The sequence below is a fragment of the Aythya fuligula genome, chromosome 3 (assembly GCF_009819795.1).
Source record: "Aythya fuligula isolate bAytFul2 chromosome 3, bAytFul2.pri, whole genome shotgun sequence".
Lineage (NCBI taxonomy): Eukaryota > Metazoa > Chordata > Aves > Anseriformes > Anatidae > Aythya > Aythya fuligula.
In genome coordinates, this window is record NC_045561.1 from 43,737,172 (window position 1) to 43,809,260 (window position 72,089).

The 72,089-nt window shown below is 38.2% G+C and overlaps 1 protein-coding gene across 1 annotated transcript; it reads left to right on the top strand.

Moving 5' to 3' along the window:
* The first annotated feature begins 22,574 nt into the window (after window positions 1-22,574).
* Window positions 22,575-54,686, top strand: THBS2 (thrombospondin 2). Its single transcript, XM_032185526.1, has 22 exons — window positions 22,575-22,643; window positions 23,738-23,812; window positions 24,729-25,285; window positions 26,594-26,678; window positions 31,110-31,306; window positions 32,054-32,194; window positions 32,462-32,558; window positions 33,617-33,787; window positions 34,549-34,725; window positions 36,231-36,404; window positions 36,862-36,989; window positions 37,093-37,245; window positions 38,298-38,516; window positions 41,384-41,491; window positions 43,249-43,408; window positions 44,889-45,007; window positions 45,440-45,674; window positions 48,357-48,584; window positions 49,031-49,302; window positions 50,254-50,351; window positions 52,207-52,346; window positions 53,008-54,686. Exons 1-22 carry the CDS (start codon window positions 22,637-22,639, stop codon window positions 53,013-53,015), a joined length of 3,549 nt encoding a protein of 1,182 aa, XP_032041417.1. The 5' UTR covers window positions 22,575-22,636; the 3' UTR covers window positions 53,016-54,686.
* Window positions 54,687-72,089: the final 17,403 nt, after the last annotated feature.

Sequence of the window (72,089 nt, forward strand, 5' to 3'; positions counted from 1 at the left end):
CAGGCACCTGTATCCCCACTGAAAACAAGAACTCTAGTTAGGTTGTTACTTTTTGGCTTATGTGCTTTCCTGAAGGTGGGAAAAAAAAAAAAAAAAAAAAAAAAAAGGCAATCTGGTAATCTGGTGTAATTATACTAATGGAAATTCATCACTCAAAATTACTGTAGCCTATCATGTCATTTAAATACAAACTCCATAGCCAAGAGGATGAAAGGATGAAATATTGTTCATACTGGGGCATATGTACTTCATGTGTTGCTAGCATACAACTCTGGGGTGGGGCATGACAGTCATAATAAAGAGTCGTGTCTTAGAAAGAAAAGAGAAGGAAAAAAAAGGTCCATTACAAAGCTAAAGGAGGATGGAGACAGTTATGCTCCAGAGTTGTGCTCTTGCTTTGAATAACAAAGGTGTGTATACAAGACACACAGTACAACAGAGTGAAAGCCAGATGGTGTTTCTCCTTTCTGTAATTAAATAATACAAAATAAGGTGTACTAGAGAAATTTGTGAACACATCTTCATAAACAGGAAGAAAGAAGAGAGTAAATTCTACTCCCCATGCTCTGCATTTGTTGCCATATCTTCCTCTCTGGAAGACTGAAAAGATGTGGGGACTCAGGCTCACGTGTAGGGTATGGGGAATGGGGTTGTCCTGTACATGCTGTATGATGGCACTCAAGCTGATCTACTCCATGACCTTCCCTGGCACTGAGGTCAGACTGCCAGGTCTGTAAGCCCCTTCGTGTAGATGTGTGTTCACCAGGACTGATGTCAATTACTGAAAGTAGCTTGGCAAGCACTTCTGACAGCTCTTTCTGCACCCTTGGGTGGATTCTATCTAGCCCCATTGACCTTGTAGGTGTTCAAGTGGTGTATTCAAGCACCACAGGTACTCTGGAATAGTTAGACAAAGAAGCATCTTTAGCCTAGTTGCAGAGAGATTTTATAGACAGCACAGCTGCAAGGAGAACAAAATTAACCAGTTTGGGCTTATAAGCAGCAGCAATGTGCCATCAGTGATGGCAGCATGATCCCATTTCAGAGTTTATTTAAAAGCAGGACTGGGAGAAGACTGCTGTAGGCACAGGCTGCTTCTGAAATTTCACTGCTTTGAGAGTGTAATGGGCAGTTTTCAGTGAGTGCTGTGAGGTGCTCCTCTGCTTTTGTTACCTTTGCTTTTGTTGACTGTCACTGTGCTTGGTTTGGGTAGGAAGAGAGGCAGCCACGTGGCAGAATGAAATTTTATCACAGTACGGCTCACTCCACTGGCCTTGCCATTTCTGCTCCATTTCCAGTGGTGCATCCCTTCTGCAGACTCTCAGTGAGGAACTGAGGAGGTTCTTCAATGCAATTTACAGAAAATTAAAATACAAAACAAAACAAAAAACAAGGAAAGCCTTCTAAATGCAACAAAATAATTTTAAAGCCACTCCACTGCTTAGCAGCATGCCATTTAGGAAATCAGTTTGCCCTCTGGAGATTCTCAGAAATTAGATTTCTTTTCCAAACCCATTGCTGACTGCAGGGAAGTTTGCAGAGAAGACACATTCCTTCTCTAGGAAAACTCAGTAGCTTTAATATTCAGCCAGAGCTGGACAAAGCAAAAGCAGGTGCTCTGCACTGGAGGAATGGGGTGGGGGTAGATGATGATTTATGTTTAGAATGGTTAATTTATATTTTTTTTTTTCCAGACTTAGGAATGTTCTTTTTATATATATGTATTTATTAAAAGGCTTCTGAAAAAAAAAATCACCCTGTGGTTTCAAGAGGATTTTTTCCCCAAGACATATTACAGTTGTGCAAGAAATCTTTATTTTGTCTCTCCAAAATATAGCTCTCAAAACTGGAAAACTGCTCACTTCATGTCATCCTTCATGTTCCCCCTGTTTCTCTGTAAATACATGAGGGAAGGAACAGGCACTGCATTACTGCCCTGACCAGTCTACTAACGTGTAGTTACTCTGATCTATGTGGGTATTTGATCTGTGTGGCTATTGTTGTGAAAACCTGCATTTAATTACTTTTTTTGTTGTTGTTGTTGTTGTTCCCTCAAGCATAAGGATGTTATTTTTTTTAAATGTATTTATTTTTAAAATATAAATTCCACAAGTAAGTTTCAATTCATTTGTGTTTATTTTACCTTTTATTGTACATACAGAAAGACAGACACAAACCTTCTCTCCCTCCCACTCTGTCTAATTTTCAGACAAGGCTGACATTTCAAAGAAAATATTATGAAAGACTAACCCCTTTATGAAGATATGCACTTAACCACTGTATAACTGCCACTGAGTTTAATCTAGCATAATTGTGGGGAAGAGTTCTGCATCCTTTTTCAGAGTGTTTATTTATTCTATTGAGTAGATTCATTTATTGATTCACATAAACCACAGAGATGTTCTCGGAAATGGCAACTGCCTCCCCTGCTTCCCACTGATGTAGCTGTCTATTTTCTAATCTCTCATGAAGAAGAATAGTGGGAGAAGAAGAAATGAGTCTCCTTCCTCTATTCCCCAAATCCCCAGGAACTGGATGTCTTACTACAGAAGAGAGAAAACCAAATTAGTAAGTTATATACCTCTGTGAGGGAAATGTAAGTTGGTATATAATTTAAATTTCTTTTTCTTGAAAGTTCTAAAAGTATTTCCTAAATACTTTCCTAAATAGTTCTAAAAGTATTTCCTATTAGGACAGAAAAGACTGCCTCAATTCTAGAACTTGAGGACCTCTGTTAGTCCACCCTTCTCGATGTAGTAGAAAACTGGATCCACATTGAACCCTGTCCTTTCAACTGAAATTTATAAAAAGTGCTGCTAGCATGTAATTGCAAAAATGGCAGGCTAGGCTCTTCGCCTGGTAGAAAATATCCTCGGTAGCATAGTGATGTCTTCTAGCACCATGCTGAGAAAGAGTTCTTTGCTGATAATTCCACAGAAAGGATACTTTTACTTCACTGCCTTACATTGAATCCTCTTTGTCTGTTTCACAGTTTGGTGCTTGTGGCTTATTTGGATTATTCAGTCAGACAGTATGGCAAATGGCCCACGAGGGGATTGAATTCTGTTGAGAGTCAAATCTGTGAAATAATATGATTTCACCTGAATGCTTATCTAAGCCAGTCAGAGACAGGGTGCCTTATTCCATTCAACAAAAATCTCAGTGGAAAGAATGTTTTTCATGACCTCCTTTCCAAGTCTACACAAATGAAGTCTTCACTTCCTCACACGACATTTCTCAAAATATGGGGTTATAGTACATACCAGGTTGACCCAGGTAGAATATCACAAAGATCCAAAAATTACATTACTTTTCCAGTACACCAGAGAAATGTGTTTTTTGAGTCATGCGTAGCAAAAGGAATTTCTTTATAGCACTTATTTTATTAATGTAGCTTTTTTCCACTTTTAATGGCTTATTTTTTTCTCTGCTCTCTACATTTTGCTTTCTCCAGGTTCTCATACTTTCCTTTTCTCCCCATGTTTTTGTATTTCTTGTCTAGATCATCACCTTAGGGAAAGTTCACATGCTTTTTGTGCTGAATTCAGTTTGCACAGAGACTCCTTTTGTGTGTGTGTGTGTGTATGCTACAAATATTACAACTATATTTCTGTAACTCACCTTCACTTTCAGTCACCATCATCACTACTGGGGAATTCCAGTCCCAGCCCTCCTGTTTGGCTGGGCAGGGAACTCCTAGCTCATAAGTAGCTGAATCTCAGTACTGCAGCAACCAGAAAAACAGCTTCTTCGGGAAAGCAACAAGATAATGTTTCTGGTAGAGAACGGCATATTTTTTTCCTGTTTATGAAAACTATTTCTATGTGCTTTTCTCCCTATATAGCCTTCTCTTCACTTCGATCCTTCCTTCTCTCCTGCATATTCATATAACTTTGAAAGCTTCTGAAAGTTGTTCCATTTCTCAGCGTATTTCTTTAATTCCTCCTCAAATAACAGCCCCAACTGATAGTTATTTCCTTCATTATGGTAGGAAAGGATATGATCTGTGTGTAAGTACATGCAGGGTATTATGGTAACTACAGGCAGCAGAACCAAGAACAGATCAAAGAAGGGAAACGGATGAAAGTATTGTAGTGCTCACTTCACTAGCACAAAGACAATGGAGATACTTGAGGAGTTCCTGTTTTCTTAGTATAATTTCCACAGCTCCATATATCCTTTATTATTATTCTATGCACAAAACATGGACAGAGTGAACAGCTGGAAACACAGAATTTTCCATTATCAGAGAAGGCTACCATACTTTGGGCCTTGCACATAGAACATGATGGCTTATGTATCACTAATTGTTGTTTCCTGTTCATGTCCCTTACATCTTAATATTTTCAATGTAAATGCACATTGGCATCATAGGTTCAACCTCATTTCAGTGTCTGACCCAAAAGGAGAGCAAAATGAGATTTGGACAACTCAAAACCTTCAGCCTTCTCTAAAGCTAGAAAACCTTTTGTTTAGTGACCAAAGTACCCTTGAATCTGGGCAGGGAAGAGAATAAATCTGACTTCAGAAGACCATGCATGCTGTGGGCTATATCTGGAAAGAGGCTCTGAAGGATGAGTGAAATAAATATTTAGATAATTCTAAGTGGAATACAGAGATAAAATGATGCCTGAATTGAAATTGTTTACTGGTTTGCAGGATACAAACTGTACTTCTTTTTTTTTTTTTAAATGCGCATCAGGTGCATTCCTCAGCTGTAGTGAACCAACAGAGCTTTGACACAGTCACTGGAGAAATGACAAATGAAGTCTGAAAGTGGGAAACAGAAAGATCAACCTTCTACATATTTCCAAATTCAGTGACTTGAACAAACAAACAAACAAAAAAAGGCCTGCATGTATTTACGATAATTTTACAAATATAGCACTTGTGCAAATGTGCAAATGCCTCATTTGACATATTTGTTAGTGCAGACAGTTTTAGTAGAGATCATCCTCAGCACAAATTGTGATTTTTCTTGTACACTCTTCAGGTCATCTAGGAGATCTCAGTCACATATCTCACGTTTGCGGGGATATTTCTTCATTCATCAGCTTAAAACAGCAAAGGTATTTATTTCATTTTTTTCTTTTTCTTTTTATTGGAGAGGGTATCAAGGGTTAAGATATAATCAGTCACTCCTTAATTAGTTTCAAATGTTGTGATTCAATCTAACATGAACCGAACCACTGATCTGTATTTCACCCACCATAGATTTTCTTCATAGTCCTGTATTTTGTCATCCCAAATGTTGTGGGGTACAGTGCCAATGTGATACTGCACTTTTGACATAGGAGTGTGGAGTGAAGTGAAATGCATTGTGTGGGCCATGTAAAGAGGAAGCTCTTATTTCCTTTGGAGACAGTGACATCTGGAAACCCTGCCCCTCCTGTTACTGTGAGAAGGATCTCATCTGAGGAGAGTTAAGATACTGTAAGTGTCGTTTCTGCATATCGTCATTTTGCCAGCAGGGGAGTCCTCTCAAAGTCAAACAATTTACTTTACATATTTAATGAGAAGTAAAACAAATGCTATGTTGCAGACGTGCAGGACCAAAAACATTCTTTTATTTCATGGCAGGCACACCCTTCTCATTCCAAACATTTAATTAGATCCACCACCATGACACAGAGGACTGAGAGAGGAAATGTAATCAAGAGCAATCATAAAAAAATAACAGGCAAGGGAAGAGGTCAGGGAAATAACCCACAACCTATCCGAACTCTGTACTCCTCCTGTAAACCACTGAACCAACCTCAGATGATTTTCTTTGCTAGGTTTGAGTGGTAGAGAAGATTTATTTATTTATTTATTTTGACAAATCAGGTGCAAAGCAACTTGGCATTTACAAGTAGCAATTCAAGGAGTGAACAAAAGAACAAAGACAGAGAATGTCATTACAATCATCACTCATGCAGAAAGCAAGGAGAAAGTGAAGTGAATTTTATTGCTGTCATGTACAGTATCATTCACTGCATGTCAGTAAAGATTGTTCTTTGAGCCACATCCAAAAAGCTAGTCAATGAAAAAAATGTGCTTGCGCTATGCTCTTTCTAATTCATCAGCCAAAGATGGCTGCACCACCGGTAGTAGAACTATATATTACTGAGAATGCTTCACAGCTTTAATTCTTCCACCAGCCCATGTTTTTATATATTAATTTCTTTTTTCCTGCAAGGTTGTCAAGATTTTGTCCAAGATATCTAACACAAGCCAACCAGCATTTGACTAGCTAAGCCTACTTCCCATTCAACATATTCTCCACCACTTTCTTGGACTGGGTAAATAGTTCTAATGGAATATATAAAAAAGCAGTTTCATATTTCTCATCTAAAATATTCCAGAAGGCTTTTTACGAACCATGACAAAGAAAGGAAATAGCGGATGGAGATATTTTTCTCAGTTGGCTAACCACAATATATAAACTTATAGTTATGATAAATATCAATACCATTTTTTTTTTTTTTCCCCCCAATTAAAATATGCATTACATAACACCCAGGGGACTGTTGTAAAAGGGAGCTTTCAACTTTCCATTTTTTGTCATTTTTAATCTAGATAGACTTGAAAGAACCATGGGAGTTAGAATGCAAATTTTCTTCGATGACTGTGTGACTGGTTAGATCTCAGAACCAGTCAATATGCTTTTTTTTGAAATATCTTAGGATATCAAACTTCCTTCAGGAGACTATTTAAAATACTTGGAGCAGATAGAGTGTTACATTTTCATGAACATCCTCAGAACTTTTTTTAATACAGAGCCTAGGAGTACAGAAAAGCTACCACTTAGAGTAATACAAATTTCACCTTCCGAAAACAAGGAAATGCAATTAAGCTACCCACTCTGTTCTGCCTCTGTAGCACCCTCTTGTGCTGTATGCCATCTCTGTCCCTGCTCCTGATCCCCCTTCTCTCTCCGTACAATGATGTCTCCCAAATCTTTACTCTGACCCAAAAAGCATCTGAGAAGCATCTAGAAGTGTAATGAAGAGCTCATTCTACACGACCTATAGGAGGAATCCCTTGTCACCAGACTTGCCGAGTTGCTGTGCTTTGTCTATAGTCAATTCTGTTGGTCCGGAAGTATCCAGTAAAATTCTAGCTATTACTCAGTGATCATTTCCTTGGAAAGTGTTCTAAAATAAAACTGGAATTTGTATATAGATTTCAAGCACCTAGAAATATTCTTCTGCATCCAAAACCTATTGGATGTTGTATCTAACAATGAGATCTTTGTATGCTCCAAACTTTCAGCTCTGAATGCACATATAATTCATATCTCAACACAGCTATAGTACAAGATCTATACATATTCCAGACCCTTCCTTATAACCTTTGTATTTTCTTTTCCCTGAAATACAAATCCAAATTTCTGGCCAGAAAATAGGCTCTTTTTGGTTGTGGCCCTGTCTGGATGACCTGTGCTCAGGACACTGATGTAAATGGGTTCCATTCAGTTCTAAATGTCCATGTGAAACTTGCATTGGTTCTACAAAGTCCCCAAACATACATCTTAGCTTAGCTTCAGTGGGAGCAGCATGTCTCTCTGCTTCCTGGGCATTTCAGCTGATGCAGTCATAGAGATTATTTGTTCTTTTTAAGGTACTGAGCTTCAATTCACTTGATGCTTTTTCTGGCTTATTTTTGTTAGCTGACATTGACCTTCTAACTTAAACCTTGAGGAAGTTTTCTATGTGAACACCTTCCCACCACGCACTTGCCTGAAAGGCCAGAGCTGTTATGTGCTTGAGACATATTCTAAAAATCTAGGTTCATTTCAGGAAAGGTGAGACAAAGTTTGAGCCTTAGGTGTATATGTAAAATGAAAGATCAAGAGACTCTGCATGGGGCTTCATAGGTACAAGAGGGGGACACTGGAACTCAAATGATCTCGAACTTGCAACACTAACACTGCATCGCTGCCTCAGGAGGCCAATGATTTTCCAAACAGTCAGGGTTAATGTGAATTTTGGAGTACTTGGAACAGTCATCTTTTTAAACGGTAAGCACTGTCAGTCCCAACAGTATTTCAGTCTTTATGCTGGCACTGTTCCTGTGGAATTCAGTGACATTTCTGAGTAAATAATGATTAAAAACTGAGTATGGACATCAGAATTTGTTCCAATATAATATATATGTTGAGACAATACATGCTGCCATGTCAGCCCCAGAAATACGTGTTTTCCTGCGAGACTTCCCAGTTTATGTATAGTTTTACTGACCTCTTCACACTCCCTTCTAAACACAGCTGTAATGAGGAGTTACTTATGGCTGCACTTTAAGTAAAGTTCTTTTCATGGCTGTGTCTAGGATACAGTTTAACAAGTTGTCATTTGAGACTCTCTTAAGTTTTGTGGTGAGAAAACTAACAAAAAATCTTTCATATTATGGTGTAAGAAGCATAAGAGATTTTCCCAATAAATTTTACTCTTAGCAGAGAACCATTGCATAAAATGGATACACCAGAACTGACACAAAAATATATCAAACAGACATGCAAAATTTTCCTGAAAAAAAAAAAAAAATACAAAAGATCAGCTACACTTTTTATCTAGTGTTATTTGTTTTACTTTATTTTATTTTATTTATGCTTATTTATTTTATTTATTTATGCATACCACTTTACTGGAGCATTGAAGTTTTCTGCAGGAGTTCTTTCTACTTTCTGAGGCTTATGAAATGAGCATCACATTTTATCTTCGTAATGCCTGCTCAAAGCATTGAACTGTGTGTTTTCTGAGGTTTCTGCTTTGTTCTTTCAGCTTAGAAAACTGTACTGATTCCAGTTCAATTTGCATGTGTCCATAAAGTAAATCCAAATTAATATGAATCAGTAGATTAAGGTTTCTTTTCTTTGTTCAACATTACTTATCTTCAACCCTTTGGACTTGTCAGAGATCACCGATGTGGATATAAATTTCCTATTAGAATAATCACTCAACAGACTATGGTCTGACTAGGAAAATATCCTTGATCCTCCCTTCCTAAGAACATTCCTACACTGTGAGGGTCAAATTCTATTTCCTACTGACATAAATCTCTTGTTTTCTTAATATTTGACAGTGTAGTGAATCTGATACTTGCAGATTATACCACGGTATCCAGTAACAACTGCTATACGTATGATAGGAATGTTACAGGCAGTGCAAATTACAACATTGCTAGGTTAAGGCTACCTGATTCTCTTCTTATTGGCTTTAAGTTTTTCCCTTGCTGATACTCTGAAATAAAGTTTCTTGTTTTGAGGCAGTCACAATGCTTATTTTTTTAGGGAAGCTTCAGAAAAGAAAAAAAAATTGGAAAGGTTGTTTCTGAATTTCTGAGGTTGGAATGGGCCCCTCTTACATCTGATTTCACCAACTCAAAAGTTGTTCTAAAAAGATTTTGTACCCTCATTTTTTTGAATAATATTTCAAATTTCATTCAAAAGTCTTCACATTTTGTGGAACAAAAACTGTACTTAGCTACTGCATTTGGAAAAACACCGGGCTGTTGAAGATGCATTGATATTTCTTAAAATTTTGCAGACCTTTCTTACTTGCTCAGTACTGACTGCACCTCAGTCCCTAACAATGACATGCTAAGCTGTCTCCCAAAGCACCAACCTCACAAAGCCATGGAGCATATCACTCCCTGGGACTCTGGAGCTAAACAGGCTCTTTTCTGACACTGCTGATGTTTCTTGCCTTGGTCTTGGGCAGTTGAGAGCCCTGTTTTTCCTGGGCCCTGCATGTGTGAGCAGAGAGGAGCAAGAGCAAGTAGACTGACTTGTGACCAGCAAGAACACAGTTTAAGAGTTATTTTGAAGAGCAGAGACCAGGGGAATCAATGTTGAAAAGTAATGTTGGTCAGAAGAAGGACAGCAGATTTGGGGACTAGACATGAGAAGAAGGCAGGGAGGAGAAGATCTTGTGACTAGTGTCACATAAAGGAGACAGGTAAGGGGAGAGGGTTAGATGAGAGAGAATGGGGGTACAAAAGCAAAGGAGAAAGAAAGAATGTCCAGGAGAGAAGCTGGCTTGGTAAAGAACACATAGATAGCTTTAGGACTCTCACTGCAGAATTGAAGTTCTCAGTGTCAGGGTTCATGGCTCCCAAAAGTAACTGAAATCCACAGGGAAGTGTAGGCACATCCTTGTCCAAAACCTGAGTCATGATTTGGCCACTACTTCTCACACTGTCTGTGCAACCTGTGGAATAAGTCTGTGTGATGATCCAATCTTTGGATAAATGTGGTTTGATATGATATCTCTGTGTCTTTTTCAATGGGTTTTATAACACTCTGTGAACCTCTGCATAATGAGGTGTGGATACAAGGTCTGGAATAACTTGTGCTTTTTATGCTACCAGCCTGACTGTCTTGAAGGCTTATCTTGCTGTCATAGAGCTCAGAATGTCAATGAAAAATCAACTCCTCTTCCAAATCTTGCTTTTATGAGTCCAGCATTGATTTAAACATCAAGATCTATACCTGAATTTAGCACATTCTATCTTCCTGTGTCTCTGTGTGATTGGACTCAAGGTTCCTTATTCATTCATTCACTCTTGGAGTGTAAGTATGCTTTATTTTTGTCTTCACTGTCATTTTTATGTAGCTCTACTTTCCACATTTGTGTTCGTGGCTTGGGAGGACAGGTTAGAACTTGCTAATCAAGAAAAATATGAATTCATAGCGGCTTCAAGCAGAAAAGGCTGAAAGGACCTTGGAAAAGTTAGATAGACAGAAACACTTATGGAAAAAAAGTCTGCTTCAGGCTTATCAAAACAGTGCTGAACTTCGACATCTCTGACATTTTATTGTCACTATAACTGTAATATTTGTCCATGTTTTGTTAGTTTTGGTCTTTGGTAAGAACCTCCAGATCTTGTTTACTTCAGTCTTCTTTTTTAGGAAAGGAAAATCACATTCAGGAAATGCCCATATCTATGTGTTAACCGTAGATGGAGTCTTCTATCGAAGTCTTGTAAAACCAACTTCTAAATTAAGTGAGAAAGTTTTTATAGTTACAGCAGCTCCATTACCACCATAATTGGAATTCTTTAAAATCTCTTTTCTACTTGATATCTTTTATCCTTAGCAACACAAGTTTTAAAATTCTTATAGATCTTCTCCTTTTCCTCATTGTAATAAGGTGTGTGTGTGTGGGGGGGGGGGGGGGGTGACCTGGTGTGTTTTTTTTGTTTGTTTGTTTGTTCGTTTGTTTGTTTTTTTCTTTTCCCAACCTGTTATAGAGTCCCTTTTACCATCTTCGTAAATTTATCTGAAGCTGTAGAATGGGCCTAGTCAGGGAATGTCCATCAGACAATACTGTCTTGGTTGACAAGATCCTGTGCCATGACCTGGTTACCTCTTTTACAACGCATAAGCGTACACCAAATCTGCTTCTATCATGAAGGCAGATGACTAAACGCAGTTGTGAAAATAGGTTGTCTATAAAGCAATCCAGTAAAGATCAAAGAAGATCTCGCACTGGCCTCATGTTATGAAAATTCTTAAACACATTTCCTTTTGGCTGTGTGTTCATCCTCACACAGACTTCTGTGATGCAGAAGTCTGATGACTTTTTAATTATATCTGGGACTGAATTTCTAAGAAAATCAGCACTCTAACCAGTCCAAACCTCAGAAAAGAGTATTCATTGTCTTTTTTTCCAACAAATAATCTGAGATTCATTTTGTTTTGTGGCAACACTGACATTCTTCCACGGATCTGGCTTTTTGGAGGCCATATGTCTAATACAGTTGGAAGCTGTATTCCTGGCAGAACTAATCACTGCAGATTTATATCTTAAGGTCAGGACTGTGTCCTAACAGGAGCAGAAAATCACTATTGTGTGTTTAAAAGAAAGATGAAAGACATCCTCTTAACTGAAATAGTAGCAATGGACAACTTGAGTACCTATGGCTATGACACTGTCATTAGCCAAAATGTCTTTCAAGCTTGTGGACAGTGTTTGAACTACAACCACTGCACAATTAATTTTAATGTTTCTCTCTGATGTGTTAAAGCTGTCAATCTTCTGATCATTTCATAGCAGTCTCTTAAGCAACACACAACAGAGATATATGTGACCCAAATCCACATCCTGTTTCATGAAGGCTGATGCACATCAGGAAGGTAGGATGAAAAGGTGAGCTTATCCTCCAGCATCGAAAAAAAAACCTTGTAAGTGGGGCTTTGGCCACATGGCATAAATAGCCTTGTCTTCTGATTATGTGCATCAGCTCCCTTCAGCCAGTGATTTAAGAGACCAGAAGTTGGAAGCAGTAGTTGGCTGAATGTATCTTACTCCATTGTCCATATATCCCTTGTTATTGACACTGCATGGAAGTACCCTCAGTCAGGGTAAAGAGATTGCATCATTTTCATTTGCAGAGTGAAATCCACTCTTGTAGAGGTGGTGTCTAAGTTCATTTCATAATCCATAAGGCTGAAATACTAATTCTAATCACAGGCCAGGCAGTTCAATTTTTATTAATCACTAAAAATATGTTTTCCTACAAACAATGAATTCCAATCTAATTTTGGCACACAAAATGTACATGCAACTATTCATGTTCCAAATATTCTGCTAATTTACATACACTGGAAATTAATCTGAGAAACTCATAGCAACAAGAGAGAACTAAGTAATTTAATAAAAGAAATGGATCAGGATTTAGTTATCTATCTGTGAGTGATGCAAAGAATAAATAGTTTTTAAATATATATATATATTTTTTTCTTTATGTGGCCTCATGAGGACGCATACTAGTGTAAACTGCAGCATAGCTATAGTTCTCAGTCAAAGAGACTAATGCAAGGCATGTGTCTTGCTGCTTACTTCCTGTCTGAAGAGAACTGTTTTGTAGTTGATTAAAATGTTTCTTCAAGATCAAACCTGAACAGGACTATAGACTGCCTATTAAAATCTTATCACAGTAATGTTCTGCAAGCCATATGGAAAAACGATCTTTTAGTTCTGTCTAAGAGCCTTTAAAAGGAACATTTTGAAAAAAAAATCTGTTATATTTCATCTAGTATACAAAATTTAGTGGTAGGAATATCACTTCCCCTCCTGTATTCTATAAAGGCATTGAATAACTAACCCCACACAGAAGCCTGTTTTCTATGAATTACAGAACTATATCTCCATAGACTTGTTCTCTATGAACAAGGAACTTTGAAGGTGTGTTGGGTAGCTAAAAAAAAAAAGGGGGGGGGGGGGGCACAATTACTAGTTATTTGAATGTGGGAGCCAATTGCATTTTATTATCATTGTGGATATCTGAAAGGATAAGGGAAGATATATAGCCAGTTATGTGTAAAAATATCTTTAATTCTTCTGGGATTCATAAAGTGATAGCTGGGCAACTCACTCTGCCATCCTTAAATACCAAATGGCCACAGACATTCTGGGGACCAAAAGGAGAAAGAAGCTGAACAATGACTAATACAATATGGTATTTGTATAATTTAACAGAAGTATTTCTCAAAGTTACACTATTTATTTCGCAGGAAAAATATGGTTGAGTTTTTCTATCTTTGTCTTTTATACCAAGACAGCACTTAGGAGGAAAGTACAAAAATACGGTCTCTTCTTATTTTCTATATTGGCATTTCTTACTCCGTAAGAATAAGTCCATAGTCTTATTTATACAGCAAGTTCTATTTTAGTCAGAGACAAGAATGTCTGTGTGTGCAAAACCATCAACATTTCCTTTTGAAAATAATTGTAACAGGAGAAATAGTAAGTAATTAAAATGATTTAGATTTTCAGGGTATCTTCCACCTCAAAATATAGAAACACTCCCAGGCACAACTAATCTATCAGGTGAATATTTTCATGAGGAAAGTAAGAAATATTACATACACTATAGAAAAAAATAGATCTTGCCAATTACTAGAAATATATATATTTTTTTCTTGATTACAACATACAAATTCAACAATGTTGTATGTATTAGAATTTTAGAATTTTTCATTAGCTCATGGGCAAAGATTTAATTTTCTTCAAGAACAGAATCAAGAAAATCATTAAATGTTTTTCTGAGCAAAATATATATAAAGTCTTCTGTTATCACATGTATTAAGTGTTTGTCAGTTATTTTTTGTAGAATCTTTTCAGTGTAGATCCATCACAGATACAAAGCAGTTGTAAAAAAGTCATAGTAATTGTTGTGGTTGTAGTAATAGTTGAAAAAGACACTGTGTGGCTGAGGAGCTAGTAATGTAGAGAGGTCCTACAAGGGTGTCTTCTTGACACAATTTTGTTCAGTAATTGTATGTACCAGAAACTATATACTAAAAATGCTGAGAATTTCAGATAACACAAAATTTTGAGGTGGTCTCCCTTAAGAACACATATCTTAATCCAATGAAATGTGACACCGAAGGAAACAGTGACTTTAACGAAGATTTGTAAAGGGTAATGATGTGATAATTAATTGAACAACACATCCAGGACTATGTTAGGATTATGAAAGGCCATGCAAACATTGGACATACATGCATTGGCAAATACCAAGTAAGGCAGTGAATATGACTATTCATTTGACTGGAAAACTCTATACATTTCTTGTGTTCATAATATATATATATAAAAATATATATATATAAATTTTAAACAAAAGGGGGAAAAAAAGAAAAGGAATAGGAAAAAAGGAAAAAAAGAATAAAATAGAAGCAGAATGAAAATATCTGAGATGAAAGAAAAGCTCAGAGCATAACATGCTTAAATTTACATCATAAAATAAACTTTGTACCAGGACTCGGAAGAAACTGGCATAGGAGTTCCCAAACCCAGCAGCAAATAATTTGAGTGAACCTGTCTCATCTGGGACAGTCTCACAGGAAATGGGGAAAATTAATGTAAATGTATTTCATACAGGAGAAGAGGGAGCAAATAAGATCTCAGTAATACACAGAGTTTAGAGTAAATACCAAAACCAAGAATAAGAAACAATGGGGAGAAAACTGGACAAAAGCAAGATGAATTTACCAAAGGAAGTTCATGGTGTCATTTGTGAACATATAGTACACGATTAATCAAAGTAAATAAAAGTAAAGCAACACATTTTTACCCAAGCACACATCTTTGAACAAGCGCAGTATTATTATTATACAAATGCATTATCAGAACACCATGTTAACTTCACTAGGAGAAATTTCAGTTTCCTTCTGGTCTTTTGACTAATATGAAGCCATTTAATTACTCAATGTGTGAATTTTAATTACTCAAAGAGTGAAACAGAACTAACAACAAATAAAAAGTAATTAATAATAATAAAAAATAGTGGATAACTTGCAAGAACGGGCAAAGTTCCTGTTGTGAAAGTCTATCCTAAGAGTGTAGAAAAAAACAAAAGATCAGTCTGCAACAAATATCAGCTGGATTATTGTGTGTGGAGATATATTGTCTTGTTTCTGGTGTATGCTGTAATAAATATTTTTCCCATTGCTCCAGTTTCCCCAACATGTCATTATACAACCATGTCAGATTGAGTAGGCTATGTTTATAATCAGAGCAAATTTCTTCCTGTTCACTTTTTAAGAGTACCAGAGACAGACACAGTGGAACAAGGAACATACATAACAGCAAAACTGATTTTCTTCTCCTTTGAACTACTTCAAAGTTTGTTTTTTTTAACTGATTTAATTCTGTTTAGACAATGGCTTTTGGAGCCACTGAAAAGCAAACTGGATGCTTATAAGCATGAGTACTATAAGAGTCCACACTTTAAAAATGTATGCCAATGTATTGTTAGGGAAGTGATGGTGTGCTTCCTGGGGAGGTGAAATGCTGCCATCTGACTCCTCTGACCATTCACAGCTAAGCAAGATAATTTGTATTTTAGATATTCATCGGCAACGCAAGAAGTGTGTATACATACAAGCACACTCAAATAATTAATGTGTTTAAGGGAAGCTGCGGTCTGTGTGGAGATGTTCTTTAGAGAGGCAAAACTCAGAGTAAATATATATATATTTATATATATGGGAATTATTTGCTCAGCTTTAATTATCATAATCATTATCAGGCCACAGCTGAATGAAGCTCTTTCTCCTGGTTAGTCCCACAGCCGGCTGTAGTATTTTCATGAATTGCTTTCTTTCATCTCTTCACTTTATCCTGTGGGACCCATGTCTCTATCTGTGGGAGTTTTTTGCACATATGGAGAGATATCAAACCTCCAGACTGTTCTCTTTGGCCTTTCAAATTATTTTTGCAATCAATTTCAATTCTTTAAGTATGTTTTTTCTTGCCTTGTTGGGGCTTTCATCCATTCAGTTTCTCTTCCTTGTTTTGCCTCTTGATCTTTTCAGAATCTGTGAGCCCCTTGTTTCAGGAATGCACTGTACCTGCTCAGACCACACTTTCATGCTGGCCACACTGCAGCACCTACAGAAAAATGGAGGGCAAGGGGAAGGGTGCAGATGCCAGGTGCCTTGCCAGAAGGAGGGAGGGAGTGTGGCAGATGCAACACCCTTGGGCACGGGGGCTTCAGGTCTGCCCAGGAGGGGGGCTCCCATCCTGTGTTCCTACCTAATGTCCCCACAGAATGGTTCCCAACAGTCACCACATGCAAGAGTGGGAATAACCTGAACATCATGGTACAGTTGTGTGGGTAAGCAAGGAGCTGACATGATTCTGATGAAACATAAACATGAGTCTCCAATAAAAATCCTTTTCAGAGTGAGATCATATAAATGTTTGCTATAACCTGTTAAGACCTCAGGAAGTGTTTAGTATTTTATTTCACTTAAATATGTGGAAAGGCACTTGGACTTCAAAGACTCCCCCTCTCTCACCTCCTACTGAAATTAATGTCATCTGGTCACCTGGACACTTCTTATATCTGGGCTGAACCACTGAAGTTATCATTTTAGTTGTATTCATTTGCTCCGAAGCTAAACTACTACTAAGTTCAGTGTGTTTTACTTCTAAATATGGATTAAATCACATTGGCTAAAAGCTTTGAGATTTGGGCTATCTTTAAACATAAGTAAATATATCAGAATGAATTCCATTTGATATACAGAAATCAAAAGACAGCAAATAAAATAAGAATGATAATATTACAGCCCAGATAATAAGGCTAGTCAGTCATAGTTGTTTAAAAGTCAATGCTTTAGTGATGTATCCTATTCCTGTTATAACTGAAAATAGCAATACCTTTGCTCTATAACAAAATTATAGTAAAGAAAAATCTTTGGGTAACAAATCTGTTCTGAAACAGGTAAAAATATGTATTTATTTATTTAGAACCCAGAGCAGCAGAGTGGGATTTACTGAACATTTTCAGTGCTCATTTGCATTGCACTTGGTAGGGGAATGTTCTTTTTTGGACACTGAAATATTTGGCAACCCTACCATGTTCAGCAGCTCATATTAGGGGAAAGAATACCAACATTCTGTAAAAAAGGTTAAGGACACATTTAACTCTTTGTAGAAGAACACTCGTTTTGTCTTATGCACTGTAAGGATAGGGGAAAAAAAAAGGTTTCCTGTTTTAAATTTCTGACTGTGAGTTAGAAGTCTAGGACTCCACTTCCTGCTCATTCCATAAGTTATTGTGGGATATTAGTTAAGTAATATAGGAACCAATTTAGCAAAAAGCTCATACGTGTGCTTAGTTTTAAACTCAAAGTTGTCTGGCTAACAGCACTGAGCATGCTTTTATGTATAAGCCCTTCATTGAGTAGAGACTAGGTTTGTAAATGGGTGGTAGTAAGATTTACCTCTTTGACAAGATTGTTGCAAAAGTATACTAGCTGGTACTTGTAAAGCCCAAGGCCATTTCCTCTGACAGAAGGTGTCAGCACTTTTATCTGGATACATTTTATACCTGGAAATTATTTAAATAAGGTTGGAAATGGAATACTTCTCTATCTGAATAATAATAATAATAAAATAATAATAATTAAAAAAATGGAAAACTAAGTATCTGGTGATGATGTCCACTTATTCTGACCACTTTTGCACCAGAACTTAAATTAAACCATATGTAATGGTTTATCAAGAATAAATTTCTTCCTCATCCTAGATGAATTCACTCTCGCCCATGTAATTTATTCTGGTGTTAAAAATCTTCGTTTATCTGGAGTACTTCCAGCAACACCCTGGTCTGAGGAACCACTCAGGTCTTTCTCCCTATCAGTAAAAGCTCATTCAGAAAACTGAATGGCTGAGTCACATGCTAATCTGAAGTCATCTGTTTTCATTTTGTAACCCTGTTATAAGTGAATTATGAAAATCAAGCCTTGCCACAAAAAAAAACAAAAAAAACAAAAAAAAAAAACAACAACAACAACAAAAAAAACCTTATTGCTGTATCTCATGTATTTGGGGAAAAAAAAAAAAGTGTAATCTCCATTTTAACGCTGAATTTCAAGGATCTTACATTAATAGAAATACAGAACTTTAAACCACAGCAGCTCCAGCAGCACTTGCAAAGAAAGCCCAGGGATTCATAGAGTTCAGGGGTTGCTGATGCATTCAATCTAACCTACATAGCAGAGGCATGGAGTCTTACCCCACTGCTCTTGTATTGCTATCACTAACAAGCTGCTCAGAAATGGTCAGCAGTTCCAGGGGCAATACTTCACCTTTGAGCGTGTGAAAATGATTACATTTATGAGATTAATTCACTTGTGTAGAAATGACACAAGCAATCAACAAATTATGCTGCAATTATTGCTATAATTTTTAATCTGGAGTACAGAAAGAAGTTGATGTTTTCTATAAAAGGAAGCTCATTTCCTGTACAATCAACACTGGTGAACCAGTGCTGACAAACATCTATCTGAGTGCTCATATTGCTGTCTTCTCATTCTGGTATGTCTATATGACACTAAATATAGTCGTGAAGAAGCATTCTGTACAGCCTAAACCAACAGCCAGTAGTATTGCTGTTCTCAACGGAACTGCAGTAATAAGTGGTTTTCAACAAAATGATGATCTTACACATTTATAGGGTCTTTGAAATTACCTTTGTGGGAATAATGTAGCTATCATACTTATTAGAACTTATTAGTGTATCATATGGCATCTGATATTCACTGATGTTGGAGACTGTAAGACATGGGCAGACACTGCCTTAATGAACAAAAGACTATGTGCAGACACAGAAGTGACAGTCCTAAGTGTATCATTAGTTTGTTGGATGAGCCTTGCAACCTTCTTCCTTTCTGCTTCTCTGGCTTATGTAAATATGCACAGATAGATTTAAAAAGGCTCTAGAAGAGCTAATCCATGCCATTACTCATGATAATGATGACAATTTATCTTTGCTTGATCTTATTAATTTTTGTTATTTCTTTGAATTAAGCAGGATGATGGAAATAGAGTGCAACTAACTAACCTCAAGTACTTCCTGTGAAACATGAAACCTCTATCTAATGCTTTCAAAAATTAAAAATAGGAATCATTCATTTATCTTCATTTATAAACATTTTTTAAAAAAAGCATTGATCCACTATTTTGCATATGTGTAGTCTACAGTAAAAAGAAGTTAAAGTTTTTACACAATCAGTGATGTAATTAAGAAGCTCTTGTGGCATTCATCAAAGTAATCTCTCTCTTCAGATGTTTGACTCTGCTGAAGCTACTGGGAAAAATTCATCATGCCAGTCGGACAGCGTTCCAGAATTTTTATCAGCATCAGATGAAAATCCAGGACTGCAGGATAAGACTTGAAGGACTCTTACAACATATTTGTGCAATTAGCTTCATTTCAATGAGTGGGATTGCTTTTGTGTGTGGGGTGAAATGTTGATCAGGACTTCACCCAGCAAAAGTCATGGAATTCGTCTTCTGGCACAGTTCCACAACATCTTCAATGTTGTCAGAAAAGTAGTCCAAAAATTTCTAGTATGTATAGCATATTCCACTTTCTTCAGTGGGATTTCTTCTAATGCAGGAGAGCACAAGTCTTGCCCTACTGTAAGCTAAGACAGAATGTCAGCAATAAACTTTTTGGCAAAAACTATAACTATTTGATAGAGATCCATCACAGTTCTTTCTGAGACAGTGCGGAACCAGACTGACTGGGGTCCTGCCATTCCCCAGTGATTTTCAGTAATGCATGCTTACATGATGCTCACATGATCCAAAATGGCAGTCCTTAAGACTGGTGCAGAAGGAAAAAACAATAATAATAAAAAAGAAAATAAGAAAAAACAAACAACAAACAAGAGAACAAAACAACAACAAACAACACAAACAAACAAACAAAAAAACAGAAGACAGAAAGAGGTGTCAAAGAAATGAGAATTTAAGTGCCTGTGCTTATGTATGATGGGCCAGTCTGAAGCAAAACACAAGAAAGGTAAAACACTGAATGAAACCATTCATATGAGAATGTTACTTCACTAGTGTTCCTAACTGTAAGCAAATCTGACTTTATGATCTCTGTAATTATCACTGCTCATTTTCAGACTCTACCTAAAGAGCAGGTAGATTGAGAAACATGAACACAACTCCATTTGCATGTATATATTGTCTAGCAGGGGAAAGAAGCATGTGCATTCACTGCTGTGAGCCTTTCTGTCAGGAATCCTGGACTGAAGATGATGTTTACCTCTTTAAAGGTGGCCAGGGAAAAGTAAGCAGTGAGCATTTTCACAGTCGTGGAAAGAACAGAAGCAAATCTGTCGTCTCAAAGGTCATCATCCTATATATAAATCACTCAGCTTGAAACAATCTGCTATCAATCTTTCATTCCTTCAACGCCCACAGAGATGGAAAGAAGAGTTTTATTATGTGGTAGCTGGTTAAAAGCAATCAGGATAAAATTTATCTCTTAAGTTTGCACTTTTTTACTGACTTGAAAATTTCCACTGTAAAAAGTGTTCTTATATGAATGTACCAATAGTAAACTGAATTATCTCAGATATCTTCTAGTCTCTTAAATTCTTTGCTGCCCTCTCTTCTCCAACTGTGAACCCAGACTACAGTTGTGCCAGTGCTGTTCAAAGTCCTGTGGAAAACGCATTGCACAGCTACATATATAAAGACTAACTCTTAGTATGGGGGGGGGGGGGGGAGGGGGGGGGGAATGAGTAAACGCAGTAGAATTTGAGGTTTTGTGAACTTCATTAGCTAGTTTTTTAAATTCTTGAGGTTTCGCAAAACTGAAAACCAAATGTCTTAGGAAGACAAAAAAGCCCTCTCCCTCCTAGCTTGGCTCAGTCCCCTGGACCCTGTGAGAAAGGGGAAAGTTCCTTGGCTCCCACTACCCTGCAAGGCCCAGGCCAGCCAAGTTGGAAGGAGCTTCCATGGCAGAAAGCAAGACAGTGATGCTTGCGTTGGCGTTTTCTGCTCTAGTGACAGACTGAGCCTTTTGAAGTCTTCTGAGTTTTGAAAGAGCAACATGTTTTTCTACTGGAATTTCAAATTGTGTTTAAAACTTTGATGGCTTTCTATTCTTTCTCTGTATTATTTTTTTTAAAGTATTTGTGGTGTTTATCCACGTATACATTTGATGGGGCTCCACTCTCCGGATTCGTCACACCTCTCAGAGCCCAAATCCATGCCTCTTCTCATCAGCTACAAGATCCTTCCACAGATATTGTGCAAGCCCAGATCAGGCCTCTGCAGTGGGGGTCCTGGTCTTCTCGTTTGACTTCTGAAACTTTTCCATGTTTCAGGGCAGGTTCTGTGGACACACTGCAGGGATTCCTTCTCCTGCTCCACTGACGCCTGCAGCGCGATGGCTGCTCCTCAGCAGGGTGACCTGCTGGTGTGTGAGACCTTGTTGTGGAGGCACTTTCCAGTTTTCCACACTGGGCGCAACACCTGAGTGAGATTTCTCATGTGCTCACGTTAGCCTGAGGGATGGCTCCCTCCATAAGAAACATGAAGAAAGCCCCAATTCCTTGGGGTCAGCAGGGACCAGTGCTCCACGGGGAGCCAAGAGGGGCCGGGGTGCTTGGGCTCACTTGAGAAACCATTGCCTGACAAACGGCAGGGGGACAGCGCCCAAGGCAGCCTTTGTGCTGCCGCCGTAACGTAAAAATATTTAAAAAAATGGGATGAAAACGAGAGGATTCGGTGCTGGGGACGGCTTAGCCGAGCCCTGAGCCACTGAGGTGCCGGGGAGCGCCGGCCGGGCCGGGCCGGGCCGGAGGGTCCGCAGTCGCTCTCCCCGCCCGCCGCCCGAGGGGACGGGGCTCCCGGCCGCTCTCGGGGCCGGCGGCGGCTCCCGGGGGCTCCGCAGCGGCCCCTCCGCCTCTCCCTCTCCCCTCTCGCCCCGGGGGGCCCGTCCCGCCTCCCGCACCGCCCTCCGCAGGGCGGTCGCGGGGCGGTGCGGGGCAGGGGGCCGGGCTCGCCGCCGCCTCGCAGGTAGGCGAGAGCGGGCGGCCCGGCGGGAGGGGGCGGCGGGGGGGCGGATAGGGGGCGAGGGGGGGCCGTGTCACCGCCGCCGAGCAGCGAGCCGGGGGCGCGCCCCGGCGCCGCTGATTGACAGCGGGGCCCGGCCCGCAGCCCATAAAGGCGGCGGCGCGGGGCGCGGGGCCGCGGAGGGACGTGCGACGGCGGCTGGGAACCGCGATCCGCTCCGCTGCGCGCCCCGCTCCGCGCCCCGCTCCGCACCCCGCTCCGCCCGCGTCGACCCCGGAGCAGGCAGAGGCCTCCTCGCCCCGGCGGCTCCCCCCATGCCAGGTGAGGCGCTGGGCGCCGTGCCCCTCCGAGGTGCACCCCCGGGGGGCTGCTCCGGTGGGCTTCGCCCTGGGCTACGGAGCCTGGAGGTTGGGGATGAGGCGACCCGACCTGGGACAGGGACAGGGGGTATTTGTTCTGGGCATTGCCCCACGGGGAGGTGCTGGGTGTGCGGGGTGCTGCAGGTAACGCGCATCCCCGGTGAGCGCAGCCCCGTCCGTATCAACAGACGCGAGAAATCAGAGGAGCTGCGGGAAAAAAAAAAAAAAAGAAATCGCTGACAGCTAAAGGTGGTATCCCCGAGTGCTTCCAAAAACGTGTGGAGCGCTGGGAGTGTTGGAGCCGGAGGTGTGTGCGAAGTGAGTGTCTGCCTGTCCAAGCGAGTGAGAGCACACGCGTGTGGAGATGCAGTTACATGGCTTTGCGCCGTACAGCGCCGCGGGGCGAAAATAGCATCGCGTTGGAAGTCACTTTCTCCAGCTATGATTGCGTACAGAGGGCGGTAGGAATGGGTAAATGATATGTGTGTGAGAAGGGGAGAGGCGTTTGTGTGAAGACACTGGAAAAGGCACTGAATGAAAACTATCCCTAGCGATTAAAACTAGCGTTTAGTGAGGTCCCATTGTCCTGGAAGGGTTTTCATCTGAATGAGAAATTTCAGCCTTGTGATCCAACGTAAAGTTGCAGCTATTAATATGCTGTATATCAAACAGTATCATGTGGTCCCTATGCCACCTGATAAAAAGATTGTGCAGAAAAAATGTAGTTTCTGTGTGGCTTTCTTCTTTTTCTTGTTTTTCTTTTCTTTTATTTATTTATTTATTTATTTATTTATTTATTTATTTATTTTCTGGTAGGGTCATTTACATGAAAAGGAGCCTTACTGTCAAGAGTTCTTCATCCTTTCAACTGATGCCACTTTCCTTCTGGCATCAGTAATGAATAAGCACAACAATAATCAAAAAAGATAGGAATTTGATTTCCTATGTGTAGTTGGGGTATATAATGAGAATTCTGCTTACGTTCCTAAGGCAAATTAAAATATTTGTACTTGATAAAGGTTATTTCCCTAATACTTCTTTTTGGTTTATTTATAGGAGTTATGGTGCAGAGGAGTGGGCTGTTGTGGCTTGCTGTCTTGATAACCCTGTGGGTTTCCTCAGATGCTCAGGGTAAGTTCTTAGCGAGATATAGTTAACTCACAAAGCTAAAACTTGGTGTAGAAATAGTCCTATCTGACATACATTAGGCACAGTAAACATATATGACTTTTAAGTGTCTGGAATTGTAGTTACTGAGGCTTTTTTTTTTTTTTTAGATGTATCTAGTTACTGCTAAATGAAGATTTCCTAATAAATACTTTAAATTTTCTCTTTAGAAATCATTGATTGAAATGTATATAATCTCAGAAGTAATTGTTATTATACTCTTCTCTGCAGTATAAATGTATTGTGCAATAAACAGAATCACTTGGGATGAACTTTTTAAAAAGATGGAATTAAAGAAACAAACCTCTACAGACCAAGTATAACTAGAATGTAATTTGGCACAGTGCCAGGCCATCATTTACATCTGATTTCTTGTCCTGAAACTTTAAAATGCACATCTCTTGCTTCCTGTTGTCACATGGCCACATGACTTCTCATCATTTGATTTTTGTTAGCTCATAGTCAAAATATAGAAATTGGCTCAGCTTCCTTATCCATTCATATATGTAAAAATATCTACTGATTACATCATTACATGCATCTATGCATAGACACATACATGAACATACAGTTCATGAACATTATGTACAATTGTGTATTATATAGTGATATAAATTGTATAGTCATATGTTTAGTTATATGATGGAATACTGATACCTACAGACATAAAAGAAGAGAGGTGTCATGTAAATGAAACTGACAGATAGAAAATACTATTCACTTGCATAGTAGTAAAGCAACTATGTTTGTGGAGGTAGGAGAGTACCAAATTTGCTCTGCTGTTCTTCATGTGCATCCTGTAATTGCAGTTACTAAGTATAGTGTGCAGAATTGTTTCTTAAGACACTTTTTGTAGTAACATTGTCACACACTTTTTCAGATGGTGACAAGGAAGAGGAGAATACCTTTGATTTACTTCAAATCAGTAACATAAACCGAAAGACAGTCGGAGCAAAATTGTTTCGGGGTCCAGATCCCACTATCCCAGCATACCGTTTCATTCGGTTTGACCATATACCTCCATTTAAACCAGAGAAGGTAAAAAAGATTGTCAAACTCATACGGCAAAATGAGGGCTTTATCCTTTCAGCCACCCTGAGACAGGACAGGCAATCTAGAGGCACCATCCTTGCCTTAGAGGGTCCTGGCATCAGTGAGAGGCAGTTTGAGATAATTTCCAATGGCCGAGCCAACACCCTGGACCTCATCTATTGGGTGGATGGCTTCCAGAACGTGATTTCCCTGGAAGACGTGGACCTTGCTGACTCGCAGTGGAAGAACCTCACTGTGCAAATAACAGGGGAGAACTACAACCTCTATGTTGGCTGTGACCTTATTGACAGCTTCATTCTGGAGGAGCCTTTCTATGAACAGCTGAAAGCAGAGAACAGCAGAATGTATGTGGCAAAAGGGTCCATTCGGGAGAATCACTTCAGGGTAGGTAACCTGGAGGTCTCTGGTGAGATATCGTAATTGCAATTGCAGTTATGTAACTGCATTGGTGGATCCATATTGCATGAATTTGGGAGTTATTGAAAAGGACTGATAAAGTCTAAGGCCAGGAGATGAGCACACAAATCCTCTTTGTTTTCCAAATGTAAGACTTCTGAATGTCACTTTTTTTTTTTTTTTTATGTTGATTTTGCAGAACTCTTTGGAAATAGCTTGAAGACCTATTTTTTAGTTGAAGTATTTCTGTTCAGTTCATAGAACCTGTTGATATTTGTTCAATTTTATTTGAAAAAGATAGAGGAAGAAAAGAATTTTTAATGGAGTTGAAAGGTGTGGTGTTGGACCATACCCTAACAGAATATCTTGATTTGCCAATTTGAATAAGTAACCTTTCATTTCAATTAAAAAAAAAAAAATCAGAACAAAATGTTTTGATTAGTCCTGTTAAAGATTTGTTTTTTTCTTTCTTGCGGAAAGCATTTTGCTTCTCTTTTGTTTTAAAACAAAGCAATTACAATTTCCTATGAAATGAAAATGACTTCCTGTCCATAAAATGATGTGATTTGGTCCATGTACTCTAAGGATAGCTTCTTTTCACTTACAGTTGAAATCAAACTTAAACTTGTGGCTTCAAAAATTTGTAAAGCCCTTTATTTTCCCATCCTATTATGCCATCTAGTAGTCAGTCAGAGCATGACATGCTGGAGAGTGGTTCCATGTGTTGAGTAGTTTTGGCAGGAGGGTCAGAAATTGTTGCTCACAGCCTCTCCATTCCTGCCTCCATGACTAAGTTGTGCTGATGGAACTAGTTCTGGAACTGTACAGTTCAGTGGACCACTGAAATAACAAATAGTCTCAAAAAAGAAAGGAATTAGTTTAAAAATAGATTAAATGAAATATACTGGTCTATTTTTATAGTGTCGTCTCAGGGTAGTGTCAGCACAATTGAAGAGAGTGCATCGGAATGGTTGGCTAAGGACGGAGGTGTGACGGGACAGGAGCTTTCAAAGCTGGCTTTGACCTCATGGCCAATGCATCATAGAACTACAACTTATTACTGTTTTATTATGACCTATTTCAGAAAATGGCTAATTTTGTTGCTTAAAGTATTGAAATTATATATAAAAGAACCATCAATATTTTTTTTTAATGCCTTGTAGATTGTTTTATTTTCATATTAACCAGTCAGCTACATCAGTCAGTAGCAAATGGTTGAGACAGATTAGTTATTGGTTAATCCCAAGTCGATCTGATTTTATTTATTTTTTTTAATTTTCTTTATTATTACTACAGGGTCTTTTGCAAAATATTCAGTTAATCTTTGATACTTCAGTAGAGGATGTTCTACGTAAAAAAGGATGCCAGAGGAGCCAGTCAAGTAAGGCTTTTTTTTTTCCCCATTTATATTCAGTTGACTTTGAAAATGAGAATCGCCAATACTGACTTATTATATTAAAAATGTACAACAGATCTCTTTGAAATTTTAGAGGATTCTTATTTAATTCTTATTTGATGATGAAAAAGAAAGCAAGTTGCTTTTTGGTGGTGAAAGGAACATGCTTGTTAGTTATCTTCCTTCTCTCCAGCCTACATCTTTAGTTCATTCTGCATTGGTTTATAACTCTGAGTCTCTGTTTTGAAGTTGGGAGAAAAGCTGTAAAGAAAAAAAAATAGAAATAGAAGGAAAAATGCATATGTATGAAAGTATCTATCTTCTTCCATGAGAAGATAGATACCTCTCTGATGCCTTGAGCACAAGACTAAGAACATTTTCTGAATTCTGCTCCTGATTCTCAATGGGTCCATGAGCAAGTCTCAAGCATCCGTTTTTAAGACACTGAGTTATTCAACAATGAGTTTCTCAAATGAAATAGGCTTTGGGTTTGAATCCCAGAAGGGTGTTAACCAAAACAACAAAAGCAAAATAAGAAACTATGGAAGGCATGTGTGTGACAGGCTGCCATGTATTCTTGTTAGTCCTGTACGTGCTGACCTCACCAGGAGGGGAGCCCTCTGTGCGTGGGAGTAGATTGGATTCCTCATGACAGAGTAATGAAAATTTGTCAAGTATGCACTAAGGTTTTGCAGTAGAACTCATGGGAGGTGCTATTTTACTTTCCAGCGTTTGTAACTGGCAGGAGCTCAGTCAAGACTCAAAGACAATTGATTCCATAAGAACACGGTGTTTGCACAAGGCAGTCAGGACTTTGGGATTTTATTTGAAACTCTTATTATCTGAAATGCCATTATTTCTGTCATTTTGCCAAGACATACGACACTGAGCAAGTCAGTTAAGGAGACTATGCTCTACTTTTTTCTTTGCTTGTACATGACCTGAAAGTTAAGCAGTAGCAGGTCTTAACTTCTTCAAAGGGAGACAGAGTTCTGAGATTTTGCAATGAGAAGTCTCTAAGATGTATAAATATGCATGTATATATGTATGTATGTATTCAAAAATTACCTGAGCTTGCTAGTTGTTTTTTAAATCTTGATAAAACATATTGTTTGGTTATTCCGTACATTCCAGAGCTGTGCCTTTCTGTGGGACCTCAGGCGCCTTGCTGTGGGACCTCAGGCACAAGTGTGATGATGTGTTAGAAATGTGTCTTGTGGGCTACAATGGAAGTGGCCTTGGATGGCACAAGTAAGAAAACAAGCCCTCATTTGTTGGTTATCATCTATCCCAGCGACACTGTTTTCTGTACTCAGAAACTACAAACTGCACAGAACTACTGATTATGGGTTTTCAGCCTTGTTGGTGGAAGAAAATGCTTGAGATCTGATCTGTTGTGGGAGAATAGAATATTTATTTAGGTCCAACTGTAATCTAAATAAGAGATGGTTTCAGGAAGGATTCAGTTCAGCTACCCTGCTTCATTTGCCAGGGGAAGCAATATTCCTAGTAACTGAGGTAGAATGCAGAAGGCATATTCAGCGGTCAGAGGCAGAACTGTGTCATTATTCAAGATGCTGGGCTCCCTAGGTGTAAATATATTTAACCAGCAAAACAAATGAAAGAGGGTGTCTTCAAATCATTTATATTACTATTGGTTGATTACCAAAAAGGAAAATATTTGGACCAAATGTTTTGAAATATCACCAAGTAAAAATGGAATATTTTAGTACAGTATTTCTACTATAAAGAGGAAGCCAATGGGAGCCTAAAGGGATAACTGAGTTTTGCATACTGTTATGTACCTACCTGAGCCACCATATCCAGCAGCATTTTTTAATGCATATTTTATCATGTTTGTGACCTTCCAAATTCTCAGGTCTGATAAATTATACAGGTATTGGTTTTATCCTTCCTGAGAAATACTTAGCAAATAATTTCACACACAGTATTTTTACTTTTATTTTACAATACCAAGAGAACACTGCAAGATGGAAATTGTTGTCTAATGGCAGAAGAGCTCTAATGGCATGCTGTGGTTCGAGGCCATCAGAATGACTTGAGAAGTTTCTTACATGCATGACCGAGATTTTCTGACATTGCCTATCCAGTTTAATTACCACAGATGAAAAGCCATGGGTGATATGCTACTGAGCACAGAATATATAAATATTTTCCCATTTTCCTCACCCACCTATTGAGCTGAGGTACAGGTGCTAAGATGCCAATGAGAGTATCCCACATGGCAGACATTATCAGTGAATTGCCCTCAGCAATGAGGGCACAAAAATCCTGCTGCTTTTTTCAGAACCAGGACTGTGTTTCCCTTATGTATCTTACTGCAGTATGAGAAGGTGAGGTATAATGAAAGGGTAGCTTGAGACTGCAGTTGAATTGAGGGTAGGAAAGTATCTCTGTAGTATGGTGGCTGCAAATATTTTAAGCAGTTCTTACACACAGTGCTGAGTAGGAGAGATGATAAAAACATGCCTAAATAGACACATCAGTAAAATCCTTTCTCCAGCTAGATCAACAGAATGAGATTTGCATATGTGAAGGGATGCACATTCTGCTGTTCTGGTTTCTCATTTTAAGATAATCATGTGCTCCTTAGGAAATTAGCAGGAAGCCAGCAGCAGAGAACTGATTTTGCAGTGATCCCCAGGCATCTTCTTTCAGTCGCTGCCAAGTACCAGTAGGAAGTGTGGATTTAGCTCTTCTAACATAGTTTTGGTTTATGTTTCCTGCTGAGATTGCAGCTTTATTAATGTCCTTAGAATGTTCCGGTCAAGGCACACTCCATGTTGGCTTGAAAAATATGAAATTAATGACCTGAGAAGTGCTATGGGGGAATCTGAGAAACCTGGTGTTTCAGTGTGGTAGGAAAATTGCATTCTTTCCAGGGAATCAAAAAGCAGTTGAAGTAAACAGTTATGACACAGAGAAGTCTGATCCGTTATGTGGTATATCGGTTTTCTTCCATCCTGTAAGTGAAGATAGACAATTATATAAATGCTGGAACACTGCAAATAATTTATTGTAGACAGTGGCTAGCAACAGATACTCCATAGCTAGTAATAGAAAATCACATCAAACCAAACATCTTAAATACAGTTGAGAAGCAATTATTTAATGTCATCTTTTGGGTTGGTTCTTTGTTCTTTTCTTTTTTTTTTTTTAGACTTCTAAATGAATAGAGAATAATGCTGCTCCCATTTTCATTGCCTGTACATTTACATCTAGCAGTTCATATACAATCAAGCATGAAATCAAGCCATAACTTTTTTTTTTTAGCATTGCCACCTTCCATGGCTTGTCGACAGTGAATGGTATTGGGGTGTTCAGAAGGATATATTTTACAACTCACAATCCTCTGCTAATTTCTTCTTTTTAAATTGCTATATCCTTTACTTCTCTCTTTTGTTTGGTAACCTCAAGTTATTACAGCATTTCTTTATCTGGTAAATGAATCTTTAGTGAATGATGGGACAGTATGGATTTCTATATAACTGGTAGTAAAGTTGAACATGCTGTTGAGTCCTGACGGAAAGCCTATACATGGAAGCCATAGAATATTTACCTGGTGAAGATTTAAATGCTTAATAGAAGACAGATTGTTTTATTTAGTTATGAGTGTTTTATTTCTTTTATTTTTTAATTACTGCTGATGCTTTCTGTTACATTCATTTTCAAGAGTTTGCTATAGACAGGGAGGTCTTTTAAAGTCTGATATTAGAACATGTTGAGTTCTCCCTCTCTAATGCATGAGAAGTTCCGTTTTAATTAAGGTTTGCCTGATGGAGGAATGGCTGGAGTGACAAATCAACCTGATCTTAGGTTCATCTCCATTTCAGTTCAGAATTAAACTGACAATATAACAGCTCCTCTGAGTTTGACACCAGGCAGTGCAACATAGAGCACCCCAGAGGTTGGTTATATATTGCATATTGGTTCAAGTAAACATGGGATATGTGGGCAGAACAATGCCAACGAGCTTCTCTGAGGAGTCTTTTCTTGTGTCTTTTTCCATCATTGAGAAAATACAATAGGTCATGAAAAAAAAAAAAAAAAGAAATCTTTCATGGCTCTGACTGGATGAAATAGGTTTGATTTTCTGTTACTATGTCCTTTTTGATTTCTTCATAAATAAATGTGGTGCAGTGCCCACAGTGTTTTAAAGTGAGCACTGTGTGAGACAGAGCCTGGCTCTTAATTTTGAAAAGGGAAAGACTATTATTGGAACCAGCTGACATCCCACCCTTCTCTTATTCAGGGTATAATATAACATGAAGCTGTTCCAAAAGAGCTGTGTTTAAACTCTACCCATGGGTGCCAATCTGTGATTTCAGCAGGAATCTGTAATCTGTGGAAGAACTTGTTATATACAACTCTTCTTTTTCCCTCTCTTGCTACCAGCTGAAGTGAACACCATCAACGAGAGCACTGAAATACTTCACTTAAGCCCTGCTGTCACAACCGAGTATGTGGGTGAAAAACCAGAGAAGAAGGCTGAGTTCTGTGACCGCTCCTGTGAAGAGCTGGGAACAATGTTCACTGAGCTCACTGGCCTGCGCATTGTGGTGAATAACTTAGCTGATAACCTCCAAAAAGTGGTAAGTACCTCCAAGGCTGAAGAACTGGAAGAGGTCTGTTGTTTGGGGCTCCTTCCTTTCTCTTCCCCGTGGCGCTTTGGTTGATAGATGACAAGGCTAATAGAGGTTTCTGTGACCCACATTTTCAAAGTGACTGGTAATGTAGTTCTTGAGTATGGCTCTTTAATGAAGGCTTGGTTTTCACTGACTGGGTTTAAAAGAACACATGCACATGCACTTGCACACAGAAGAAATCAAACCTTTAAAAGATACTGCAAGTTTGGAAATTGAAAGCTAGCAAACTATACCTTACCTGTATACCGTTAAAGCGATGTTACCATGCTTATACATTTCTGAATGCATCAGCAAGTATGCACAATGTACAAAAACTGTAAGTATATGAGATATATGTAGTAAGTGGGCTGGTAATGTTTTACTGAAGTGTTCAAATCTTTTTCTGGATAAATTGATCTTTTCTGAAGGAAGTTTATTAATATTCTGTATGTCTCAAGAGTAAAATCTTCCCACGTAAAGGAAGAAAAACTCCTAAGAACTGCTTTCCCTTGGTACTGGATGAGTGTAGTTGTGCTATTAGTGAAGAATTAATACACAGTATTGCAGTACACGAGGTCATCATCTTCATGTACATATGTAAAAGTGTAGATTTTTTACTGGAAAATTTAAATCCAGTAGTGATTCTCAGTTTTGCCTTGTTTAAAATTATTTGCTTGAAAATGCACTAACTTTTTCATTTGCTTCACCTTCTAGTCTGAAGAGAACCAAATTATGTGGGAATTGATTGGGCCTAACAAAACACTCAAGAACCAGTCTGTTTGCTGGCAGGATGGCCGTGTCTTTGCAGATAATGAAAGCTGGATTGTAGATAGTTGCACGAAGTGCACCTGCCAGGTATGGTTTTGGAGATACTCTGTTCTGCAGAAACAAACAGCAGGTTTAATCCATCTCGACTGTCCAGGTCTAGTCACATTTACAGAGAGCTTGACCTAGACTTATGAAACTTTTTAAAGAAAAAAAGTCCCAATGTTTGTGGCATTTAGAACAAATCAAAGAATTTCTATACACAAAACCTTCTCCAGAAAAAAAAAAAAAAAAAAAACAACTTTATTTGCTTCTCTATGTGAATGTAAGTCAGTATGTTGTTTTCTTCGCCTGTAGGATTCCAAAATTGTATGCCATCAAATAACCTGCCCAGCAGTCTCATGTGCTGATCCATCTTTTATTGAAGGTGAATGCTGTCCGGTCTGCTCAAACTGTAAGTATTTAGCCAAAGAAAAAGAAAGAGTGGCTTTCAAAGCCACTAGTACTGGTTGGAGAGATCAAAACAAGAAGTAAAACAAGTAAGAATAAATTAAAAAAAATAAATATTTGTGTGAAAGGATCACATGAAATAACTTTGCAGCTCAAAGTTACCTTCTGGAGGAGTTGTGCTTTCTTCATTAATTAAATTGGTTGCTTAGAAGTAAGCTGGTAACTTGCATAGCTAAGTTGGATGCTAAAGGTAAGATGCATACCCCTCCCCAGTCATATTTTCAAAGGCTAGACATTCTGCTTCTTAGTTGTTTGCAACAGTATACACTGTAGTTCCTATTCCATTCTGCCTAATTAAAACAGACTAGCATAAGTTAGGACATCTTTTTGCCTGCTTTTCTTACATGGAACAGGATGGCATGTTAATTTAAGACAGAATTGCAGGCTGTGGCCTAGGCTTTGGAGTGATAGTTCTAGTAATTTTACTAAGTCTTCTTTACTTACTATATCTTTACTAAGTCTTTTGCTAAGGACTTCAGTGTGAGTTAAGTACTCTTCACTCTGTACGGATCAGATCTATTACAGAAGGAAACAGCTCTACTTCAGTTGCTTAGATGTTCTAAATAAAAATGCATTGGAATAAACTCAGTATTTTTACCTGTTCAGAGCACAGAGCACATTCTTGCAATGTGCTCTTGATAATGTTCATGGTAATGTTGTGTTCAGAGGTGGGGCCATGTGTCATCATACTGACATATATGCTCAAAGGTATATGGGAATTGAGTGTCTCAGTGCATTCTAGAGGTAAGATTTCCTTCTTCCTTCAGGGGTCAGTGCCTTGTGCAAGTGCACCGCACACAGGGAGGTTCAGGATCTAATCTGGGCTAACCACTCATTTTCCTAAACCACATTTCCCTAACTTCAATGGTAGCTCAAATTAGAAAGAGAGATCTAAAGGAGAAAGCATATATTATACAGCGAAAGGGAAGTGAAAATCTTCCCAGTAAGGTAATAGAAGCAACACTTCATGCTAAGTACTTTTTTGTATCTTTTGCTTGCCAGCTGATGACAGTGAGGAAGGCTGGTCACCCTGGTCAGACTGGACAAAGTGCTCAGTTACCTGTGGCTCTGGGACTCAGATGCGAGGAAGATCGTGTGATGTCACCAGGAGTGCTTGTACAGGCCCACACATCCAAACAAGGATGTGTAGCTTCAAGAAATGCGACCATCGCAGTAAGTAATAAAATTTCTCTCTTTTTTTTAAAGCTTCTTTTGACTTCTCTAAGGAAAAATAAGCTTAGCTTGGATTTTCTGTGAACACTTATTCACAGTTGGCATATGAACACTCATATGCATAATTAAAGTAGCTATCGTTAGATTCTTTATCTCTCCCCTTTCAAATATTCCTTTACTATCAATGTAGTATCTATGTGCATTCTGGGCACTCTATTAATTAAAAAGATAGTACATCATCTTTTCTTACACATTATAAACTGGAGTCTCTTCTTTGAAGTGGAGATAGCACTCGGTTCATATTTGCAATAGCTGGGGTCCTAGGTTTGATCTGCTATTCATTCATGATTATTGGCCCATTCAAGTATCTTTGCAGTGTTTAGGAATTCAGTATTAAAAGGATCATACTCTTTCCTCAGAACTGTAGTTTATCCAAGCTACTGGAGTACCTGAGGCTGTTGCTGAAGCAGCTAATTGTTCAAATATGCATTTTAAATATTTGTTCCATTAGAACAAGTTTATTTTTAAGTAAACTGTTTAGCATTCTCTTTAATGCTATACTGGCTGGTCATTGGGACTCTTAAGAAAGCTGTACATGAATGACCAATCTGAAATACTGGACTTTGTAAGTGACAGTGGTAGGAAAGAGACAGGAGCATCAGATGTGGTAAGGGGCTTGTTAGGAGGTTAAGTTTACAAGTGAGTTTGTATTACTGCTGCAGGTGGGCTATATCCTTGAATTTTGATCTTTTCTCTGGCAGTACGTCAAGATGGTGGCTGGAGTCACTGGTCACCCTGGTCTTCCTGTTCAGTTACCTGTGGAGTAGGAAATATCACCCGCATCCGCCTCTGCAATTCCCCTATTCCTCAGATGGGTGGGAAAAACTGTGTGGGTAATGGGCGTGAAACAGAGAAATGTGAGAAGGTTCCATGCCCAGGTAAGTCTGTGGCCTTAAATCAAAGATGACTCAATAGTGTTGTTCAAGAAGTTGGAATTCTTCTCTTAATACAGTTCTAGATTATAGTGAATTTCTATGACAGATAATACAATATGTAGTTTAGTGGTGAAATAACTTTTATTTGCTCTGAGTTTTGAGTTTTAGCATCATTTTCAGGAGGCAGTGGTCACAGAGGTTCTGGAGGAATCAGGAGTCAAGAAGTGGAGATTCCTGTTACAGACTTGCCACTGACTTGCTGTTTAACGTCTTGATACTCAAAACAGTTCTCCACGGCTGTAGTTACCATTTTACGAATCTGCCTCACAATGTTTTTAGAGTGAACACAGCAATGCAGTCTGAGGTTTTATAAGCCTCCCAAGTTATTATTTGGCTTTAAACAGTAACAGTTTGAGTTCTTATAATAGTTTATTAATTTATTGATGCATAAAAAAAGTATAAATGTTTTCTATCTCAAAGGAAGCTCATACTGTACATATTAGGAATAGACATATAATACCCAGTAGCCAGGTTTCTTTGAATGCATACATTCAAATGCATTTTTATATGTATGCAACAGATTTATTTCATATTACAATTCTTTGTTCCTCATCTACATGTTCTAACCTCTTTAGAGATTGCTTTTCATGCCTTTTTCTTTCCTTTCATATGATTTTTCCTCCTTTTTTCCACTTTGAATGTATTTCTTCACTCCCTCCTCTTTCCATGCTTTCCATTCTACTTATGGGATATGAGCTTGAATTTCGTGCTAATATTAACCCAATATTACTTAAAGAGCTATTTTTTTACCTGCTTGTGCACACAAAGTTAGCAACATTGACAAAGATGATTTATTTATGGACACACACTATTGCCCCTTTGTTTTTTACAGCACTAAGAACAAACAGTTTGGTTCACAGATGTTTATATTTCATGAAAAATCAGGAATGATGACACCAGAATTGGTGGGATTGTACCAATATAAATTATGCTGAAGAATCATTCAAATAAGTCATTTATTCTGAGTTAAGCAATGCCATTGAAGATAAACTGGTGAATAGATTAACAAACAAGAAATAGCTTCAACAAAATATAAATGCTGAACACACTGTTAACCATAAAGTCCACAGGTCTGAGCACAGGTCTGGCCCAGCAGAATTTTGTATCCTGTAGTTACCTGCTGCTGTCTGTATGAAATGGAATCTGAGCAGGGAGCTTTGAAGCTGCCCTACTTGCTCTGGTCAGCTTAAGTGGAAACATACCAAGCCAGTGGGCACTGCATGTTATTTTGAATTATTGGCCAAAAAGGCCCATAAAGCAGTTGGGTATTTTTTATTTGCTTGTTTGTTTCTGAAATACTGCTATCTCAGTAGAAGGCTTTGCCAGCGTCTTTCTTCCTCTGTGTGTGTAATGAAAAACTGTCAGGGATCTGAGCAAATGATTGTTGTAACTGGCACGAAATGTTGTCCCCGGTACGTTTCTTTTCCCTTCTTTCCTGCATATTTTAGTGAATGGCCAGTGGGGTCCTTGGTCTCCATGGTCTGCTTGTACTGTTACCTGTGGAGGAGGAATCCGTGAGAGGTCTCGCCTCTGTAACAGTCCAGAGCCACAGTACGGAGGAAAGCCGTGTGTGGGAGATACCAAACAACATGATATGTGCAATAAGAAGGATTGCCCGATTGGTTGGTATTTAATCATTCGTTATTCTGTTTGTGTAGTTGTTTTTGCTTTTGTTTCCTTAGTGGAAAAAAATTGGAATTGACACTACAGAAATCTGCTAATGACACCTTGGTTACAGGAAAGCACTTTTAACTTTTTTTTTTGGTTGCTGATTAGATCACTGGGATTTTATATATTTTCTTGATACTGACTCTTCCTGAAAAGGGATGCCCTTTTCAATCAGGGCCTAAAATACTGTAAGGTATTCAACTGGATTTAGCAACCTGTAATAGTTTCATATTAAAACAATAGTTAATCAATGTTAAATACACTTAATAACCCTAATTTTGAAGGTTTTTATGAGACTTGGTTGTATCAGATGTGACCTATGCTTATGAACAGAGAATAGCTGTTTTTTAAATGGTCTTATGTGCCATTCATGCTCATAACTTAATAGATGCTTTTATGTGTCTTTTCCAGATGGGTGTTTATCAAATCCCTGCTTTCCTGGAGCAGAATGCAACAGCTACCCAGATGGGTCTTGGTCATGCGGGCCATGTCCAGCAGGTTTCCTTGGCAATGGTACAGTCTGTGAAGATCTTGATGAGGTATTGACTTCATTTTCATTAACATCAGGAAATTACTGTGAAGTTTTCATTTTTTGGGAATTATGTGGCCATCTAATTGGTTTCTTTCTTTCCTTTCCTACAGTGTATAGCTGTGTCAGATGTTTGCTTTAAGGTGAATCAGGTTCATCGCTGTGTGAACACAAACCCAGGTTTCCACTGCTTACCATGTCCTCCACGCTATAAAGGAAGTCAGCCCTATGGGGTAGGACTGGAAGTTGCCAAAACAGAGAAACAAGTAAGTGATGTTGAAGAGAATTTGATGTCTCAAAGTGAGTAATTCTCACTGAAAGTGTCTGTGGATGAAAACGTGATAAACTTGGGTGCAAAACAAAGATAACTTGAAATGGATAACTGCTGCTCCAGGGTGGTTTTTGGTTTGAATGACAAAGAAATGAATTTATTGGTTTCTTTTAAAGGTTTTTATTTTCTCTAGGCATCTGCCTAGGACCAAATGAATGTAAAATGCAAGAAGTAGGCATTCTCTTAGTTTGCAATTACTTCTTTTGGGTGTATATACCAACTCAGAGGATTGGGAACTGAAGGATTAGTACAGTTATCCATATAAGTATATTGCTGAATGTGGATATCATCAGACATATGTCTAAAGTTCTCCTTAAATTCTGTTGGGCTGACAACTGTCAGTGGGAAAGGATATAAGGAAGTGAAAGTGATATTGAAGCCTACGGTTTGAGAGACAGGACAAAATTATTAAAACAGATGCCTTGGAATGCCTTCTCTGTTGCTGTTGAGTCAACCTCTGGTTGGTTCAACACGTGAAGTCTAAACATAAAGCATAAGATTCTCAGATACTGTCAAAGAAATTAAGCACAGTGATACAAAGAGGTAACAAAAGATTACTTGAGGGGAATGTGAAAATACATTAGGCTGTCTTTGTTTTAAGAATATAAAGGTAGTCTTTGCATACTGACAGGGGGAACACTGAAGCATACAGGTGAGTACAGTCTACTTTCCATTGAAATAAATTTCTGGGCATTAATGACATATGTAAGAAATCGGATAGAGTCCTGAAAACATTAACCACTTTAATTTCTTTTAATTTCTTTTTTCTAATACACAACTTTTCTTGTGGCTTGTTTTAATTATTTTCATTGTACAGATTTTCTAGAGATGTGAACTGACAGAGCAATGTGGCTTACTAACCACAATTAAAACAAAGTTCCTGTCTTTAGGCATCTAAATAACTGGCCTGCTTTTGACCAAGTTAAGGCACACACATCTGGCTGTGATGATTGCCATGCTTCAGTGAGTATACTTTATTTGTTACAGGTCTGTGAACCTGAGAATCCATGCAAGGACAAGACACACAGCTGCCATAAGTCTGCGGAGTGCATCTATCTAGGCCATTTCAGTGATCCTATGTACAAATGTGAATGTAGGACAGGTTATGCTGGTGATGGACGCATTTGTGGTGAGGATTCTGATTTGGATGGCTGGCCAAATAACAACTTGGTCTGTGCTGCTAATGCTACATACCACTGTGTGAAGGTAGGTAAAATACTGTTGATAAAAAGTTACACCATAACCAGATTTTCTCTCCTTTTTTTTTTTTTCGCAAACAGTTGGAAGTAATTTTTTTCAACATCAAACTGGTGTTTGCTTTCATTTAAGCTTTGAATGTTTGTAGCATTCTTATTTTCTGGGAGATTCCATTGAATGTGTATTCACTTAACACTAGATTCAGTAAGGATTCTCAAAATGAAATCCAGAGCCCTCTGCTTTGGATTTCTTTCTGCTCGACATATGTTGAAGGCAGAGGTGGCGTACTGAATAGGAGCTACCTAAAGCATGTGTAGAGCGCACAGCTAGTTAGAACTAAACAGCATCTCTGGGTGCAGCTGAGTTGGAAATCTCACCCGTAAGGCCTGTAACCAGACCATAATGGTCAAGTAAGGTCTATAGTTCTGAATCTTTTGTGGACTATCCTTTCCTTTTAAAGAGTTACACTGTGAAACTGGATTCAGAGCCTGGGAAAATTTTTAGCAATGGGAAACAGAGATGAATATGAGTAATCAGACAGAGTTGTCCTTATAACACTTGGTGGGAGAAGATGGGAAGTGCAGCCTCTCTTACCTTTCGGAATGTGGAGTCACAGCTCTTACCGCCTCTACCAGATGGAATGACCTGCCTGCCACATTGGTTGTAGACCTGGCATGGGACTGTTCACCCTTGCTGCTGTGGCTGAGCCATCGTAGTGAAAAATGAAAGATCACTACACAAAGGAGGGAAGTAAGCATCAGGGAGCCTAAAAGTGGTTGTATATTGGTTTACCAGTGATTGCTTCCCATGGTATGTTCCCTGGGACCTCTTTCTATGTTGTTAAAAAAAGGAATACAGATCAAGAAGCTAGGAAAGCTTCAAATAAGGCAGTTTGTGAGAATCAGAAGTTACCCAGGTGTAATCCAGTTGAAGTTGTGAATCTAGGCTTTATCAGCACAAGAGAGTTTCAGAGCCTCTCAGATACCGATTTCTTCACCCTGTCTGATGTGTGTTCATTGTGGTTCCAGGCAGTTCAACAGTTGCAGTTCATATATTCATTTTTAGTTCCCATCATCAGGATCTGCAACATGTTGACCCAAGATGTAAGACAAATGATTAGTTTTCATTAAAATCCTAACATGCTGTACCCATTCAAAAAAAAAAACTGTTTCCAAGGATTGATTCATGCTTTCTATAAGATATGTGTTGGTCTAACAGACACAAGTATTTCATTTAAGAGGAAAGAAAGAAAAACACCTTAACAATACCAGAAGCAAACCAAACCCCGGGGGTGTGTGTTAAGTTGGATATCAGGAAAGATTTCTGGAATTTCGGTGTTGGAACTGGCTGCTCAGGGAAGTGGTTGAGTCATCATCCATGGAGATATTTAAAAGACGTGTAGATGGTGCTCAGGGACGTGGCTGAATGGTAGACTTGGCAGTGCTAGGTTAGTGTTTGTAGTTCATGATCTTAAAGTTATTTTCCATCCTAAATTGTTCTATGACTCTATGTCTAAGTCTATTTTCTAATACCTAATAAAAAAGTTTTTTGAGTACACTGGTTAGATCTATCTTGTCTTCATTCTTTACTTTTTGTAAAGCTTATGGGAACTGGCTGCCCTTGAGGGAGCTTATACGAAACGGCTGCCTCGCTACTGGGTTTGTATGAAATTGGACTAAAATCTATAGAGAATACAGACAAACATACAGTTGCAAACACACAAAATGATTCGACTATTTCTTTTTAATTGTAAAAAAAACAAAAAACAAAAACAAAAACAAAACAACAACAACAACAAAAAAAACAACCACAAAATTATTTTGTAACATTGGTAGGCAATACAGAATTGGAGAATAAAGGCTGTTCACAAGTATTTTGTAAAAATGTGCTGTAAAGATTTTGCAGTTACATTATGGTTTTGATACTTATCACAAGTTTTCTAGTTCTCTCTTTCTTAAAATGTCAATACTATTAGAACTGCTGAGGTTAAAAACAGGGCTGGGAATATTACTGGAGTATTATTTTTTTAGGGTAGATGCTAAAAAAACATAAAAAAATTCTGCAGTCCATTGGCAGATTCAGTTTTGGTCTGAGGTAGATATGGCATGGGAGGAAAAGTGAGAATAAACAAGTGTTCTTTTGTAGGTGTATTTATTCTTAGCGAGTGGTAGAATTGCAATCCATTTTTTTAAACTGATTTTAGTACTTTCTTTAAAAGGGAATACATGTTAAAGCTTTGACCTTTTTTTTACTTTTTCAGTCTAATCTAAGCTTCTTTACAAAGCTTTGTTAACATAATAAAGAGATAAGATTCACCTTTCATTTTCAGAGCTGTGAGAGAGCAAAGGTGCAGCAGAACAGTATAAAGGCCCATTTTTCAAAACCCTTGCATACAGGGTTCCCCTTACTGCTGTGTACTACTACCTCATTGCAGTAACTTTCCATATGAACAACTGTTTCTGAAGATATCTCCTGGCTGTATATGTTTTTGGCAACAAAACTTGGACATTTTATATGTAATCTTCAAACATACTTCATGAGGTGTCTATAAGAAGTTGATGTAAGCAAGCGTATGTGCGTGTGGTGTGTTTGTTCTTTGCTATATAGTTTCATTTAAATTTACTGGAAACATCCCTTTACCAGAATAAAAGCTGAGAAATAGAATGATTTGCAGATGCATTTCACTTACTGTACAATATGAAAGCAGCAAATGAACTACTATCTTTGGCAACAAACAAACACAGACTCTTTAAAAAGTATTTGTGGATGATTTTCTTGTTTTATAGCCTCCAGTGTAACATATCTGCTCTTCTACCCAGGCAAGTCATTCTGACATGTAATGTAAACCTAACGCCTCAATTCTTGCTTTTCACCAGGATAACTGCCCCCTTTTGCCTAACTCTGGCCAAGAGGACTTTGATAAAGATGGCAAAGGAGATGCCTGTGATGAGGATGATGACAATGACGGTGTTGAAGATGACAAAGTAAGACGCATTTCTCTGTTACCAGTACATTTGACCTAACATTTGTTTTTTAAGGAAGACCATTACAACAGATGAGAGCTTTATTGTTCAAAACTTCAGCTGAGTTACTCTGCATTGCTTTCCATGAACGATGCCTGCTGCAGAGTAAAGCTGTGTTGGATCAAATGAGAGTAGCGCTGGGAAGGGCAAAACAGCCTGGGGAGTCCAGGGCTAAACTAAGTTCTCCATATCAGTTCCGGGTTCTGTTGCGTGCATGGGAACAGTTCGATTGAGTTTTGTATTTTGCAATGGGAGAATGATTGTTCCATTGTATTTTAAAATCTGATAGACATTATATCTGAGGTATGGTAGAAGCAAATTGTGATAGTAACTATAAATGTAGACAGCATCAAGGGGAAATGACAGGAGGAAAGTTACTAGCCTGTTTCATACTTTGCTCTTTTAGATTTGCCTGCAAGAATGAGATTCATAAACTGGAAGAACTTAAGATAGGCAGTTAGTCTAAATACGTTATTCCTTTGCAATCAGCAAAAGGTCAGAAATATATCAAGAGTGGAATTCATTCTGCCTTTTCTGAACATATTTAGGATGCATGAGTTTAAGATTACTGTTCCTCTTTGTTCCCTTCACAGGGAGCCTAGGTTCTCTAGAGCTTTAGTTGGTTAAAACTGAGTTAGAAATGTATTCATGAAGCTTCTTTATGGCATATTTAAAAAGTCAAAGAATCACCTGATAACATAATATGGCTTACTACATATATATGGAAAAATTGTAGCTAGTTGTTCAGTTTTATGTACAGTATAAAATTTTAACTTGCCCCTATATCATGTCTTTAAAATGTATATGTGAGGAATCTAAAATGTGAAGCTAAAAATGATTTCCTAGTAAAGAATGTTTTTTCGCTTTTGCAGAGGAAAAGTAATTTAAAAATATTTTCAAATTACGCCCTTCAGATTCCACAAAGCTGATCTGCCCCTCACTCCCACTGCTTTGATTTGGTTTGGTGGTTCTTTGCTTTCCACACAGAGTATTTTCTCATGCCTGTACAAAAGTCCCTGTGTAATTTGGGGATGCATAAAGTGTAAGAAATTTTATTTTGACAGTCTTTCAGACTAGGGATTGAATTAGATGAATTTCTAAAAGTTCCAGTAAAGGGAACAGTTTTGGGCAAAAATATGTTGGGTCAATGAGAGTATTTCATATTAATTTTGATTTTTAAAATCTTTTATGCTTTATTATCATGTGCAATATAACACAACCCATAAAAAGTCAGTCCTTGTTTAAAATGAAAAATGAAAATATTTGATTTAAAAGTGAGAATACTGATACTAGTTTGTTCCAAAGAAATCAGAGTATTGATTCCAGCTTGTTCCAAAAAAAATAATATGTGCTGAGATTGGACAGATTTTACAACATATTCTGGTTTTGACAAAACACAGGTACCAGTGGGTTGCACTTCTGTTGATATTTCCAAGTACAGATCCAATTTAAAATGTCTATTGCTCTCATAGTGAGATATACTATATGCTTTACATACCTTGTACAAAAACGTAAAATACACAGTGAGCCAGGCAATGCTGTTACAACCAAGATCTTTAGTTTAGGCACAGTTTGTCCACTGGAAAAATAATGTATTCATGTCTTGATTTTGGCCTCCATCCAAGATGAATAGGAAGAGTGACCACTTCATAGTATGGTCTCATGACCTCAGCTCAAGTTGTGATTTATATTCTTAAATCTCTATTTCTTCTCACTAGGACAATTGCCCTCTTTTGTTCAACCCTCGTCAGTTTGATTATGACAAGGATGAAGTTGGTGACCGCTGTGATAATTGCCCCTATGTGCACAACCCTGCTCAGATTGACACAGATAATAATGGGGAGGGTGACTCGTGTGCTGTGGATATTGATGGAGACGGTATGCTTTCAGTCTTGAGTATTAGGTGCTGTGGTTTAATTACACTATGAGTTATGGCCAGTAAGATGGAATACCTGCTTTTATACATGGAATAAAATCAAGTTTATCTGCTCAAAAATGCAACAGAAGAAAGAGAAGACTGAGGTCCATCTGTCCTGTGTAGTAAACTTGTCCATAATGTCCCTAAGTAAATACAATGGATACTGTTGGAGAATAAATCACAGCAGATCTTTTGTTAGTGTAATCTTAGAAAAAATTCTTTCATTCCTCTGTGTTCCAAAGTAATCAGTGTCTAATGTAACAATTTTGTTGACTTTTTTTCTCCTTTTTAAAGTTTAGGGAGGGAAAAGAACATCAGAACATCCATGTAATTAAGACAATATCTGCAGTAAATTAATGTGCTTTTTTTTTTTTTTTTTTAATGAAAGCACTGCAATGCCCACAATAACCCAAATACACATTTTTTTTGTCTTACAATTTTATTAAAGGTGCTTATTTTATCTACTTGTACATGTCTATATGACCCAGATTTGATCTGAATGAGGAGGGAAAAATCAGTTACATGTCTCTCAAAAATCTTACTTCTGTATTATTTCAAATTTATGTGAATCCGGAAGTATTATTAGTTGAAGAAATCTGATTTTGGATTTCCTTCAGTAAATGTAGAAACTTCAGGATGCTTATCTGAATTAAACTTCTAAATGTTTTGAGTCCTTTTGTCCTTCAAATCATCAGGTTCTTAGTAGTACTCATGGGAGTCTGCATATATGTTTGGAAAAAAATAAAATGTATTGGCTTAAAAATTGCACAAATATCCAGGGACCGTATGATGTAGGAAAGGGTCCTTTTGTCCTTTCCAGACAGCTATGCTAACATGTATTGATTGTTTCTTTTCTACATATTATATTTTTTGAAGGAGGCTGTCCATTGCATAATGAACTTTCCTGAGGGGGGGAGCAATTTCTGTTTAAAATTTGGCATGCTGTACAATAAATGACATATGTTCTGGTAAAATCATTTACTGCTGAGGCAGCTGAACATTAATGCAGTTATTTCTATACAAAACAATTCAGACATTCCACCATGATATATCTGTGCATTCTATGCCATTCCACATAGCATTTGTGAAGAAAGTACAAATCAAATTATTTAAAAATACCCCACCTCTTCATCTATTTTTTTAAAGAAATGTAGTATCTGTGCAGAAAGAGTAGAAACACAAGACTTAATCAACCCTTACTTTAGGAAAATCTCTTAGGAAAGTACATATAGAAGTGTCTATCATAGCAAGAAAAGTGGGATTGATACTGCATTATTATTTTTTTTCTAATACTAGCCACTGCTTCATGATATATCAATCAGCCTATGAACACCTTAGGAGTGCTGCTTCTTTACTGGTGACTCTTACAGTCTATGATCGTCTGTGCTGAATGACATATCATTTTGATTTCTTCAGTCTTTTTTTCTTCTTTCCTTCTAGACATTTTTAATGAACGAGATAATTGTCCTTACGTCTATAACACAGACCAGAGCGATACAGATGGTGATGGAGTTGGTGATCAGTGTGATAATTGTCCATTGATGCATAATCCAGACCAGGTAAATGTTAGGCACAGTTTCATTAATGACAAAGGAAGAGAAAAGTAGGAAAACATATGAGGAAGCTGTTATTATTTCTCTTGCAATTGCATAATACAGGTGGACTGAGGGAACTGCACTGCATATGTGCACCCAATATCTCATGTGTGTGCTCCTACCATAATGGATGACATCACTTAAAAGAGTTTGTAGCTGTGCTCTTGGATAACCTGACACATTTTGTTGCCAAACAAATTCTGACCAGGTCTGATGCACTGACAACTGCATAAGTAGCTATTCTATTTTGAAATCATGTTCCTGCATTAAGGATGTTTTTTCATCACAATATCACTTGCCTGCAGAGGAGTTCCTGAGGAAAAATATTGAGAAATTTAAGTACCAGGCTATCAGTATTTTTGTGCTCAGTAAATTATTTTTTTTTTTTTTTTGTAGACTGATGCAGATAATGACCTTGTTGGTGACCAGTGTGACAACAATGAAGACATAGATGAAGATGGCCACCAGAACAACCAAGATAACTGCCCTTACATCCCCAATGCTAACCAAGCTGACCATGATAAAGATGGTAAAGGGGATGCCTGTGATCCTGATGATGACAATGATGGTATTCCAGATGACAGGGATAATTGTCGCCTCAGATACAACCCTGACCAGGAGGATTCTGATGGTAAGAGCAATGTGACATGAATTTAACTTAGTTCTTAGTATCCAATTCTGATCTTGGAATAGGAGCATATGATGAAGAGAAATATTCTCAAAATCAAACTGAGCTGTGTATTATATTTGAGGCAGCATGGACTTCAATGGAAGTGCGCTAGCCTATTTGGACCACAATTAGAGCATTAAGAAACCCCTCTGAGAGGGGCTCAAACAAACACATGATTATTTATAGAGAAACACCTTTCAGAAATTAAAAATACATATATTTCTGGTTTTAATTTTGAAATATAAAAAAAAGGGAAAATATTTCAGATTTAATTTCATGTCTTAAATGAAAAAATGATTTGCTTTTGTTTTCAGGCAAGATGTCTTCTGAAAATTAAAATGGAGAAAATATAGCTTACTGCTCTGATTCCTTTTGAAAGTGAGACTATGTAGCTCTTAAGTCTAAAATCATTTTTGATTTTAAATTATTTTTCTAAAAAGTATTTTTGAGCATCTTTTCTCAAATTTGTTTTGTAGGTTAGTAACTTTAAATATATTTTGATGATGCACCTGTCACGTTTTAAGAAATGGATACGTAATGCTTATTTTTTCCAGTTCCTGTCCTGAAATACTGCTGGGCACTCTCAAACAATCCTTCTTTGTGTTTGGCTGTATTTCAGTAGTGAAATAGTGATAGTTTCACAGTCATAAATGTAATTTAGAAACATTTGATCCTTTGAAAACCAACACAATATGTCTACAATAATGGCCCTTGCAATAAATACGTGAGCAATTTCTGTTCCGAGTTATACAACTTGCTGGAGTCATTCCATGGTTATGTTGGTGAAATTGAAAGCAGAATTTAATACCTACATAATATGGTTTTATGTACTTTTAGAAAGACAAAATCCAGAGACCTGTCTTGTTTCCTGGTAAAACAACTGCTGTAGGAAGTTTCTGATTGGTAGTAGTACTTTACCTTTCAGTCCAATGATATAATGGTAATATCTTTGTACTTGTCAATCTCTAGAATAGCCTCTTAATTTCAGAAATACTCCAAAATAAGGGTGCCCCCAAAGTGTGGTATAGTCATCTGTAACCTGGATTTTGTGAGTGAGAGTACCATTATGTATGGAGAAAGCATTCACAGAAAGAATAAATTTTAAAAAAAATTAGCCAGCTCATCACTGTCATCAGCAGCAGGCCCAAGAGAAATCATGGAAAAATGATAAATAAAGCCAAAAGATGCTCCCACGCTCTTAAAGATGTGAGCTATAGCATTTAATGATGAGGCCCTTGAGAGAGCTGTTGGACATGGCTGGGTAAACAAATGCTTTCTAACTTTCCTTGACACAGAGTCAACATTGTCAGCAACAGCTCAGTACCAAGTGAACGTCATCAAGACTTTCAGTGGATAACTTAAGTTCTCCTATGACTTGAATATTGCCTCTTCAATGTTGGCAAGGGGAATAAAATTGGAAATTCACTTTCTTCTTCTAAGTGCTAAGATAAACAGTTGCAGGAGCACACAGAGCTGATCAGGATTTGGAGTTTTCCGTGGCCAATTGCCAGATTGCAAAATAGGACTACTTATCAGTCACAGTCAGAGTGGTTCAGAGTGGAAGAGACCTCTAGAGATCTTCTAGTCCAACCTCTCTGGTTGGGCAGGTTCACCTAGAGCACGTTGCACAGGATCATCTCCAGGCGGGTTTTGAATATCTCCGCAGAAGGAGACTCCACAACTTCTCTGGGCAACCTATAGCTGAATGTTTTAAAGTCTTTGAGTTATTAGGTGTATTAGCTTACTCTAACTGTCCTTTTTGGTTGTTGCCTAAGACTCATTCTGCTTTTTATGCTCCATTTATGAAAGCTTTATTCCTGAAAAATTCTGTGCCAGTTAGACATGGTAACGTAGCTTTGCATTTGTCTGAAACATCTAGTAGTAGCTCAGTAATTAATTAGTTGGATCATTGCTATTTCCCATTTTGTTAATTCCCATGTTCTTAGAACAGTCACAAACACGTTTTAAAAAGGAGATGCTTAGATACATATTTTACAATAATATTGTCCCCACTTTCTTTTGACATAGTGGTGACATTTCTGCAATCCAAAGCATCCTGCATGGATTGTTGCTGAAGGAATCTTGAGACACAGATAGGGTCTTAAAAAAAACCAACCACCAACAAAACAACCACCAAACATTGAGTATCTTCAATAGTATATAGGGATTTGGTCATTTGCAGTAGAGTAAAGATTTTAACACTGCTTGAATTCATTTACACTGCACGTATTAAAATGTGGCCTTATATCCACATCTGGGACAAATCATACTGAAAATTTAATACAAACATTAGTGAATTACATCGGCATAGGAAACTTCCAAGTCCCCCAGCACTGTTTCTAAAGAAGCATATAGACTAAGGGTCAGATTGATGACTGTCATAAACCACTGACTGGTTAGTTTTATTAGCATTAATTTTGGCCCTGATCTAAGTTGATGGTTTCTTCCAGTCATTACTAACAACATTTCAAATGTTTGTTTCAAATGAACTTTCAGAGAATGAAGCTTTATTTGGAGCATTCTTTGAGGAACAAGAAATAACGTACTCATATGCATCATAAATTTCTTCCACTAGTGCAAGAGCCATTAGGTAGCATGGATAATTTGCTAACAGTTGTATTCACTTATTCCTATTGCTTATAGGTGATGGCAGAGGTGATATTTGCAAAGATGACTTTGACAATGACAATGTCCCGGATATTTATGATGTATGCCCTGAAAACAATGCCATCAGTGAAACTGATTTCAGAAAATTCCAGATGGTCCCTCTGGACCCTAAGGGAACTGCTCAGATTGATCCCAACTGGGTTATTCGCCACCAAGGCAAGGAACTGGTGCAGACTGCCAACTCTGATCCTGGAATAGCCGTAGGTAAATATCAAATGTTAGCCTGCATCTTTACATAAACAACCTGTGATCTAGTGATAGAGGGGAAAAAAAAAAAAAAGTAGATAAACATGTCTTTTTGGTGCTCCAAGGTTGGGACTGAAACATTGGTTTTATATGCCCAAAAAATAGCTCAATGCTGTTTGCCTTTGTTGACCATTCAGTTTGTCACTGGCTGTAACACACGTGAAATATTCTGTAGAAGAACCTTACATAGGTGTAGTGCCTGCTGTCTTTTACCAGTTGTAAATAACATGTTTCTCCCTAGAAACCTCCATAGGATAGGTTAGGTAGGCAAGTGTAATTACCTCTGTTCTTATAGGTGAAGAAATTGAAAAAGCAAAGCTTAGGATTAAAGTTGGGACTTTTGGGTGTTGGTGGCTGGATCCAGCACTGTAATTCAGTGGTTTATGTCTTTTGTCCTCTCCCAGGTTATGATGAGTTCAGCTCCGTTGACTTCAGTGGCACATTTTATGTTAACACAGACCGTGATGATGACTATGCCGGCTTTGTGTTTGGCTACCAGTCCAGCAGTCGGTTTTATGTTCTGATGTGGAAGCAGGTCACGCAGACCTACTGGGAGGACAAACCCACCAGGGCTTATGGCTATTCTGGTGTGTCACTCAAGGTAGTGAATTCAACAACTGGTACCGGTGAACACTTGAGAAATGCTCTCTGGCATACAGGAAACACTCCTGGACAGGTGAGAAATTTAAAACTTCAGGGCCATGATGATGCCTGATTAATCTTTTAACAAGAAGTGAGGTGTCTGGAAATGAGTTTTCTTTCACACCTTAATTGTTGCAGAAGACTACAAGCTTTTCTTCAGTTCACATATTATTAGTGTTGCCTTGTGTTTCAAAGAAAACATTACACATATAAAAATCATGAATGGAAAAAATTACATGTATAAAAGGGAAGGTGTGGTGTGGTCCAAAAAAGAGTAAGAGATCTCAGTTCTGCACAAATCCTTTGTGACCTCTGTACTGGCACTTATTCCTTCAGCATTCCAGCTTGTTTGAATTATGCTTGGTTTAGACCTCAGCAACCAGTGACAGCCAAAGAGAAAAGAAATGAAAACAAAGAGAAAAAATCACTTCTGTTCCAAGTAGGGCCCAGCCACAGAAGAATCTTGTGCCTTTTGGAAAATAAGTTATTGAGGCTTTGTGCGTAAATAGGAATTTCACACTTTGGAGTTCTTGCAGGAGTGAGGCCTCAACTGAGTGCAAGAGTTTTCAAATAAGCCAGAGGTAGTAACATCTGTGCAAGCTGCAGTCCCTTTCACTCAATGAAGCCACTCATACAGATAGGAAAAGCAGCATCAGATCTTTCAGCGTGGGTGTCTACATGCAAATAGGGGCAGGACTGCATAAGGGAAGTCAGATTCAATGCTGTAATGGCCTTCAGTGACAAATACGTAACTGATCTATAGTTACAGACAGGAATTTTCATTACTCTCCCTAGAAAGGAACAGAGTGAAGAAATAGTATGCTGATCATATGTTAAACACTTGTTTTGGTTTCATCATTTGTTAAACACTGGTTTTGGTTTCCTGCTCTGCAGCAAATGATCTGCGGCTGCATGTACAGTTACTGTAGTGGATGTACACTTCTGAAGCAGTGTTTCTAATACAGCATTTGTATTCCTACCATAGGTGCGTACTTTGTGGCATGATCCCAAGAACATTGGCTGGAAAGATTATACTGCATACAGGTGGCATTTGGTTCATAGGCCTAAAACGGGACTAATAAAGTAAGAAATATTTCCGTGCCTCTATATTAGAATTAGTATAACTTCAGTTACTGTTGATATAACAGCTATTTCATCAGTTTCTTTGTTAGTTTTCATAATGGTCATACTTACATTACAGTTTGTTTCAATATTTAGGGAATCATTTTTTTATATTTAGAATGACTCAGGTGTATTTAATTTAGTAGGGATGGTTCAGTATTTACATCAGTTAAATATTCTTAAATTAAAAAAAAAATCTTTCTCAATAGTTCTTCTGTAAAGGGACCAAAAATTCCTAAGCAAAACTCAAAGCAAGATTAGAACATGAGATTCTTCCATAGCCTCTGGAATTTGAATGAATGAATGAAATTAATTAGAAACATCAAAATTGCCACAGGGAAGTAGGCCAGCCTCCTGTCTGCTTCAGCATCCTGTCTCCAATAGTGGCTTATACAAGATATTGCAGAAGTAGCCATAAGCACATCTGCAATGCAAATAGGGAGGAGCTATGGCATGTTATTTTCCTTAAAGCCCAGCTGTTTATCTGATATTCAAAAGAATAAGCATTAACTGTTTATGTCAATTTTATCTTGTACTAACTACTGTAAGTATGGTAAGCATGTTTTTCATGGGGCAGTCTGACATCTTAAGGTCTTGCTAGTTTGTGTTTAGTAAGTGTTTAGTAAGAGCAGGGGAGTTTGGCTGTTCAAAGGGACAAATTTGGTTAAACTACTTGGTCTGTCTTTTGGGGAATAAAAAAGTTTCCGTGTATGTTTTAAGTCTTTATGCATCAAAGGATTGCATTGCAAGGCACTGGCTGATACAGGTCAAAAAGAAACTTGAGTTTTTCATTCATGTTGCTGTTGCCTGTAACTTTTTCTTTGCAGAAGGTACTTAGTATCAGACAAAACATATTTCATATGGTAACATGTTAGATTAGTCTACTGTGACAAATTCTATGGTCTGGGACATTAGATTCCTTCATTCTTTAGGGTGTTTTAAAAGGAAATAAAGAAACAAAAGCAATTATTTTCATAGTATAGTTACGGAACTATGTTATTTTGTCTCTGCTGTAATCAAAAGACTGTCGACTCACTTCACATTTGGCTATTTTTAGTCTGAGAGCCTAAGAACCTTAGGTTCTTAAAGTTCCTGTCGTAAGGTCTCCCATGAGAAGTGGAGAATCTATGAGCAAGGAACTGCAACTTGTCTGGTAGAAAAGAAAAATGAAGAGGTCTGTTGGCTCCAGGGTGGGTGCATGAGACACTCAAGGGAAAAAAAAAAAAAAGAACCAACTCTTTCTTTTCTAGTTCATAAATCTAGCTGTTTGTGTCCAAATCCTTCCAGCTTTCATTAGGAGCTTAAGCCGTCTGAAACTGAAATTTAGCATGTTTCCAATTAATGTTTTGTTAGAATCTAAAGGGAAAGTTTTTCCAGTTTCTGATTTTGGCCCTTGCACCTAGAGATAAGTAAATCAGCCATTCACACGGCTATACAGAAGACTTTGCAAAGCTATGTGGCTACGTCTTGTGTTAACCTCTGAGTTCACAGGGACAGAGTCTTATCAATGAATGATAGTACATGACATAGTTCATTCCAGGAGACTTGACTGTTCTAAATAAAGTATTGGGAAATCTTTTGCAGCTGGTGTGCATAAAATTACTTATAGAACAGCTCCACTACTTTTGATTAATGCATTATGGCTGCCAGCCATATGGGTGTGAGAGAGAGTTGAGGAGTGATCCTTACAATGAAGCTGTGTTATCTGGTGACTTGTTAAAATGAATTCTGATTCACTTCTTGGAAGCTGTTACTAGCCCTTAGCACTGGACACTCCGTCATCCTCCTTTTCTAATTTATATTATGTTCTTTACAGAGTTTTAGTTTATGAAGGGAAGCAAGTCATGGTGGATTCTGGACCAATCTATGATACAACCTTTGCTGGTGGACGATTGGGTCTTTTTGTCTTCTCTCAAGAGATGGTTTATTTCTCTGATCTCAAATATGAATGCAGAGGTTAGTTACAGAAAATGTCTGGAAAATGCTGATGCCTTTGATGTAACCTATGGAGCAAGCACGAAATATGGAAATGCAGAGTATCCTCTTGTTACTGAAAACAATCTGTAATCTCATAGCATGTTGTGAACCTTGATTTGTTGAAATGCCATGAATGCTCTTTGCCCCTATAGTAATCTCATTTGAATAATAAAACCCAGATGTTCAATATTACCCACCTGGAAAAAATGAGATAGAAATCTGAGTGAGATATGCACTTAGAATTCTCTCTGCATATCCACTTTCCTTTGTAGGCTATTTCAGTGTGTCCTGCGGGCAGAGAGCTACTTCAGGATCACCCCTTTTTCCAGGAGACATGAAGGAGAGAGTAGACATTCTTAATGAGCATGACTGTGTATTGTACTACCTCCAAAATGTTTTGAAATATAGAGAATGCTTTCCCAGGTTTTCCTATATGTGATTTTTTTATATTCGTATAAGCATAAGTGCTTATGCATGTGCACATATAGGTAGATGTATTTTTATGTAAATGTTTACACATGTAGGAAAATGCAGAATGGGAAGCACTGCAACCTTGTGTGTGTATCATTCAATTTTGATTGAATTCTAAACCAATAAATCAACCACAACAATTAACGTATTTTTTCCCCATTTCTTTCAGATGCTTGAGCAATGGTTGCTGCATTACCAGCAAAGTACTGTAAATGCTATGCAACCTAGACACCTCAGTACATCCTGGTACTCCCATTTTCTGTTTTTGTGTACCTCCTTCTCTGTCCATGGGCTCCACTGACCAGGTACCTCCCTGCTGCCAGGAGTGGCTCAGCCATCCCTCCACCAAAGTGCCTTCTCACAGCCAGCACTAACGAAACCTAAACACAAGCGTCTGACCCACCACTGAAGCAAAAGCAGATTGATACATTAGAACACTTTTGTAGAGTGAAAACTTAGCAAACCACATTTGTTTGTTTATTTGCCTTTTCTTAAGGAATGACGTTTACATACAAAAATGTAATTACTTAATGTATTTATATATATATATGGAAAAAGGGGGGAGATAATGACTATTAGTCATTATCTTTAAATGAGGAAAAAGTGCTTAAATAACTTTTTAGGTGTATGGTTGATGCTTTCTTGCTCTGATCAGGGCTGGATTTCAGTGACAAAACCTCTGGGTCCAACCATAGCAAAGTAACAGAGGGCCACACCAACAGTGTTTATACTAACAATGGAAAAGCTTTTGGAGAATAAAATGAAGGTCAGTTATGAAGATTTTTTGATCCAAAAAGATGTCCTTTTGCTGATGAGGATGCTCTTAATAACGCCCATTAAAAATAAAGTTGGTAGAAATGTCAAATTTGCAACCTAAAGCATTGACTAGCATCAGAGAGTTAATTCAGGCCAAACAGAATTGAACTAGAAACTCCCATGGGAAAGGGAAGAGTGATTAATTTAAAAGTCCAAAACTATCACCATTATCTGACTTTTATAAAATGATTGCTAGTTTTTCCATTTCCTCATATTAATGTTTTGCATTCCCTCATATTAAAAAATATTCCATGAACATGTGGAGCAAAATGAACCTGAACCACTTTCCCACCTCTGCTGCAAAAAGCACTTTGACATCTTGAATCCTGATCTGGGTTTTTGAAAAGGTGGCAACGCCACTATTACGTAATTTGGTAATGTAAGAGCTTAAGGTTCCACTTATAAATATTTTGTTAATATTTATTATGATTATCACACCAAGCTACCTTCTCTGATTATTTATTTTAAAGCATGTCATATAATGCTTCAGTAATACATTTACAAAGGATGATATTTTAAAGTGATTTTTAAAGCATATCACAATATGTAGATATTGTCAAACCATTGTGTACACTTAAGTAAGGGTTATATTCAAGTATGCTTTAAAGTTAAATAAATAATAATAAGGAATTTATAAATGGAACCTTAATATATATCCAGTTACCCTATCTTTAATATTTTGTATTTTACCTATGTCTGCTGTATATAGAACTTCTTAAAATAATGCTGAAGGGATACCAGTGTTTATTCTAAACAGATACAACAGTTATTCAGATATACAATAGTATAAACTTGTTTAACATTTCGTTTTTGTTTTCTTTAAGTTGTATGAGCTTTGTTCACGAAAAGAACACTTGCTGGTGTAATTTTACTCATAGATGGGTTTACTAATGGAATAATACAGTATTTCTGCCTTCTTACAGGGCACAGTGAGATAAATGTTGAATCAACTTTTTCTCCCTTGAAATAGATTTCATTGCTATATTCATTAGAAAGAAATCCACATTTGCTGGCTTTATTGCACATTTTATATTGGTCATATTATCAATTCTTTTTTTATTGTTTATTTGTTTTTTTTGTTTGTTTGTTTGTTTTTTTTTTTTTTTTTTTTTTTCCAAATCCTCTTCATGAGGTTTTTAAGTGTGTTTCAGTTTCTTTCTTTTGGTGTTTCAAATTGTATCCCCAAGTCCCAAGCAGAAGGGAGGGTTACTTCATTAAATGTAATGATTGTAATGGCTGTGTAGGGTTTTTTGTTTTGTTGAAGAGAGACATCAGTGTAGGGATGAAGATGTTAATATTTGAACTGTATCATAATTTTCCTATTCTATGTAAATTATTTATGATGTTTTTTTTTTTTATTTTTCTCATTTTTTTTTCCTTGCAAATGTGTGTGTGAGAGAGTGAGATGAATGAAATTTCACATTGTTTTGCCAAAAATTGTAAATAATTATTTATTTGTTTACATGGACGGAACTTTATCATTTAACGTCCTCATTCATTTAGTCAGATCCTCATTTATATATATATATATTAAGAAATTATTGATAGGAAATAAACTGTAAAAAGGTTTTATAAAAAAAAAAATCTCTTTACCTTTTTTATAGTTAAAATGTTTCTTGAAGGTAATATTCCATTCCCGAAAGCCCTCAATTAAAAAACTTCTTGCCTTGCATTTCAAACAAACCAACAAATTTGTTGCCGGGCTACAAATCACAGCCTTTCTTCTAAGGTTGTAAATGACAGGTTTTCTAGCCTTATTGAGACTTATACAAGCCATCATTCCACATAAAGCCTTACTACTGGGCAAACTATCCCAAGTTTTATTTATGGTATTCTGACTGAGAAATGTTGGTCCTGCTTCTCTCTTTTTTCCTGGACATGTATAAACATACTCTGTATTGGATCTTGGCCAATGTTTTTCAACACATACATGATCGTGTTCTGCAACCACTTCTGCTGTGAGTCCCGATTCAGTTGTTGGTATATGTTTGTGTGTGCAAGGATTGCCTTCCTGCTGGAGAGTTTCAGGAATGAGTGATTAGTGTTGATTCAAATGGATTAAGATACAAGAAAAAAGTATTAGCATGATAGATCTTTGCCACCAATATGAACTGTTCCCAGGCAGGGGAATTTGAATTGGATTACTGAAGTCAGAATTTCCAGCATGCCAAAATGCTGATTTTGAGGTATGAACTCAAGTCATACTCACTTGTAAATATCCCAACTATTCACTTTCCTTGGCTTGACCAGCACCCCAGTTACTTGCTTTCTTTGGCTTTGGTGGTTCCAGTGTGACAGAGCCAGAGTACTCAGACTACTGTACCAGAAAGCTGTATACTCCTCAGCGTCAACTCTTGATGAATCCTTTAAACCAATACAAATATCCAGGCTTATTGAGAGATGGGTCTTATTTATTCTGTAGGGATGGAAATGATTGACATTGTTCAGGTAATAGAGTGATCAAGATCTTGTTATCCATGTTTCCAAGAGTAACTTTTAAATGTCTGGTGTGGATCTGTGAGAAAAGGCTGTCATCAGGACAGTTTTGAGCACTTCATAATTATTTGAAAAGAATAAAGGGGAAAAAAAAAAAAAAAAAAAAGAAGCCCTTTGTGGCAACCAAACAAAACCCTGCAAAACGGATGCAGGGAAATAAAACCCTGTTAGAAACAAGTGAAACCATAACAAACAGTGCTGCCATAGTAGAATCATAGAATCATAGAATATCCTGAGTTGGAAGGGACCCTTAAGGATCATCAAGTCCAACTCTTGACACCGCACAGGTCTACCCAAAAGTTCAGACCATGTGCCTAAGTTCACAGTCCAATCTCTTCTTAAATTCAGACAGGCTCGGTGCAGTGACCACTTCCCTGGGGAGCCTGTTCCAGTGTGCAACCACCCTCTCTGTGAAGAACCCCCTCCTGACGTCCAGCCTAAATTTCCCCTGCCTCAGCTTAACCCCGTTCCCGCGGGTCCTGTCACTAGTAAAGGGTCTTTAAAAAAAACAGAGAAGGAAGGACGAAAAACCAGATACTACTGTGAATGGGCGAGTTCACATAAAACAGTATGTCCTCTGACCTCTCTCCATGGATCTAACTAAAAGGTTTTGAGAATGTTCAAAAACATTTGGCTAATTTGTGAAACATACATATTTAAAAATGTTGGCAACCTCTGCTCTTCTTGTTCCCAGAGTGACTCGTATGAAAGAAGGCCTGGAATCACAGGAGGGAGGCTGGGTTTCTTGCAATGAGAGACACTGAGAGACCTGGACTCCAGTTCTGTTACTGACTTCTGTGTGATACTAGGCAGATTTTTTTATTCATTTCCCTGAGCATCAGGCTTCCATCTACTAAAAGTCAATGATCAAATTTCCTCCCCTTTAAGATCCTTTTGATAAGTTTTATGTATCTCATTGTTTCTGGGTCAGCCAAAAGAACAGGAAATACTGAAATCCTGAAACTCCCCTCAGATACACTTCTGACGAGACTTCTCGTCCACTTTTAAAACATGAGTTTTTCAGATAAGCTTTGGATAAGCCTCTGAATTCTGAAAAGTAAAGCTAAACTATTAATACTCCATTGTAATAATAATAATAAAAATAACACAACGGTTTCTTCCAGAAAGGAAGAGAAAAATCCACCTAATGATTATACCTGTGATTTCTCATGTCAGGCAGCCTAAATATTAGCATCATGAATGCTAACATCTGTGTCTACTGCTTGCTCGCTGTGCAGTGGAGGCAGAAGCCGAACAGACTGTTGCAGACAGTGGGCCAAATCCTCATCTTGGGATACGGGAGTTTTCCTACAGAAACTAGACTTGAGTAGTATCTGGATGAGATTCAGGGTTCGGCTTGTGCTGCAGACTTCCATAGAGAGAGGTCTAATGGTTGCATGGGAACATCTGCTCTCTAAAGCGATTTGAAAAATAAATAACTATGTAATAACTTGGCACAGCCTTGTTCCCAATGTGGAGAAGACCACCCTTGTAGATCAGGAAGGGGGACTTTGAAGCAAAAGAAACCTGGGACTGATTAAACCAAAGGTCTGTCTAACCCCTTGTCATGCTTTTTGAAAGGAGTCAGTAACAAATGTGCCAGAGGAAGGTGTAAAATCCTTATCATTAAAAATTAGACATCAACATGCCTAGAGTGAAAACATTGTTCCTACCCGCAGGCAGTTAATAAGTGGTTTCTGCCCTCATGCCTGTATGGTTTATTTTATAATATTATAACTGTAAATGTTCTTGTTATTCATATTTTTTTCTTTTTTTTTAATCCCACTTCTTAACCTTAGTAAAATCTATTGTGAGTTCCCAAGGCTGATTACACAAGATATACACGTAAGTTTCCTTTTACCACTTTCAGGTCTGTTACTGTTTAATTTCATTGCCAGTCTATTCTCACAGACTTTGGGAAAGAGTGAAAAGCATACTTTTCATTAAAAATCTGGATGTCAGGAAAAAAGCAACACAATATTCTGCTTTGCTCTGTCTGTGTGCATGTGTTTGTAATGGGATTATGCAGTTCATCAAAGGTAAAATTTCTTCTGCTTGCTGAAAATGTGAGCTGCCATGTTGTAATTCTGTTCAGGTGACCTCCTTCATGTCTCTCTTGTCTAGCTCTTGTGTAGACAAGTTATATGTATATATATATATTTATATATATATTTATATATATATAAATATTTGCAAAGGGTAAGTGTCATTCTGTGCTTGCCTTGTTTTAGTGCTTTTCCTAGCCATCTGCTGCTGGCCACCACTGGAATCAGGCAAATGAGTGAGTTGGATCTTTGATCTGACATTTTAAAACCTTTTAACCTGTCAATGATCGTTGGTAATTATTCAGTCATCTTGATATTTGTAGAGCTAGACATGAACATGTACTTCCTTTAGAAGGAAGTGAATTCCTTTTCAGAAGACAGCTGAGCATTTCTGGACTCCTTTCAGCACTGCTGAATACACCAACCTCTAGCTGCTGGAGGCATGCATTGCAAATCACTCTTTAAATCTTAGCAACATCTGTAATAAGATAACTTGGAAATTGTTTTTAGTCATTGAGATTACGTAGTCATTCAGTAACTTTTATAAGATATAGTGCTGACACTGTCTTTGTGATCTGATTTCTTGTCTTTAAATCATGTTGATGAAAAGAAGAGAGGGTGGGAAGCTACAAGCACTGTCAGCTGCTGCACTGGAAAATTTTCAGTAAATGCCTTTTTATATATATGAAGAAAATGAAAGCCAGAATTTTCAGTTTCATGCAAGGCGTGATTTTCTCAGATAATGTCTTCTAATCATTCAGTCTAGTTCTCTTCCTAGAGTCTCTGCTGCTGCCCACTTGAAAATAGAAACGACGTTTAGGGAAGGATCTGCCTATGATAAATGAACAATGATTCAAGTTATGGCAAAACCAATCACAATATTCAGGAAAACAATATTCAAGAACAGTGGCTATCAGTTATTAAGACATTTCTTGCTGGTGAGATGTAAGTACAGTAGAGCTGAAGCATGGAGACCAAGCAAATTAACGTTTCCTGAGTACTGAAGATTCAGCTGCAGTATCTGCTCCGCGATTTTGCAGTCAGAAGTAATGGACCACCCAGCTGGTGGTGGATCTAATCCAGTGGGTTTAACTATACTCAGTAGCTCAGCTTTGATGCTGAGGAAGTGGGGAAATGTCTAGAGCTGAACACAGTGATACATGGCAGATCTCTTGCTTTCTCAAGAGTGATTCAATTACAAAGGCATTGGTGATCTCTGTTCTAGACCACAGCACCTCTTCATTTAAAGACTGAAGTGCCTATGCCTTTACAAAGGAGACCAGGGGCAGGGAGAAAAACAGAACATTGTTACTTGTTCAAGTTTTTAAGATTTGCACAATTTTCAGAAAAATTGAACATCCAGAGGCAGTGAATCGGCAGAAGCCACATCAAAACAGAAGGGAAATTCTTAGCTTTAAGTGCAGAAAAAAGACAGGAACTGTGTCTTCCATCACTGCAAAATCAAGAAACTATTGTTCTCATGCCTAGTATCAGCCTTCTCTGTGATGAGAGAAGATATTATCCTCTCCTTCTGAGACATGAGGCAGAGGGAAGCTGTGGCTGAACAAAAATGGAGCAGAAGGCTCCTGAGCACTCACTCTGTCTTTACCACAAAACCGTCCTTTTCAAAATAAACAGGCACAAGTCACTAATGCAATAACATGAGAAATTCAGCTCCTGTTGTTTCATGTTCAGGCCTTCCTGTAACAATTAGTTCATCTCTCTTTAAGTGAATTGATGACAGACAATCACAAAATTCATCTTATTTAAATGCTTCTTGGTTCTCTTATTATCATCTGAAAAATCTGATTATTCATTCAACCATGGGATACTACACAGGAGAGGCAGATGAAACCTAGGTCTTCTAAACCTTTATATTTGGCCACTGGAAGGTCCAGACTTTCAAACATATCTCCAGTTTTCAGCGCAGGAAAACTAATGGTTATTTTAACAAATGACCCACATCTTTAATAAATAATTGGGGATTATTAATTGAAAAAAATATGTAGGAATATTTTCAAAAGAGAGGAAGTATTTACTATATTATACTTGAAGATGGGTGGATAATTTCCACTTTTCTCCAGTGATTCCTTGTAAAATGTTTTCAGCTTTTTTTTTTTTTTTTTTTTTCATTTTTGATAACTTTTTGTGAATAAAACTGAGAAGCTGATTTTTGTTATTAACAGTTGCAATCGTGCTTAACCTTGCAGAAAATCCTGATGCCTTGTTGCATTTTTTCTGAAAACCTGTGTCTTGGGAAAGAAAGTTCTACCAGAACTATTTTTCTCCTCTGCAGAGAGGAAAAATTGTTCTCCACCAGCAGGCATTGATTGACAGCCTTCTGATGAGAGAAAATTACATCTAAGTTGCATAAAGCAGGAGCTGGCACCTGTGGTATGATTCTGCTTGACCCTCTCAACAGCCAAAGAAATGGTCAAGGTAAGAAATTCCACAAGCAGCTATCCTCAAGCTTAGTCCCCTACAGAGGAGAAAGGGAAAATGTGTTCAGCCCACAGAGTTACTTAAAACACTGAGGTTTGCAGATCAGCTCTATGGCTGCTATTCTGCCTGTACTTTGAATGCTTTCCCCTCTTCACATATATATGTCTACAGCATAGTTCCAGACTTAGCACCTAAATGTTGTGCTTAAGATTGTGGGTTTTTTTGTTTTGTTTTGTTTTGCGTTGTTTTCCTTTCCTTAATGAAGCATGTAGACAAAAAATAATCAGTTTTATGTACCTGTTTATGGAATATTAGTGTCAGTGTTTTTGTTTGTTTGTTTGCTTGCTTTGTTTTCCTCTATGGACTAGAGATTAATAATGCCCCAGAAAATGAAATAATGTTTTCAAAGGATTCTTTAAAAATGTTCCATGCAAGCACCATGGTGTAGTAATACTGCAAAGGACTGGTGTTTCTGTCTCTTCATTCTTGTCCAGAACATATTCACAGTGTGGTGGCTGCTGTTTCTCAAAATGGACTCACTGTTTAGCTCCATGTTTTATATACATACCTTCTTCTCTGTACCATTTCTCCTAATACAGAATGAAATATTGTGATTTAACAATGTTACTGGTAAATCACAGGCTATTTCATATCACCTACTACTTCATATCCCTGATTAGGTCCTGTCCAATTCCCAAAACAGAGTTAAGACACTAGTTTTTGCAGTACTATATTTTCAAAAACAAAGGATTGCTTGGAAAACTATATGTATTAATTGCTACAGCTTCAAATGAAATTAATGCTCCCTGTACACGTATGGACTTCTTATAAATAGGATGTTTCCTTTTCTGTCCAGTTTTGATTCAAGATTCAGTATGAATTTTAAATTGACACTCACAAATGTCAATGGAAAAGATTTTACACTTTTTGTACCCTTTCCTGTAATGTTCTAGGCAGGTTTTAACACTAAAAGGTAATGTGAAAATGAAACCTGTGATGTCTAAATAACTCAAGATACAGAACTGATATTTTTCAAGAAGAAAGATTATTTTTTATAAGAAACTGTAAACACTTCAGTGTGAAGTGATTATTAAGTAAAATAAGAAATGGCAAGTTATCTGAGATATCTTTTCCTCTTCTATTGCTCAATCATTACTCTGCATAGATGTGATAAGCCGATGTTGTCAGCTTGCCTTATTAAGGACTACCATTTTTTCATACACACATTCCTAATTTTGGTAGACAAGCTTTTAGCAAAAAGCCTGACACTTGTTATGCTGCAAGTGTTTTGCGTTAGGAAAAAAAAAAAAAAAAAAAAAAAAAGCTGTGGAAAGATTTGTTTGTTCGAAAGGAAACGATCACAGAACATTTTAATTTCCTGCTATATCCATACTTTTGTTCCTCATCAGCTGGGGCTTTGACATGTGTTTATGCTCTGCACTGTGGTGTCCTTATCATGTGAAAAGTTGTTCTACCTCTTCCAGGAATAACCTATAGGAAGGATAGAAAATCTTCGCATTTTTACCCCCCATAGCACTCAGCCATGCACAACAATGCCAAGGTGGTGTGAAGCAGAGTCTCCCAGCATCACAGAAGAGCAGCTGCTGAGAAGGAAATGGAAGAATGGAGACAAAAAGGCCAATAGGAGGAATCTGTACAGCTATTTGCTTGGACACAATACCAAAAAGGCAGCTCTTGAAGAGTGACTTTTTCTTCAAACTCAGTATTAATTTTCTGAAATGTATTAAGCCAAAGGGATTTTTTTAAACTTGTCTAATAAGTAACTATGAATGCCAGATGCATTTGTCACCTCATCTATCTAAGGTTTGTTTGTTTTCTTTCTCTTCCATCAGCCTCATTGGGCAGCTCTGTAGCAGTCAGCAGTGCTCAGCCACTGTGAATGGGCTGGAGGCCATGCTTCTCACCCCGGCCAGGTGCACTGTGCCCTGCCTCCTTGCCAGCTGCAGGCAAGAAGCCTTGCAAGTGCTGGAGATGCTGCCATAGGAGGAAGGGGAAATTGGATGCTTGTGATGAGATAGAAATACTGGGGAGGTAGGAAGTGTGGACATATCTAAATTTGTGGCTCAGCTGTGAGGCACAAATGCCTGGGGAATTCTATTAACAAAATATATTAATATAGGTTTTCTGTGATAACTGGGTCAACAATATTAATTTTTCTCACCCAGGGTCAATCACAAAGCATTTGTGCCCATATACCTTTTCAAATACATTTGCATGTAGACAAATCTGTATATAGATAGATAAAAAGTAAATGCTCATACTCACAGGTGCTTGCGTGCAAATCAAAATGGGGAGAGGAAACAAACAAACAAATAAAAACAATTGCACAATTCCTGTTAACAAAAGTATATCTGCTGATTTGAAACAGTCGTAGACAAAAATATCAGTTCTAAATTTATTGGCTCAGTGGCAGATAAAGACACATTGTGATGATTTGTGCTGCAAAGGGGCCTCCACTTCTTTAAACAACCTATGGCAATATTGCTTTGCTGGAGCTATTGGAAAGCCAGCAGGAATCTCTCAGATGGAGACATGTAACATACCAGATGTGGCTTAGAGGAATGAGTAGAGGGAGAGCAACAGCAGTAAAATTGCACAAAATTTTATAGCAATTTACAAACCACACAAAAGAGGTGGGCAGCAGGAGAAAAATACTCAACTCAGAGTTATAATTGGTGTTTGCAGAAATGTGGGATTTAGTCTGCAGAGATCATCAGCCAGTATCTGAACCACTTAAGATGCCTGGCAGGCACCCTTGGGGAGCTGCTGTGCTGTCTACATCAGAAGCCAGCTGCTAGACTTCATTGTAGTGTATTTGTTCTCAAATAGATGATAAAACCAGGGAGCCAAATTCCTGCTTCAGTTGTGCAAAGGCAGGCTCAAGAACTAGACATATGCATAAAATATAGAAGTTAGGTTCCTCAGAATAAGCTTACAGAGGTAGCATATTTTTTGTTTGGGGATTTTTCTCTTTTCTGTTTTCTTCATCCTGTCAGAACAGAACAAGACCACTGATCTATGTTCTTACCTGAGAAATACCAAGGCCTCTTAAAGATGGAAACAGAAATGATTTGATATTGTTAATGGTTAGCTATAATGGTTAGCTGAGGGCAATGGTTAAATCACAGTTTCCAAAGGAAAACTAGTCATAAAAGATTGAGTATTTGGTCTGTATATCACAATGTCCCAATTGCAACTGTAGCTGTAAGAAATGCTGTGTTTCCAGATGTGTGAGACAGATGATATTCTGGTAAATAAACGGGGGGAGTGGAGGAGGGAACAGAAATTAAATTTACCCATCTGAAATGTAGATTACACCTGGCCTAAACCATTATACTTCCTTTTCAGTTACTCAGTGCTGTGAATTTCATTTTGGACAAGCATGGATTCAGTTAATGATGGAAATGTGCACAGTGCTGATACCCTCTCTATTACTGAACTAAACAAAGCCACTGGTCTCTGAAAACAATGATAGAGGTTATTCCAGTCTCCACAGGGATAATTAGGTAAGGACATGACTACAGATGCTGACTGGGTCTCCACTTCCTGAAGTCCGTGCTTCTGCTTGCAGAGTCCCTTTGCTTCAAGAGTGAATAAACTAATTATATCTCTTTAACAAAAGTTGCCTAAAGAGATGTTTCACATATGCTGCACGTGTAACTACTGCTGTGCTAAAAACCACACCCTTCAAAAGCAATATTCTCTGCAGGATAAAAAGAATTAGTGTGACTAGAGCTTGCTGAAGCAGGAGTAGTGAGGCTGAGGACTGAGAATACACAGCTCAGAAGAACTCTGAACTATGGGTTTTCAAATGGAGTTTCAAATGATACTGAATAGAGAGAGTGTAGGAAAATAAATAGTAAAATGACATCTTTAGATACTTGTTCTAGTTTATGACATCCTTCTTTCTAAAGAAGTACTTTATTTAAGTAGTAAATGCAGTACAGTAGTGCTGTCTTAAAAGATGAGCTGTGTTTCAATCCAGCAATCCCAGTGTGGGACAGTTTATCACAAAGAAGGAAGCTCATTCACTATCTACCTATAAACTGATTAAAAAAAAATAAAATCAAGGAAACAACTACCTAATCAACACTGTTAAGCTAACACTACTGCATATACTGACTATGCCATATGTGATTCTAGTGGGAGAACATGAATGCTGAGCAGAAATTGTGCTATTATACCTAAACAGCCCTTTACACTTACAGCATCAAAGCAGGTGAAAGTGCAAAAAGCAGGAATGTCCCCAGTGGACTGCTAGCCAAAGAGTTTAGATTTCAGCCCCATACTGTGTATGCATACCAACAGTGGAGTATACATATGAACGAATACTTGAAGTGAAAATAAATGTTTCAGTAGTCATACTTCATAGCAGTAGTGAGAATCAGAACCTCATGTTTGTAAACCTTCATCAGTTCTGTGTGGGAATATCTGAAAGCCTTAATTGCTCACTGGCCTAATCATGAGGTGATGATCACTGCCTACAAAGTGCTGAGAGCTCTCAGCAACTGCTTCAGTCAGAGCAGGGAGATGCTGATAGTTGGTACTTCACAGCAGCGGCAACATCCTTCCTCTCCAGACCCGTGCTGTTTTCTGGAGGTTCTCATTGAGAACTGTTGTCACTAAACAAACAATAGCAGCTCAGCTGGCATTCCAGCTGTGCTTGGGCCGACAGCTTCAATTTCCAAGCTTGGCATCAGCAAAATCTGTTTCTGACTCTGGAGGACAAACCAGGCATTTGATCTGCAACTCGTGGAAGATGACTCCTTTCCCCATCCTCCCGTGCCTTTCATGTCTCCTTGAATTGCATCTCCTACCGCCAGCATGCAGGGGAAGCCAACTCTGGTGATGTCAACAGGGCTCCTCCAAGCAGGCAATGTGTCATCAAAGAGCGGCTCCTCAGAGGAAACCTGGAGCAATGCCTAGAGCGAGTGCATGCTGCCAGCCCTCTGAGAAGCATTTCTGTTATTAAAGGGGGCCAAGGGGCACTGGCGGCCTGTCCTTCTTTTCATCAAATCAATCAGGCACCAAGGAGCAATTCCAGCAAAACAGTCCAAGGTAAACACCGTGATTTTGAGAGGGATAAATGACACAAGAAGCCAAAGGAGTCCTTGAAGAAATAGTGTGGTAATATTTCATTAGACCACCTACTGCCACAGCTAAACAGCTGTACTATGTACAAGTGTAAGGTGATGAGGTCTTGAGAAATAGGGGAGCCTAGCAGAAAGGATGGGCCATATTCTTAAATCTCACTTTAAAAGCAGACAAAAAGTAGCTTCAGAAATCCTGGCCCAGCAGTCTGAAAAAACAAATTATGCGTCAAATTTACCTATAGTAAACAATGCTTTAAGATGAGTGTTCTTTCTGGATGTATGTTGATATTGAATGCTTTGTTGTGTTTTGTGGTTTTTGCTGTTGGTGGTGGTTTGATTGACTGTTTTTGTTTTTCCAGTACACAGCAAACCTTTACTAAGACCATAATTATGATAATGGAATTACTTTCAGTGTCCTACATCCCATAAACAATGCCACTGAATGCAATGCATTACTTTCATTTTTACTATTAGCTAAGCTGTTGTGCAACCTGATGAAAGGGATTTTTTGTTTGTTTGTTTGTTTGTTTTTAATGATACTCTCCTCAAAATCTGCTGAACTAGATTTATTCAGAAAAGTGACACTATTTGAAAGCTAAGTCCTGCACTATAAAATTCATAATTGTCTTGCAGTCCTAATGATTTTGGTTGAGATATTCAACTTCTCTTTGACTGTATGGTGATTTTGAAGGTTATTATGACGTTAAGCAAACAAAATTTACATGTGAAACACTCAAAAGACACATCATTAAAAGAGCAGATTTTCCTGGTTCTCCTTTTAATCTCCAGCAAACCTAGAGATTACTTGCAATTGACCACTGCCCTTTTCCTTTTTTTTTTTTTTTATTTTTTAATTTAATTTTATTTTTATTTTATTTTATTTATTTATTTTTTAAATTGTGAAGGTGGGGGGTTGGTTTCCTTCTGGTGTTATGTTGTTGGTTTGTGTGTGTGTTTGTGTGGTGAACTGAAGAAAGTTCTGCATTTTGACAGGAAAAGAAGCGCTGTGTATTAGCACAGAGGATTTAGGTAATCAGCCTTCAGTTGCTCCACATAAGTCTTTATGCCTTCTGGTAATAAAATCTTCCAGGCAACACCTACCCAGCTCATACCAGTATCTACTACAATCCCAGAGAGCTGTAGGCTGGGTACAGTGCTCACAGCTGGGGAGCTTCCCAGGGGCCAGAAGCAGTGGAGGCTCCCCATGGGTTGCCCCAGGGCAGAGCCTGTAGTCAGGACTTGGCAGCAGCAGGGCGCTGGGAGCTCCACGGCAGTCCCAGGCCCAGGCACCACCTTGGGAACCAGGCTGGGCCAAGGCTTGGGCCTGCTGGTGAGGCCCAGTGGGGGGCACTGGGGTCAGGCATGGCCTCAGCCAAGACCCAGCATGGCCGAGGGTAGAAGCCTCAGCTGCAGCAGCCCCAAGGGCAGGGGTGTAGCCCCGGTTAGGCATTTTCCTTCTCTTCCCTTGCAGCAGCTCCTGCTAGCCAGATTTCTCTGGTCTTGGCAGGGCTCAATCCCTCCTAAGATTTTAGATACTCTGTGGTTCATACCAGGTCATGAGTTTGGTGGTCTTCCAGTGTGACATGTAAACAGTATTGCACCAGGTTGTTCAGAGCTGCAAAGACCATGTGGAAGATTTCTGTGAATGCTGTAAACCATAGCAGTCAGTTAAAAATGTATTCATGCTTATTTTATTAGAAACCAGAATCAGATGCATAATCCCGCATAGGAATTAGAGCCAGAAGCTATATCTGTTCTCTTGAGCTGCCTTTTTCCCTGTACTGATCCAATACCACACTTTGCCTTCTAGCAGGACAGCAATTGTCCCACTGCATGAATTTCAGCTACTTCTTTGCTGGGGGGTAAACTGGGGCAGGCTGTTTTTAAATGAAACTTCAGCTTTGCTGATATCCCACTACAAATGGTCTTCAGCTTTTACAGGCATGTTATGATAATGACAGACACAGGCTGCTCTGGTGGAGACTTCATCCTTTCCTTGTAAGCAGTTCTGTCAAGAAGAAACACCAATTTTATTTTTTATGAAGTCATAAAAATGTTTTCCCATTTGCATGTCAGTCATCTCTGTGCTTACTGGTGTGAGTTTGGAAATAAAATCTCATTCCTTCTGCTATGTTTGCATGAATGGAGGCACCACTCTGCACCCCTGCTTATCCTTTCAAAGGCTTGCGTGTGAAACAAGGACTACCCAGAAAATGGGTGCAGGTGTGGAACAGTGTTCCCACCATGGTGTCCAGCATATTTGTAATAGGTTCTTCCCAGTGCAAAATATAGTTAATTTTGAAGGCATATATTTACATTGTTAAATTAATACATATTAAGTGAATGATCTTGTAGCATGTGGATGGGAGACTTTTGCCATGACTAATCTCTGTGAGCCAGTCACCACTTATCAATGATACTTGCAGTTTAACATGGTTTTTCAACCTCATCGCTTATAGTTTCCTTTTAATATGGCAAGAAAAGTGCTTAACATGAGCATTGGCAGATAAATAGCATGGCCTTAGATGATAAATTTGTAACTACAGCGCTTTGCAGGTTGGGGTGGAGTTGTGGTTATAGGGACTGAAGAATTAGGTAGGGGAATAAGCCTAACAAGGATAACAGGAGAAGCCTGTTAGAGACAAACGTCATCAAATATCTGCTATGTGTAGTTTTTTTATAGCATTTAGAAATCAGAATCATTGAATCACAGAATGGTTTGGGCTGGAAAAGACCTTGAATATTATCTAGTTCCAAGCCCTCTGCTATGGGCAGGGACATCTCCCACCAGACCAGGTTGCTCAAAGCCCCATCCAACTTGGTCTTGAGCACTTCCAGGAAGGGGCATCCGCAACTTCTATGGGCAGCTTGTTCCAGGGCCTCACCACCCTCATGGCTGAGAATTTCTACCTAATGTCTAATCTAAATCTACCTTCCTTTAATTTAAAACTATTACCTTTTGTCTTATTGCTATACTTTATCCATGATAAAAATTCTCATTCCATCTTCCTTGTTGGCCCCCTTTAAGCACTGGAAGGCCAGTGTAAGGTCTCCCTGGAGCCTTCTCTTCCCCAGGCTGAACAAGCCCAACTATCTCAGCCTGTCTTTATAGGACAGGTGCTCCAGCCTTCTGTTCACCTTTGTGGTCCTCCTCTGGGGAGTGAAATATATGAATAATAGTAATTAGGAAATATTTAAAATATTTTTCTAGATGCCCAAATGTCACAGATTGGGGAAAAAAGACCATGGTTTTTATTTCTTCAAATAAAATTAAGTTTAAATGGAAAGTGGAGTCAGTTACACATGCTTGCAAAAATTACAGATGCACAGCCACACATGGTTTTAATTTTCATACCAATAGATGTATTTTCAGGTATTTCATACATTCATGAACTTTCTGGGACACGTACACATAGATGTACCCATGTTATTCTATTACATTCCATAAAAATTAATGCAATTTTAAATTATTTAAGTTAAGAGAATGTGTATAGAAGTTAGGACACTGGAAGTGTATATATGGATATATATACATATATATATGCATATATATATTGGAATCGATGTAGTTTGCTCAACATTCTCCACAGGTTAATTAAGTTTCTGAAAAGGTGTATAAAAACACAACAGCAACAGATGTAGTACAAATAAATGATACTTTTGAGTTTATATACACAGTTTAAGCTGTGTTCTATACTACACAGACAGGAAAATGGTTGTTTGACATAGATCTATGGTTGGATTTAGCATACTTTTTAGCCTAGGTCTCATTTTCTTATCAATTGAAAAATCACCTTGCTTACTCTATAGTGTTTAGCCTGAAGTATTCTCTTCTGCACCAGAGCAGAAGTTAGCTCTTGGAGAGCTTGATCATGAAACCAGACTTGCTTCCAAGAGCAGTAAGACTTGGATAGCTAGACTGAGGGTTATCACAAGAAGATGCCCTTGAGGATTTGACAGCTGGAGCAACCACTACAGAAGTACTTTAACAAACTTTCTGGAAATGAGGGGAATGTCTACCTTCTGCAGATACATCTTGTAACTTAACTAATCTTCAGCACTGGGTAGAGAAGAATGGCATGTCTGGGTTTCTGGGGAGCCCTGGAGCAGTATGTTATCCTCCTTTAAAAATCTCTGCTATCATTTACCAGGGCATGCTGAGAGTGTTTTTGCATCATCTTCTTGTCTCAAGGGGATTAAAATTATGTGGAGAACGTACTATGCACTTTTACTCAGTAACCTCCCAAGTTGCTTCAAAAGCATACAAACACATCATAATGCAAGAGGATTGCACAACACTATCCTTGAATTCATGTCAAGGCTGACTAGTCTCAATTTTCATAATCTTTGGAAATCTACCCAGGGAGTATAACCTTTGTAAGACTCGAAAACTTTTTTCTTATGACTAGTGAGAGTTAGATAAACCATAATAGGGTTCTGTTATGTATCTATCTTATATTTGTTTTATTTACTAATTTTTTAATTCACTCCCTTTGAACTCTTCAGAATGAAATGGTATTGCTTAAGTAGAAGAAAAAGAAATGCAAGCCAAGGCTGAAGAAAGAAACAAGAATATTTATAGTTCAGACAATTCTGTTAATGTTTTGTCTAGGTCAAAATGATCTATCAAAGTTTCCTTGGCCATGAACACTCAAATGAAAAATTTGTTCAAGTCTGACTAAGTTTATGCAATAGTGATAGAAGAACTAGGTCCTTCTGTCTGATAAACTCATTCTTCTCTTTCTGTGCATTATTGCTTTGCTTTTTGATGGCATTAAACAGTTCTTTGTGATGCAGTGATGATTAGGGTCTAGAGTGATTTTACTAATAGTGACTGCTCCTATGCCTTTATATAGAATAAGCACAATTTCTAAACCAGGTAAAACGGAAAAAGGAGAGGAAGAAGAGCTTGTCTGAAGCCTGAAATAATGTGGTGTAAATGGATCAGGCATAGGGTGGAACCATGAATTTCAGAACGAGAAAAACAAAACAAAACAACCACTAGCATCTACCCTGGGATCTATTTTTTCCTCAATTAGGGCAGATATCCTTGTTTATAATCCATAATTATTCCTTACATCTGATGACTACAAAGTTGGTGAAAGGCCTGGAACAAAAGTTCTATGAGAAGCAGCTAAGGGAACTGGGGCTGTTTAGTCTGGAGAAGAGGAGGCTCAGGGGAGTCCTTATGGCTCTCTACAACTGCCTGAAAGGAAGGTGTGGGAAGCTGGGGGTCAGCCTCTTCTCGCAGGTAGCTAGTGATAACACTAGAGGGAATGGCCTCAAGTTGTGCCAGGGAAGGTTTAGGTTGGAAATTAGGAGAAATTTCTTTGCAGAAAGAGTGGTCAGGCATTGGAATGGGTTGCCCAGGGAGGTGATGGAGTCACCATCCCTGGGGGTGTTCAAGGAAAGGTTGGACCTGGTGCTTAGGGACATGGTTTATTGGCGACATTGGTGGAAGGGGGATGGTTAGACCTGATGATCTTGGAGGTCTTTTCCAACCTTAATGATTCTATGATCCTATGATTCTATGACTGTGATACTATAGTTTTTCTTGAATTTGGAGTGGAGTGTGAATTAAATGTGAAATTAGGGCTGCACTGCAGAACAATTGTTCCTTAGCACTGTTCCACAGCTCCTTGTCTCTGCCAGCACCATCAGCCTTACCTAACAAATTAGAGTGAGCTGCATGGACCTCCCAGACTGCTTTTAACAAGGTGAGTAATCTGGGTCTCAAAATGTGGGGATCAGTGTGTTGGAGAGGATACTATGGGATAATTCGCCTCTTTGAAGCATCATGGAAAAGCGACTGTGCTAGTTTTGCTTTGTGGTACTAAAGTAAGCTGGGGGAAGCCCAGCTGGTGTAAGTCATTGTGCCACTGTGCAAGGGTATTTATTCATCATTACCAAAAGGGATAAGTAAATAGGTTAGGCCCCGGGACTTAATTGGCTTTGGGCAATCTCTATAATAGTCATAATTTTCCTACTTAGTCTTATAGGCTGTAGCATGGTTATGAAAAAGAGGAGTGTCTTAAAAAGGATTTGATTTAGTCACTAGGAAGGAATTATACTCTGTGTGCACATGGACTACACAAGAAACGTGCAACAACTAGGGAGTTACTTATGTTCCCACATATGAGACTTAAACTGGACTAAGTAGTGTATAGGCCTGATGTATATAACCCATTCTACCAGGGTGGCTTTCCCCTTAGAGATGTTAAGAAGCAGATGAACTGCTTGAGAAAAACATCAGGTCACCTGGCTTTCCTTTGTTGTTCTAAAGAAAGGATTAAACATCTGGAGTTGTGTGGGTGGCTTTGCAGTGGACAATGTATGGT

Coding starts and splice junctions, on each gene's coding strand:
- THBS2 (XM_032185526.1), top strand. Junction 25,286..26,593: donor TTCGGGAGAATCACTTCAGG/GTAGGTAACCTG, acceptor TTATTACTACAG/GGTCTTTTGCAAAATATTCA. Junction 31,307..32,053: donor CTGATAACCTCCAAAAAGTG/GTAAGTACCTCC, acceptor TTCACCTTCTAG/TCTGAAGAGAACCAAATTAT.